The 72,089-nt window shown below is 33.9% G+C and overlaps 1 pseudogene; it reads right to left on the bottom strand.

The window, feature by feature from the left end:
- Positions 1–24,754: 24,754 nt before the first annotated feature.
- Positions 24,755–29,219, bottom strand: LOC149557671 (transcription factor MYB124-like; annotated as a pseudogene).
- Between the last annotated feature and the right edge of the window lie 42,870 nt (positions 29,220–72,089).

The following is a 72,089-nucleotide window of genomic DNA, read 5'->3' on the forward strand; positions in this document are numbered from 1 at the left end:
TAGGTATAAAAAGACAATCTAAGTCAGTAGGTTTTTACAATCCATTTCAAAATAATTCCTTGTTGTATTAGCTACGTTCCTTTTCATTTAATTTTCATCATTTTCATTTTTTATCAAATCATGTTGCCCATTTGTTGTAGAGATATTGTGGAATATGCTCTAGGAACTCAAAAACTTAGCAATAAAATTATTTTCCTCCTATCTAAAAATTTTGGGCTAATGCTAGACTATTTCCTTGACATGTGTGAAAAAAATGAGACAGAGAATGAGAATGAATTACTACCCACCCTACCCAAGACTAGAGAGTAGTGTGGGTGGAAACTTGCCTTGACTTGATTTATTTTGGAGGGGTGTGTGGATATTATATTAAGATTAGGATAACACCAAGAAGAATGACACTAAGGATACAATCCTCAATCTCTCTACCAACAACATTCCAAAGGCAATGGTGGCTCTAGAACAAATCTTTGACTTAGGACCCCGAGTGAAAAAAAAAACTCTCTAATCACTTGTTGGGGGTAATATAAAGAGATACATGTTTAGAAGGAAAAGGAAAGAACATTTACATAGGTACCTCTTCTCCCCTTGAAGAAAATATCAGAGCAAGGGCATGGAGATCACAAGGGAATGACATGGCAATGAAATCACAATGCAAGGACATAAAGATCACAAGGGCACAACCATAAAATGCAAAGATCATAAGGGCACAACAACAAAATCCTAGATCCAAACTCTTTCACAACTAATCTCTACCAACATTTAGATCTCTCCACCCTCATTCTAAGCTCTCCACACTCCTTCATGTATAGCTCTCCACAATCAATCAATTGGGGAATGATTAATGTCATACTTTCTTTTTTCTATTTATAATCACAAAAAAGTTGTAATTATGATGCCAACATTTCTATAATAATGGTTTCAAGGATACTTTTTAAAAAATCATAAAAATCATAAACAAATCACACAGTCATCACAATTTGACCCCAAATGTTGTAGTGAATCTTGTTTGTCATTCTAGTTATTTATTTCAAATTTGTATGAATAAAATTAGATTTTTAACTTTTTACAAAAGAAAATCTAGGTAGAAAACAAATTTGTGAAGCTAGGTAGGGTTTATTTGGAATTTAATTTAGATTAAATTTACAATTTGATTTAAGTGTCCTTTTTATTTGTTTTTTTTTTTTAAAAGAGGCTTGCTAAAAAGTCATATTCTAGGCCTATACCTAGACATATCTCAGTATATAATCAATATTAAATTTTATTGCATACACTTTTTATAAATTTAAAAAAAAATTAAAAATAAATGTTTTGGGGAAGTCGGGCCATGATCTTGACCCTCCCCCTTGTTGAAGATCTGATTGAAATGATCATTATTGAAGAAGGAAGATTGATGCAAAGAGGGAGATTGTTGATAAAGAATGTTTTCAATCATTGTTTTGTCACTGATGTCAAACCTGCTATTTATTGGAATAACAGTTGCTTATAAATTCCAAGTACTATCACTTAGTTCATTGATAAGAGGATGTAATCAATAAGATGTAACAAAAGTACCTAAGGGAAAGGTTGAGTTATGGTTTTGTAATGAAGTACAAGGATCAGTTAAGACAATGATAAAATGATGTATTCATAATATACTTGAAGATACAAAGGTTGGCTACACTTAGAAGAATAAGTTGTAACAAAGTTGTCTGCAAAGCTTGACTAAATTCATCAATGGGTGTCGAGCAAGCTAGATCTTGCCGAGTAGATTTTCAGTAAGTGTCAAGCAAATGAAAAATCTAGTGTATGTTAAGTGAAATAGAGGGAGCCAAACAAGTTCAGTTGTCAAGCAAGTAATAGGTGTCAAGCATCAGTAAAACACAGTAGGTGTCGAGTAACACAATATGTGTCGAGCATTAGAAAGACAATAGTGTCAAGCTACTACATTATTTGAAAAGTCAAAGATTTGCTAGATTTGAGCTGACAAGTTTGTTACCTTGAATTTTGTGAACTAGATGGAGGATAAGGATGATGAGCTGGTGGCACAGAATTTTAGATAAACCATTTTTGGGTGAATACAGGTGGATTCTTCATGATGTTTCTAGAAGAAACAAGATTAAGAGTAGATTCCTTGAATATTACCTAATACATTCAAACTAAAATTAAAAGCAGGAAGATTAGAGTGGAAAAAGTATCCCAAACTTCTATTTAAGAAGTTACAGGTCAAGAAGCAAGAGTGGTCATTTGGATATCAACGTGAAGGCATCGAGAGGGAGGAACAGAGCACAAAGACACTACTTGAATAAGTCACCATAAAGGAGATTGCACTAGTACATTGAGCATAGAGACTCAAGTAGAGGAAGCTTGAAAGAAGGACAAGTTGAAAGAGTTGCAGAGACTAAAAGCCAGGAAAATTTGTGAGCTGAATTGAGATCTAAAATCTGCAAGTTATGTTGTGAGTTGTATCAGATTGAAGGCCCTTGTTGTTACTCTTTAACAATTGTATTAGTTAGGGTAAAATCCTGTGGACTTAGGTTGGTTTAATAGCCATTGTGTAAATCCTTTAACAAGGTGAAATTCCTAGTGAGTGTTCAAAAGTCCTTTAACCAGGCCTACTTTTAACAGTGTGGATGAAATCCTTTAACCAAGTCACATTTAATAGTGTGTTGTAGCCTTTAACAGGTCAAACCTTTCAGAGGGCATCACCTTAGAAGAGTGAGAATTGAGTAGCATGTTACTGGTGGTTTTTTCCAAATTGGGTTTCCATGTAAATCACTATGTTATGTGTTGATCTTTCATGTTTTATTCCTGCATGTTAATTTTTAGTAACTTGCTAAGTCGAATGTTTAGTTTGGATGCATGATTAGTAAAATGGGCTCACTATAATTAGTGGAAAAAAATTATCAAGACATTTGGACCTCGAATAGCTGATTCACCCCCCCCCCCCCCCCCAGTTATTCTAAAGCATTTCTAATAGTTGGTATCAAAGCCATCTACTAATTTCATTTAAAGATACTAGAAGTAGGAAGATCAAGATGTCCAAGAGAGAAATTCCCAAGCTCAATAGAGATAGCTTCACTGCATGGCCAAGTTTAATGAAGTTGCACCTTGGATCAATAAGTGATTATGCACAAACATCAATTGAAGTGGAACATGTTGATTTAGTTGTCCCCACTACAAAAGATATGAAGAAAAAGAAGGAGCACAATCAGGCAATGTTGGAGATTGCCGCTACCCTCAACTATGTTGAATTTGATGACATCAAGAGATGTGAATCTACATCCAAGATGTGGAAAGCCCTGACATATATTTATGGAGGATATTAGAATTTCCAAAGAGAAAAAAGAGAAAGCCTCAGAGGAAAGTTTGATAACATGAGAATAGAGGAAGGGGAGAACATTGCCCAATATGCCTCTAGAATAAAGGAAGTAGTAAGTGTAATAAGAAGTTTGGGCGGTCATTTAGATGATGATATTTTCAATAGCAATTTCTCAAGAACCTTGCTCCCTATTTATGCTATTAGAGTTTGAGCCATCCAAGAATTGAGATGTGTACCAGGAAACAAGCTAACACTTGAAGGTATAGCAGGAAGACCTACTGCATTTGATTTATCCAACTTTGATAACTACAGACTTGAGAATCTTGAATCTGCTTTCAAGGCAAAGCTAACATTGAAAAACACTAAAGAGGTGAAACCAAAGAAGAAGAAGAAAAAGGTAAAATATGCATATAGTGATAGCAGCACAAATGAAGAAGATGTGGAACAATTGGAAGCATTGCGGGCTAGAAGATTTCACAAAGGCAAAGGTAAATTCAAAGGTAAGTTTCCTATCATATGTTTTAATTACAATGAAGTAGGACATATTTCTACAAGATGTACACAAAAAAAGAACTACAAAGAAGGCAACAAGAACAAGAACAAAAGAGAAGATGATAGCAGAGATTACAAAGGCAAAAAGTGTTAAATTGTTGAAGAAGAGGATTCAGATAGAAATGATGATGAGGTAGTCTATGCAGCCATGAAGGATGAGTTAGATGAAGATGAGGTAATAGCACTAGTAACCTATGTAAACAAGAATGACAAATGGGTCATAGATAGTGGGTGCTCACATCACATGACAGGAGACAAAAGTAAGTTTATTACCTTTACTCAGTATGATGGAAATAGTGTTAGATTTGGAAATGATGCTCCATGTCTAATCAAAGGCACAGGTTCTATTAAACTTAAAAAGAAAATTTCATGTGATAATGCATATTATGTTGAAGGATTGAACTACAACCTACTAAGTGTGTCATAATTAAGCAATATAGGATGCAAAGTAGAATTTGGAAACAAAAATTGCCAAAATCTATGACACTAATAAAAATCTGAGGGGAAAAGGAGACCAAACTAGGAGTAATTTGTTTCACCTAGATATTGAGGATGCATCCTATCTTATTGTAAGATTCAATGATGTTTGGCTATGGCATAAAAGGTTATGTCATGTCAACTTTGATAATCTTATTAGCATCAACAAAATGAAGAAAGTCAGAAGTTTGCCTAAACTAAAGAAGCCTGAAAATACAACGTGCAAATAGTGTCAACTAGGAAAGATGACTAAGTCAAGTTTCAAAAGAAAAACCTACACTTCCAAAGAAGTACTCGAGTTAGTCCATACTTATTTATGTGGCCCAATAGAATTGAAGAGCTACAAAGGAGACATATACATAATTTTGTTTATAGATGACTATTCTAGGATGATGATTGTCATGTTCTTAAAGAAAAAATCTAATGCATTTCAAATGTTTAAGTGGTATTTGGCCAAGGTTGAGAAAGAAATAGGAAAGAATCTAAAGTGCCTAAGATCAAATAGAGGAAGAGAGTTCACATCAAAGGAATTTGAGACATTTTGCAATGAAAAAGGAATCAAAAGACAAACATCAACACCTACAACTCCCCCACAGAATGGCATTTCCAAAAGGAGGAATAAATTAGTGATAGATTGTGCTAGAACATTAATGATGGAGAAAAATGTTGCTCTAAAGTATTGGAGAGAAGTTGTAAGTACTATTGTCTACACCCTTAATAGAGTACAAGTCAAGAAAGGTAAAAATGCAACACTTTTTGAATTATGGTATGTTCACTCACCCAATGTAAAACATTTCAAAGTGTTTGGTTGTAAATGCTACATTCTTAAAGATTCTAGAAATGGTAAGTTTGATGCAAAGAGTGATGAATGCATATTCTTTGGATACTCTACTAGAAGTAAAGCATATAAGTGTTTGAATACTAACACCAACAAAATTTTGGAGAGTGTAAATGTAAATTTTGATGAGCATGCAGAAGCTCAAGATGATGAATCCAAGAAATTGGAAGAGTACAGATCTTTTGTATACTTTTATGAAGGAATGTCTGTTAAAGATGAAGCTACCAATCAAGTTGGGAATTAACAATAAGTTTCAGTATCAACTAAGTCACAACCAATGAATGCCAAGTTACATTTAGAATCTAAGTTGCAAAATGAAGATAATGCATATTGTGACTCTGAAATCAGTACACATGAAAGAGATGTTGAATTACCAGAAAGAGATGTTCATAATGACTCTAAAGCTAAAAGACCAAACTTGGAAATGAGGAAAGAACCAAGCCTATCTAAGTATGTGAAGAGACATCACCCTATAGAACAAATTATTGGTGACAAAGAAGCCAGAACAATGACAAGAAATATACTAAGGAATGAATCATGTCTGTTGAGCAAGATTGAACCCAAAACAGTAAAAGATGCACTGCAAAATGATAATTGATGTAAAACTATGGAAGAAGAGATTGAGTAGATAGAGAAAAACAAGACTTGGACCTTAGTTCCAAGACTAGCTAATAAGAATGTGATTGGTACCAAGTGGGTATTTAGGAACAAGCTAGATGAGAATGGTGAGATCACAAGAAATAAGCCTAGACTAGTCTACAAAGGTTATGCACAAGAAGAAGGATTGGACTATGGGGAAACATTTTCCCCTGTTGCAAGGATGGAAGGACTAAGAACTTTACTTGCATATGCTACCTACAAAGGTTTTAAAGTCTACCAAATGGATGTAAAGTCTACTTTTCTGAATGGTATACTAGAAGAAGAAGTCTACATAGAACAATTAGAGGGATTTGTTGATGACAACAACAAGGACATGGTTTGCAAACTACATAAAGCACTCTATGGTTTGAAATAAGAACCTAGAGCATGATATGAGAGACTTCACAAATATCTAGTGAAGATAGGATTTGAGAGAATAGATGACAACAACAACCTATATATCAAGGTAGAAAAAGGTAAAGATATTCTAATATCTGAAATCTTTGTTGATGATATAATATTTGGTGGAAAAGATGCACTATGCAAAGATTTTTCTAATCAGATGAAACATGAGTTTGAGATGTCAATGTTTGGGGAAATCAAATTCTTTGTTGGATTATAAGTACATCAACTAAAACATGGCATATTTGTGACTCAATCAAAATACATCAAGGAGATACTCAAAACATTTGGATTAGAGGATTCAAAACTAGTTAGTATACCAATGGTAACAGGACTTAAGTTATCCAAGAATGATTAATCAGCTAAAGTAAATCAGACAATGTATAGATCAATTATTGGAAAGTTGTAGTATGTTGCACATAGTAGACCAGACATCGCATTAGCTATTGGAATAGTGGCAAGATTTTTCGTAAACCCAAGAGAAAATCACCTTATGGTAGTAAAAAGAATAATGAGGTACCTAAAAGGAACAAATGACTTTGGTTTATACTACAAGAAGATTGAAAAGTTTGACTTGGAAGCCTACACTAATGTAGACTGGGGAGGTAATATAGATGATAGAAAAAACACCAGTGGAGGAGCACTCTTCTTAGGTAAACTATTAGTCACTTGGACTAGCAAAAGCAAAGCTGTACTTCACAGTTCACAACTGAAGCTAAGTATGTTGTTGTTGCTATCAACTACACCAATATTGTATGGATCAAAGATCTATTGCAAGGTATAAAGGAAGAGATGACTAAACCTATAATACTTTATTGTGATAATACAAGTTCCATCAACATATCAAAGAGCCTTGTAATGCATGCTAAAACAAAGCACATTGCAATTACGTATCACTATGTAAGAGAATTGGTGTAAGACAAGCAAGTGCAGATGGAATAGGTCAACTCAAAGGAAAAAATTGCTGACATCTTCAAAAAACCATTACCTAGAGATGCATTTGAGTATCTTAGAGGTAAGTTAGGGTGAATGTCCCTATCCAAGGCCATCTAAGCAACAACAAGACTACCCTGCATCAAATGAGTTGATTGTTGGAATGTTATAAATTGATGGAGAGGATACTTACTTTAGATTTTTGGCCTAAAGTAATTAAATTACTGAAATTCCAAATTAGTCACAAGCAAGGTGACAAAAGGAGAAATTGGAAATCCCACAAATGCTATACTTGCATGATAAGATGCTAAATTAATATGTCTTTGGCATTATTGTCAAAGAGTGAGAAATAGCATAAACTAATCAAATCTATAGAATCAAAATGTGTAGAGGAAGAAATATAAGCTAAGAGGAAGAGCAAAAATTATCAAAGTATTAAGCTATAGAAAAGAGGAAGATGATACCAAAATGGTAGAAACTGGTCAGACATGCAGAGAGAGAAATAGCAAATCTACAAGATCAAAAGTGTAAGAGGGAGAAATAGCAAGAAAAAATAGTAGTGCAAAAGTTAAGAGGGAGAAGCTAAAGCAAAGGAATCAGTCAAGATAACAAATCAGAGAGGGAGCGGAACAAAGAAGAAGAAGACAGTGTATCAGCAAAAGTGAAAGTTTTCTTTTTGGCATTTGATTTACTATTTTAACCTAGTTAGCATTTTGATAACTTGGTTGATCAGTTTGGTTTGCCATCAATGCCAAAGAGGGAGATTGTTGATAAAGAATGTTTTCAATCATTATTTTATCACTGATGTCAAACCTGCTATTTGCTAGAATAAAAATTGCTTATAAGATCCAAGTACTATCACTTAGTTGATTGATGAAGAGGATTTAATCAATAAGATGTAAAAAAAGTACCTAAGGGAAAGGTTGAGTTATGGTTTTGTAATGAAGTACAAGGATCAGTTAAGACAATGATAAAATGATGTATTGATAATATACTTGAAGATACAAAGGTTGGCTAGACTTAGAAGAATAAGTTGTAACAAAGCTATCTACAAAGCTTGACTAAATTCATCAATGGGTGTCAAGCAAGCTAGTTCATGCTGAGTAGATTTTTAGTAAGTGCCAAGCAAATCTAAAATCTAGTGTATGCAGAATGAAATAGAGGGAGCTAAGAAAGTTTAGGTGTTGAGCAAGTAATAGGTGTGTGCATTAGTAAAACACAGTAGGTGCCAAGTAATAGAGTATGTGTCGAGCATCAGAAAGTCAATAGTGTCGAGCTGCTACATTATTTGAAAAGTCAAAGATTTGTTAGATCTAAGTTGCAAGTTTGTTACCTTGGATTTTGTGAACCAGATGGACAATAAGGATGATGAACTGGTGGAATAGAATTTTAGATAAACCATTTTTGGGTGAATATAGGTGGATTTTTCATGATGTTTCTAGAAGAAACAAGATTAAGGGAAAATTCATTGAATCTTACCTAATCCATTCAAATTGAAATTAAAAGTGGGAAGATTAGCACAAGAAAAGTACTCTAGACTTCTATTTAAGAAGTTATAGGTCAAGAAGCAAGAGTGGTTGGTTGGATATCAAGGTGAAGGGATGCAGAGGGAGGAACAGAGCACAAAGACTCTACTTTGATAAGTGGCCATAAAGAAGATGGCATTGGTACATCGAACATGGAGACTTGATGCAAGAGCATCTAGAGGTATAAGGGAAATCCTGTGTCACCCAAAAAAATGTACTTAGACTTAGTTTCTATTTCATGTGTTTTCATTTTTGGATACCCATTTGGGTCAAATAAAGGTTCCAACTCTCATAGTTCCACTATCAATGTTCTAGGTTAGAGTATTTGAGCACTATGGGATACGTCAAAATGCCTAAAAAATAGGAGTATGTAATTGGGCCATCATTTTGGTGAACTAGAAGGTGTAAATTGGTCAGATGATTATAATTGTAATTTAGAGTATTCCACAAAAAGAATCAGGTCAAAAGTCTCCACGGTTTGAAAGTTATTGCAATTTTTTAGTTTTTGGAGACCTCTTAAGAATGCTTCAAAGTCAAGTTTAGGGCATTAAATGACCTCAAATAGGGCCAACAAATGGGGGATGAGAAAATCTTTTCTATAGAGCTATAGAGTGCTTCAAGAGCTTTTCAAAAATGTAAACAGTTCGTCAATCAGAGCTACGGTTCAAAAGTTATGCCTCCCAAAAGTTCGGTTACCGTTTCTGGATTCTTCTAGATTTGTGCCCACTTCTAACGCGGCTTCTAGAACCTTCTATTTGGTCGGTGGATACCAACTATCACTTTCTAGAATGTATTCCTAATCCTTAACCCTTTGGGGTCTATTTAAGAATATTTCTGGCATTGAAAAAAGGCAGTCTAGAGTGGAGTTTGAGAGAAGGAACTAGGAGAAGAAATTATCTCCTGATTCATACTATTGTAAGCCCATAGGGCATGTTTTGAAGTCCATTTTCTTTGTATTTCATGTAATAGCATATTTACATAGTAAATAAAGTTTCCCCCTTTTCTGTTGTATCCATTTTGTTCTTGGGTTGTGTCCCCATCAAGACTCAAGGAGACAAAGCTTGAAAGGAAGACAAGTTGTTAGAGCTGTAGAGACTGAAAGCCAAGCAAATTTGTGAGCTAAATTGAGATATGAAATTTGCAAGTTATTTTGTGAGTTGTATCAAATCGAAAGTCCTTTTTGTTACTCTCTAACAATTGTATCAGTTAGGGTAAAATCCTATGGACTTAGGTTGATTTAATAGCCATTGTGTAAATCCTTTAACAGGGTGACATTCCTAGTGAGTGTTCAAAAGTCCTTTAATCAAGCCCACTTTTAATAGGGTGGATGAAATCCTTTAATGAAGTCACATTTAATAGTGTTTTGTAGCCTTTAACAGGGTAGACCTTTCACAAGGCATCACTTCAAAAGAGTGAGAATTGAGTACCATGTTACTAGTGGTTTTTCCCAAATTGGGTTTCCATGTAAATCATTGTGTTATGTGTTGATATTTCATGTTTTATTCTTGCATGTTGATTTTTAGTAACTTGCTAAGTAGAATGTTTAGCTTGGATGCATGATTAGTTAAATGGGCTCACTATAATTAGTGAAAAAAGTTTTATCAGGACATTTGGACCTTGAATAACTGATTCACCAACCCCCCCCCCCCCTCTCAGTTATTCTAAAGAATTTCTAACACCTCATTCCATTTAGTTGTTGTGGCTACTAAGTAGAGTGCATCAACTAGAGTAGGTTGCACCTACTAAGGAAGCCTATGTCTACTTACAAGCAATACACGACTGCTTAGGCAACCGTCTCCCTTTTGGGAGAGGAGGCATGTGAGCCCTATGGGCCTTGAATGTGGGTCCCACCCCAAAGGGTGTAATTAATATGTTTATATATATAACATTAAATTAGTTTAGAAAAAAAAAGTTATATTGATATAGTTAAATATTATTTTAATTTAATTATGATTTAAGTTATTTTATTTTATTCAAATGTATATATATATATATATATATATATATATATATATTTATTTATTTATTTATTTATTTATTATAAATATAATTAGTTTAAGAGCTATTTTAAATTTTTTTTAAATAATTTTATAGTGAATGGAACTTTAGATTTCAAACTTTTGTAATTAAAACTAGTAGATTTAAAAGGTGGTGTAATTCAAACTTGGTCTTTATTAAATTAAACTTGGAAGCCTTCATCAACTCTAGGGTAATTTTGCCAATAGTGGCATGCTGTGATGGTTAAGTTGTTGTGTTGTTATCCTTTCCATCAAGGTTCAAATCTCATGGGGATGAGGTCCCCCGTTTGTGGCCTCACTGGTTCATAGCTCCAAGTCAAAGCGTTTACCCATCTTTAAAAAAAACTCTAGGGTAATTTTTAAAATTAAAAACTTGAATTCGATGCAAAATGATTTTTATGAAATTATAATGAAAACTAAAATGACTAAACAACTACACTTTTAAAAAAAAAAATGCAATGTCAAAATGTCACAACTTATCTTGTGATGGGGTATTGGGAAAGCCTAGTATTTTGACCAGTTATGCATATTTACCAAAGGCTTGGAAGTGATTGTGTTATGATGATGTGATGTAATGTTTAGTCATTATTATTTCATTCACAACCATTGCGATGCATTGACATGTTCTATGGTGAAAACTAGTTCTATTATGTAAGTTCATGTGTTGTGACTTTAGTGATATAACCTTGAGGGTTGATCAATTATCTAATTGTGCTTTCTAGTTGATTGTATAGGATTGATGTGGTTATTGTGATTTTATTAGATATTTTGTTATGAGTGTAGGGAAGGTTATCTATGTGTATAATGGGAGGTGGCATGCAAAGGGGTCAGAGCCCTAAAGAGGTTGCCTAGGTAACTCTTTATAAGTAGTGTTAATAAGTGATAACATTATCATTGATGGGGTTTAAAATGAATTAACAAGATGTTAGTTTTATACCTTTCTCATGCCTTGAATGCTAGTATAGGCTAGGATGGGAGTAGAGAGGGTGCATGGTTGTGACCTTGCTTCATCAGTATACCTTTTCTGTACAAAAGGATATTGATGCCACACATAGTCGCTAGGGGGCTGGGGTCTTGAGGAACTGCAAGGGTAGCCTTAGAGTTTACTCATGTGATGACACTTTCCCATGTATATATTAGGTTTCCTACATGTCTTTTTTTCCTCTAGGATTATATGTTACTTGTGTACTTGGTACCTTAGAGATAGATTCCTTTATCTAGATTCTTGTTATGGTTTTTTGATTGTTGTCTATTTGGGACTTGAGATTATCTCCTCAACACAGTGGGAGTAGGTCATTTAGGTTCCACAAGGTTGGGTGGTAGTGTTTCTTATACCATTGAGATCTAATAGCTAGATGTACATTGTATAGTTATTTTATTCTTCTTATCTTGTGATTATGTTCCATGATCATATTTTGATATATTGTATTTTGACTATTTGAGATTCTATGAGATGTTGTAGCTTATCATGATGTATATTATTATAGCATTTCATACCCTGTGACTTGTATATAGGATGATTATGTATTCTGGTTATGCCATGTCACATCTTATGTACTTATATATTCTTTCATGTGATTAAATATTGATGGTTATTCTATGACATGAACTTGGTTTGCTTATTAGATTTAATATTATTAAAACTTATTTGTGTGATTCAATGTTATGGAACCCTTGAGAGATGTAATTGTTATTGTATTTATTATGAATGTATGTGAATTATTACTTCTGTTATATTATCTCTTGATTATTTTAATCTTTCAAAAAAAAAAATAGAAAACTTAGTGACATAATAAGTTAATTTCTCTTGGGTTCCCTAACAGGGCATTACATGTGGTATCAGAGCATGATTTTCTACATTGGGAGCTTTAGTTATATTGGAACTCCACTAGATGATAGCTATTCAACTTTAAAAAAACTTGAACAATCATACTTTTCTATTACAACTTGAACAACGTAAAATTTAGGGTCAAATACTTAAACGTAGAAAAGGGAAAACATGACTAAGTCTTTATTTGGATTTCAAAACATGTTTTCTTATTATTATGCTTTAAGTTAGTATGCCTTTATTGATTTTTTTGGAATTTTTTTGTTCTTTCTTGGATGTTGTAGGAGGATGGTGTCTGAGACTAGATCAATTATGAGGAGTCATAGCTTGGGCTAAGTTAGAGGTCATGGGAATGGCAGAGATATCAACTTTAATGTGACTGGTCATGAGAGTCATGTTTGGGAAGAGAATGTGGAGGAGAAAAATGGAGAGAAGCATGTAGACTCTAAGGAGCTTGGTACTAGGTAACCACTAAAGATTACTTTAGAGCACCTACCTAACTAGTAGAGGGTTGATCGAGGAGAGTCACATCATTCAGGGAATGGTGAGAGATAGAGATCTAGGAATCCTAGGAGAGGTCATACAGGGGATAAGCTAGAGGCTATCAAAGCCAATCAGATGAAGGAACTCTTGAGAGTCAAGCATAAGGCTTTTAGAAGAGGTGATATTAGGTATGATGCAGAGTGTAGTACCTACCCCTAGTTTACTTTTCATATTTTATCATTGAATTCTTTTAGGCCAGATTTTATGGTTATTTGTTATGGTTTAGTGGTACTTGGTTACCTGATTTGATTAATGCTATTTCATAACTAGATTATATATTTTTTGAACTACTTGATACTTGGTTATTTCATGTGTTCATGATTATTCTTTTGATGATGATGCTTTATATGTTTCATATAGTGATTGGAGTTATTTTTATGATGATAGTTAGATGGATGAGTTATATAGGTTTTTATGGTTACTTACCCCATACTTGCATGTGTATGGTGTACATGTATCTTTTATTTTATGTTTGACATTTATGATGTGGTTGAGGGAGGGAGTCATAATCACCTACTAGTTGATATCTACACAATGTACCACTCCTCATCATTGCCTATTTAGTTTAGATATTTATGAATATGTACATGTTTGACTTTTATGCAAATTGCAGGTACCAAATATCGACTTCCCTGAATTACCAAGATAAGTGTGCCCTATAGTAGTATCTTAATGGTAAAGAGGGGAGATAGTTCTCGAGTTCAAATCTTAAACTAAGCCAATTGTCCCTAATTATGGGACAAGTATATGACTTATTTACCTTTCTGAATTCATCAAATGATATGAATTTAAGATTTTGAACTTTGAGTTTGAATTCATACTTTGTCTTTTAGATGAGTTTCCCTTTTTCAATTGGTGGGACTGCTATGATTTTCTGCTATAATTAAACTAACAAAGATATATTAAATGATTTAATTAGACAAAAAAATTATAAAGAAAAAATCATTTTTAATTATATTTAATTAATTGAAAAATTAATTAAATAAAGGAAATAAATTTAAAGATTTAATCAAAAGACCAAATCTAGCATAATTATATTTAATTTAATAATAATTAATTTAGATGTTTCATTTTAATAATGAACTTTAAATATTATTATTAGTTAAATTAATAGCTATATTTTCTAAATACGTCTTATTATTTAATAAAAACAAAGTGGGAATAATTTAAATAAACTTTATTCTTATTAAAAGTAAAAGGTGTGCACAAAGAATTAAATAAATTAAAATAATAACAATAGAACCCTAGGTTGAGAAAATCTTTTATTAGGAGATTAGAGCTCATTTCTCCACACATAGGTTTGGAGGAGCAATTTTTGTAAAGATTGTGGAAGATAGGAATTGTTGCATTCTTTGAGTGTTCATCAAATTTTAGCATCAGATCAAGGTAGGAATTTCATTGTGTTTATCATTGTAAATCTTTCGAATCACCTTTGTCTTCTTTGTGTCAATTAAATGGATCTTGTTTTTAGAAATCATACTTTAGAATGAAACCCTTGTTTGAAGATTATTGTTCTTCATTACTAAAACATATGTGAAAGAAAATGAATTAAAACCCTTATTGGAAGATTGGATTTTAGAAAACAAAATAAAGATAGGGTTTGAAAATAAGAATCGGGATTTAATTGAATGAATTTGATAATTTTTAATTACTCTTCCTATCAGATCTATGAATGAGAAATGACACACACACACACATTACTATAGTACCATAGTATTTAAATAATTACTTTGATAATTTTATAGTTTTTTTTTTATCAATAATGGTATAATATATTAGATAAAAGATAAACCAATTACATACAAGTCATTCGAATATTAGCGAAACACATTAACAAAAAAGCCCTAAAGGCTTGAGCACCCAACATGACTACCAATCCTAGTTTCAATACAATCCACATCCATACATATACAAAAAACCACCAACCCATTACAAGCCTTAGCTCCCTACCACTATCATATCAGCCAACTAAAAACATAGCATTCTCCTGCACAAAAACTTTATACACCATCATCTTATCTAGCATACCCTAAGCCATATCATCTCCATGTGAAAATAATATCCCTGTGTTTCCAAGGTAGCATGCCAACCTTGAAGACAGTGCAATTGATGTGGAAAGGTGGCGCATTCATTTTTTAGCTGAGCATCCCTGCCTTCCACCATGTTAAGCTCCTCCCACAACTTTTCCCATGCATCTTTTGCTGCCTTATATAAAGAAGGCTTGTCTACCTATGCTCTCCACTACAAGAAGGGAATGTAGAGATAGCATCTACCTTCATCCTCATCCTCAAAACACTTAGAAAAGTCTAAGCGAATGCCTGGTACAGACCACTCAAGGATGGAGTCTAAACCCCCCAACATATCCTCTACAAACAAGGATCTAACCACATATCCAACCTCCTCTATGGGATTGTTTAACTCCGATCCCCATGCTACCACCATTGCAATAACATCCAAGTTGGAGCGTCACTTAACCACTTGTTCCTAGATCTAAGTACCCACCACACCCAACACCACTTCTATTATAACATCAACCTTAATCTTCAAAAGGCCTTTCATCCTTTCCTTACTAACTGGCCCTTTAAAAGCCTTCATCTCCTTGTTTGAATCCATAGCAAAGGAGACCTCCATTACATACAACATCTCCCTGCACTATAAAAAAATAGAGCCCTATTTCAACCAACACCACATTTCATAAATGAGTTGCCCTGCATGCCAACCTATACAAGCACCTGCCTCACACACAAAATCTTCCAAACAAAATAAATTCTTATTAGTTTTTGCCACTTAAAAGATATGACCACTGATAGGAACTTAAAAAGTTAGCTTTGCTAATCTGAAGCCATCTTCTAGCCACTCTTCACACGTGCCCCTCTATCAACTCCCACAAGAATCCATCAACTAGCAATCAATGATTGACATCAGTGATGAAACCCAACACCACTGCCACCTCAAGAGTCTGGTCGTATCATACATAGTTCATTAACTTCAACAAAATTAATTTGGGAAAAATTTGTTGCCCAATTTGCCAACTTTTCCACTTCCACGTTGCCCTCCCTGTACACATGGCTCACCTTAAATTCTATAAATGTAGCCAACGACTCTCTAATCATTTGAATCAAGTTCTAAAAGAACCGTGTTTTCATTAAGCCTCTGACAATTCCATCAACCACCACTTTTGAATCCCCTTCCAAGTGAAGATGTGTAACATCTAATTTTTTGGCTAATAAAACTGCTAACAATGCAGCCTCAATCTTGACCGCATTATTGGTGCCATCCACAAACCATTTAACCACAAACCTAATGATTTCCCATTTATCATTTCTAGCCACTACCTTGTGCCTGATACACCTTTATTCCCTTTTGATGTGCCATCAAAGTTGATTTTAGTCCATTGCTTTTTTGGCAGGCGCCGCCTGATTTCTTTCCTATCAATTTTCATTTTCCCTTCCAAATATCCATTATTTTCCCATTTGATTCTAATACCTATCAAAATCTTTTCACTCTACTATCCTAGTAATTGAAACATCTTCTAGGGTGCTGAACTACTCCATTGGCATTCATACATTCTTCAATAGCTCAGTGGATTCTATCCCAAACACCATCCACACTTCTGCTTTATCCTGAAAAATATGTTGATTCCTCTCCTTCCATATTTCCCATATAACTTAATTTGGACTTACAACCCAAATATTTGAGTAGAAGGATTTTTTGAAATCCACCAGCCAACATTGAAAGATGTCTTTAACCAAATCTAGTAGAGGAGCAGTCCAGAATAAATGCATCTTCAACTACATCCAACATTGTTGAGCAAAGTCACTGTGGGCTAAGAGGTGATTCGTAAACTCTGTTGCCCTCATATAGAGAGCACAACGAGATGGGCTACATTTGCAAGCTACACAATAGATTGTTGTTGTAGCAATAGGTATTGCCTTCTGACAATATGTTGTCACTACAGTCAATAAGGTTGCCACAACCGTATAGCCTACAAGCTTTAAAAATATATATTAAAAAGTTTTAAATTTTATTTAGTTTCTTTTATTATTAGTAATTAATAACTATTTTGTTTTTTTTATTAAAAAAAGTTTTTATTTATATTTTTTGTATATTTTAAAATTAAAATTTTATTTAAGATAAATTTAGTTTTATTTAAAATCTACTTTAGCTGAAAATAATATGAGTTAAGTTTAAATTAATTAGATTTTGGTTGGATTAATTAATAATAATAATAATAAATCTTTAAAAATAATAATAATTAATTCAGGCTTCACCCCACTATCTATCAAAAAAAATTATACTAAATTAGATTTTTCTTATTTAATATTTATTAAATATAATTACAATTTAAATAATTAGACTTAAAATGAAATATTATTAAATGAGAACCTTATGTAAACTTTTATCGATTATTTTATTTTCCTTATGGATTATCAGTGGGTAATAATAAACACATAGTTTATTTGAAAAAACATACATCAGTAAGATATAACATGAAATGTATAATTCTATCAATCTTAAACTTGAAAACGTTTATCCAACTATGAATGATCATGAAATAAAAACTCAAAATTGTCACAAACTGATTGTTATGACTTTATATCATAAACTAGAATAACTAAATGACTACAATTATTTAAATGCATGTTAAATTTTCATGTCTTATCTTGTAAGGGGTTTTGGGATAAACCTAGTTTTTGACTAGTAAGGTATGTTTGCTAGAGGCTTGGGAAGTAATTGATTTATGATGTTGTTATGTAATGTTATTTGGTCACGATCATTTTGTTCCCAACCATTATAATGCATTCACATATTTTCTATGGTAAGAACTAGTTCGGTATGTAAGCTCATGTTGTGATTTTCTTAGTTTAACCTATGAAGTTTCAGTTAGTTATCTATTGGTGCTTTCCAAATGCTTGTATAGGACTGAGGTGAATATCATAATTTTATGAGTTATATTTTTTATGAAATTAGGGTAGGTTATCTATGTGTATGTTGGAAGTGTCTTGCAATGGAGGCAAAAGCCCTAAAGAGGCTACCTTGGTAACCCATTATAAGTTGTATTAATAAGCGATAAAATTTTATTAAATGGGTTAAAATGAATTAACAAGAGTCATGTATTACCTCACCCATGCCTCAAGTTCTAGTACAAGCTAGGATGGCAGTACAAAGGATACTTGGTTGTGATCTTGCCTTGTTAGTATGCATTATTTATAAGAAAGGAGATTGATGCCACATAGATTCACTAGTGGGGTAGAGTCTAGAGAGGCTACCAGAGTAACTTTAGAGTTGGCTCATGTGATGACACTTTACCAGTTACATATTAGATTTCCTATGTGTCTTTTTTGCCTCTAGGATTAGATTTTATTTCTATACTTGGTACCTTTGAGATAGATTGCTATCAATATTCCTTGACCTAAATTCTTGTTATGAATTTTGGGTTGTTATGTATTCAGGACTTGAGATTATCTCCTCAGTATGATGGTAGTGGATCATTTAGGTTCCACAAGGTCGGGTGGTAGTGTTTCTTATACGATTGAGATTTAACAATTGGATGTTGATGCTAGATGTATTTTGTGCAGCTGTTCTATTCTTCTAATCTCGTGATTGTGTTCTATGGTCCTATTTTGATTTACTATACTTTGATTATTTGAGATCTTATGAGACATTTTATCTTTTCTTGATGTATATCCGTTTAGCATTTCATACCCCATGAGTTGTTTATAGGATGATTATGCATTTTTCTCATGCTATGTGGTCTCTTAAATACTTTTATGTTATTCTATGTGATATAGTACTTATAGTTATTCTATAGCATGGAGTTTGTTTATTTATCGGTTTAATCTTAATAAAACTTATGTATGTGATTCAATGGCATGTAACCCTTGAGAGATGTAACTGTTAATGTATTGCTTATATATGTCTATGATTTATTGCTTCCACTATGTTATCTCTTATTGTTTAAAATTGTCAAAAAAAATGTTCACCAAATTTAGTGACATAATAGGTTAGTTTCTTTTGGGTTCCTTGGCTAGGCATTACATTTAGTGTCAAAGCCAGGTTTTCTACATTGGGAGCTCTGGGTGTATTGGAATGCCACTAGATGAAAACTAGTTAAACAAAATTTAAGCAACTATATGTATTTACACAATTTGAGCAACTTGAACTTTAGACTCAAATACTTAAACATGGAAAAAGGAAAACTTGAATAACTCTTGATTTAGTTTTCAAAACATGCTTTCTTATGATTTTTCCTTAAGGTAGTATGCCTTGTTGACTTTGTGATCATTTTTGTTTTTCTTTCTTGGATGTTATTGGAGGATGGCATCTGAGACTAGATCAACTATTTAGAGTCATAGTGTAAGTTGAGGTAGAGGTTGTGGGAGAGGTGGACATGATAGCCCTCCTTTGACTCATAGAGAGAGTCATGTTTAGGAAGAGAACATGTAGGAGAACAATGGAGAGTAGCATGTTGATTTAGAGGAGGTTTATATGAGGTAGATGATGAGGATTATTCTAGATCACCTACCCCCTCTAAAGGGTTTTGATTAGGAGAGATCACATCACATTGGGAATGAGGAGAGATGGAGCTCTAGGAGTCCTTGGGGAGATCTCCATGGTGATAAAAAAAGGTCGAACAAGGTCACATAGATGAGGGACCTATAGAGGGCCAAGATCAAACCTTTCATCGAGGTAGGTACTAGTTATGTTGTAGAGTAGTGATTGATTTCCTTGGATGGATGTTTCATGATTCAAGACTTTGACTCCAATGCCAAAGAAAGATATGACATCACAAATTTGGATATCTTTGCGGCCACATGGTGTGATATTGAGGAAAAGAAGCTATGTCTGGACATGAATACTATTACCTAGGAGTTCTTCCTTAAAAACTTCTATGATCACTTCTTATCAAAATAGTGGCACTAGTAGAGGCCAAATGAATTTCATAATCTAAGGAAATATACTATGATAATGCTGGAGTATGAGAGAAAGTTTTATGAGCTCATGCTATATGTAGGAATTAGTGATAGTTCACCACTAAAGGCACAACATTTTATTCGAGGTCTGAACAATCATTTCATTGGGGGTCTTAAGTTATTCTAGCCTAAGAACCTTAAGGATACGCTTCATCAGGCTATTCTTGTGGAGCAGAATCACTAATACAAAAATAGTAATGTGACTAAAAAAACCACTAAAATTTGTATATATGGGACTAAACTTAGTCATGTGACTAATAGTAGTTAATATCCAGTCATTTATAACACTATTAATTTTACTACTAAGCAATTTTAGTCATTAATTTGATCACTGGTTTTCATCAATTATTTAGTGGTATATTTAGTAGTATATAGTAGTATATTTAGTAATTGATTTAGTAGTATATTTAATCATGCGGCTAGTCACATATTTAGTTGTATATTTGATAGTTGATTTAGTCACATACTTTGCAGTATATTTAGTAGCATATTTAATCATATATTTGGTCACATATTTAGTATGTTTAGTCACATGTTTAGTGGTATATTTAGTAGCATATCTAGTAGTATATTTGATCAAATATTTAGTATCATATTTAATAGTGTATTTGGTCATAATAGGGCACGATGGAATTGAAGCACCATCCATCTACTTGTAAAGCAGGTGCTCTTCCATTGAGCTAGCACCCTTTAAAGAATGATCATTCAATGTGCAACTTTCTACATTGCCTTGCTTCTTATCTTTCGAGTTAATCCCAATCATTTCTTTAGTGATTTATACCTAGTTTCTATATATAATTAGTGTACCTTTATCTTGTTTTTTTCTTAGATGGAAGTATAATTGATTATTGTACTAAGAAATAGCTAAATTTCCTCTATCTACATGATGTATATTTCTCTTTAAGTTCTACATCATATAGTTAGAAATATCAATCATCATATTAATTAAACATCACTATTGTCAAAATTTGTTTAAACATCTAATCATGACCCATAATTAGTCTCAATCAATACTTGATTATAACAATATTAACTTTTCTCTAAAGCTCAACCTTTAGACCTAATTAGACCTACCAATGATTAGTCCAAATTTTGTTGAAAATTCCATATACCTTTAACACAAAATCGTTAACCTTTTGTTGTTCAAACACTGCTTTCTCTTATCACATTGAAGATTTACAATGACATACTATAGATGAAAACATTTAAATGGTAGAATATAAGAACTTTCCCATAAACATCACAACACATTTCTTGATCTTACACAACATCCTTATCCATCTTACACTATGTCATCAAATGCTTGTATAATTACATTTCTTCCTAAATAGACCTTGTCAAAACTATATTAAATTTTGCATTTAGAGGTTTTCCTTAACATCTTGCTGAAGATTGAAGATGTTTTATTCTACATGGGATATATTCATATGGCATCTAAATTTATTTATATTATATGTATCTCACATAGTTATTCAAACTTATGTGCACTTAATGCTAACAAATCTCCACAAACTGTGAAATATCTAACTATTGTTTATGGATGCCATTGTGCAATTTTTTTTGCATGAACATTTCAAATAACACTTTGTGATTCATCATTGGGATAAAAGAGAGCATAAGGAGAATAAAAAAAAAGAAATAACTATAATTTATATTCTCTATATAGGCTTATATATAAATGTGTGTGTGTGTGTGTGTGTATTTCACAAGTTTGGTGTCCAGATGTGACCAAACCCAAAAAATTACCCTACAAGCATACTCCCATGCCTAGATTAGAAATTTATAATTCCTAGTTTTTTTATTGGTGATTTCCATGGCATTCTTCTATAATATTTGTGCTCCCAACACATAGTTTGTGTGCTTTGAAAACATTGTATCAATAAATAAAAATTAAAACCACATAAATAAAAAAGAAAATATCACAACTCACCCTAACAAAAATGTCTTGACATATTGAGAAATAGAATTTAAAATCATATTTATACCATATTGCATTTGACCAAGTAGGCTTACCTTCTTAATAGTGTCCATCATAACACCCTTCACTATTATAGGCTTGCTGATCTCTTCTAGATGATCCACACAATATTGCATATGTTCCTTCAATTTTGAATTGCAAAATTTGATACAATGTTATTCATAATTTATGGCATGCTTAAAAGGGAAATATCTCCTTTACTTCTATTATATACATTAATATCTATAAAATTCATGATTGAAAAACAAAATATGAGGTTAAAATTTTAGTAAGAACCATGAAAAGAGAAACATAATTCAATATATGCATAAAGTCTTGTTTCCCTAGAGCTTGCAAATTGTCACATAAAATATTTCTAATTACATGTCAAAGTATCAAAATAGTTCCTCTAAGTCAAGTCTAACATGACATTGTCCTTTACAAAACTTGAATCCAATTTCATTATATTTTCTATCAATCACCAAAGTTCACAAATGGACACTTATCCAACTGATTCATTTTCAAAATCATTATTTCATCTATCATTATAATACTCTATATTAGCATATCCTGATTACATTACCTGTTTTTCAAGCAACTCCAAAATTATAGTTTCATACTAGGTCTTTTCTACCTATAATTTAAAACTTTCATTGGGAACACTAGATTTGATACATTCATTACATGATGTCTACTCATTTATATTAAAATTTTAAAATTGTTGAATAAAATTTAGGGGCCTACAATTACAAGAAGGCTCCTAAAGTTGTTAGTTAACACCTCTAGTATTTATTGCAAGTCCAGACATCAAGGAAAACATGTGTTCACTTGTACACAAGGTCATAGGTCAAAGGTCCTTTCCACATGCAAAGGTTTTTTTGGTTCATTTTTACACTCACGGGTTTAACACAATTACCAAAAAGAGTATGTTATTTTCTTGATCTCCAATAATTCATTGGACCAACTTCATTAGTCTTGATTTTTTTAAACCCCCTCCCCCCCAATCACTGACATGATTGATATCTCAATGATAGTTGAAGGTTCCATAGTTAACCCCTCTAGATTTGTTAATTGAAAAAATAAATTATGCATTTTTAAGCACAATGGTTATAGCTAGCATTAGTACAATAACCAATAACATTATAATTCTAAAATATTTTTCTCAATGGAAAATACAAATTATTAGATTACAAACCTTAGTGGGCTTGACACGTAGGCCAATCTCCAGTTGTTGCTTTAGCTGAGCTAGATTTTGAACTACTTAAAAAATGATGTTATTCAATGTGAAATTGAATAGAACCTACATATGTAGTAAATAAAAATGTGCTTGTTCTAGAATAACTATTATCCCTTTAGGAAAGCTTAAAACTTTAAAGAAGTAAGCTCTCCCAAACACACTATGTGTTAGAGATAGGTTATACTTCTCCAAAACTAAACTTATAAAAGTTTGTCTCAACACACTTAGGCCAAGTGATGAAATTGACAAATTTTCTTCATTTAGAACAATCCCAAATGCAACATCTATTGCATTGTATTCATCTAATGGCCTTAATTATATAATTTTCACCTATGCAAATTCAATAAATTTTAAATCAATCGACACATATACAAGCTTGGCTAAACTGAATAATTCTAAAATAATATGTAGGGCATACCTTTACATTTGGAACAGTTATTTCATCTCATATATCTGATTTGAGTTCCAAAATATTTTCTTTAACTACTAATAATGGTCTCTTAAGCATAAAGCTTTCTTGTAATTGAGCTACTGACACCAACTAAAATTCATCACAGTCAACATCTCACAAGTAGTAATGCAAATGGTTGTTGAAAAAGAAATTTATAGGTCATCCAATGTAGTTTCATTGATTTAAACCTAAAATCATAGATGCAAGTTTCACCTACATTAAAAATTCTTTCAAGGGATTAAATTTCCATACAAACCATTGAAAAAAGAAAATACCAAGCATATAATTAAGCAAGGGGCTCTCAAAAATCTATAAGGAGGACCATCCATCATAAAACAATTAACCAACCCTCCCTATGTATGCATGTATAGTGGTTAACCATTTCATTGTTGCAAAAGTAAACTAAAAATGTATGATAGTACAACTTGGAAAAACATAGGTGGAAAAAAACATGTTTTGATAGCCTTAAAAATTACTAGTACATAATGCTATAAATTAGCAATTGTGACCCACCAACACTCGTATTAATCAACAACAATATTCAAAACTTAATTAAATACATTGCTTGATTGTCCACATCTTTCTAGTCATGAGTGTAAATAGTTATTTCAACATTAGAGGAAATTTTTTCTAAAGTTAAAACTCATACCCACTTAAACCTCTATAGGATACATACCCAGTAATATGTTTCAAAGTTTTTATCTTTAATGGCTTAATGCTCATGGTCCATGGGTGGATTTCTTTATGGAAAACTTGTTAATTTTCCCAGGTTTAGTCATTGTGCTTTGGGGCTAGGACCAAAATGAACCAAAGAGAAGATTGGCAAGATTTAGTTTATACAAACTACCACTTAACAAGAACACCTTCATGTAACAAACATTCATGCACATGATTAGACTTTTGAGCTTGTATCCAAATTTATAATGCAATGCAGTTGTCTTCAACTATTTTTCTTTATAACTCTAAAGGTGATGCAAGTTTGTAGATTAATAAGTGTTACATTTATTAAGAATCAATCAGTGTTGCCTTAGTCGATTTATACAACTTTAAGTTTATTCTCAGATTTCAAAATATCCATTAACTAGAGTGGGATGGTTTTACTTACACTCTCTAAAAAATGTGGACTAGGAATCTCATCAATAGAAGACCAGAGGTATGGAATTACTTGTGTGGATGAGCAATACTCTGAGGTGATGGGAACAAGGCTCTCATCTTTTTATTCAGTTGTCTTAGATGAAAGTACTAAGACAAGAAAAAGAAACTAGATAAATCATATGATCAATCCTAGAAAGGGAAAAATTTGTGTATAACCACAATGCATATAACTTAACATGTTAAAGATATCATTAGTATATAACTACCATATTAATTGCAATTAAGCAAGAAGATCCATCCTCGCTGCCAGATGAGATTTGTTCCTATCCTTTAGTGTTGGTAGAGAAAGTTTGTAAACTTTATCCTTAGAGACAAAATTAGAGCTATCAGTCTAAAGTATGTTGAATTTGGGTGCTTTATACAAATTTGAGCCAACACTAAATTTAGTACTTGACTATATAATATTCTCACATGGTTCACATGGTTTGGGCAAGGAATTTATGTGAAGCAAGCATTATTTTATGAGAGACCAAGATCAAATTTAAAGTAAAAATAATCAAAATAAAATTTTGTTACCATTGCCCCTTTGAAGGAAAATGGGTTACATCTTGGCATTTCTCTTTACTTGTCATATCATTGTAAGGTGTTTAACCATTTCTTGTTGGGTTGAAATTTGGACTTCGATCTTTCATTTGATTGCCCACCATAAATAGACTATTTTTTCCTTCAATTAAGATTCCATTTGTGGCCTAAGCAATAAAAAGAAGACTATTTCAAGGAAAAATAGAAAAGAAAACTAAAACAATAAAAACATGTTGCTTTACCATTGTGCCATTTGCAGAGACCAAAAAACTAAGATTTGTTTTCTACTTAACTTCTAAATTTGAATGTTGAATTAAGTTATTTTATTTTCACACAAAACTCTGATATGTTCCCCTCTGTTAAAGTACTTCTTATGATAGGTTTCATTTTTATCAACTATGAAATTTTTTCAAGTGTAATAGCCAAGCATTGTGATATGTTGAAACTTAAAATCTTTTATAGAAAATAGGCAAGTGCATGCTTTGCAGATGCATCAAGGTATCTTAACTGTGATACTAAAATGACCTAGGGTGAAACTCTATCAAAAAATCTACTTATAAATCCCTATTAAAAAACTAATTATGTATAACCACATGTTATAGATGCACTAGACTTTACCTTCCAAGTATTTTCAATTTCCTAATTTGTTATTTCTGCATTTTGCCTTCGAGCTAGTGAGCTTAAAAGTTCTGCTTGCTAAGCCAAAGCTAAAATTCTTGAATCATCATTTTCCAAGAAGTTACTTGGTTCTTTGAAACTACAAGTAAATATAATACACATGAGTTTGATCAGAGTTACATGGCATGTAGCTTGCAAATTCTTAAAGTTTGATACTTTTGTCTTCCATTGTAAAATAATACTTTGTCAAATAGAATAATAGGGATTATTGTTAATTCCATCTAAAAATCTTGTTGCATTGAACCCTTAATTATAGAAAAAGAAAGATAAGGCCTTGAATGAGAAGGAAGTCTTGATTTCCTTGAGTTGATTGAGTTTTCATGAAATAAAATAAATAGAGGCCCTCTAGATTGGCGTATAGAATCTGGTTCTCCACCCTAGATTCCTAGTTTACTTATTGCACCTCCTTGAAATGTTCCTAAAATGGATTTGGTCCTTATTATATGCTCCTCTCTTTGAAGATTCATTCCCTCTATAGAGTTGAAAAATTGGTTTCTAAAACATAAGACAGAGATATTGAGATGGTAAGGCTTAGAAAGAACACCATGGGCAACTGTTGATGTTGAATCAACTTCATAAAATTGTACCTCATTTTTATAAAAAATATTTTTGAGTCTAATGTTTTCACAATAATTTGAAGCACAAACCTTTTATTAATAATGATAGCAATATCATCATCATTCTATGTGCATAATTTCCTTTTCTCTAGCTTTCTATGCAGTACATTGAATCAATTTTTGGCAGCATTGTCAGTCCTAGTCAAATCACAAAAAAATCAACTTTTGGTTGCACATAATTACCTAGATAAATTAAAATTTTCAAGTACATCTCATAGAATGATGATAACAAAAGTTACACAATAATTTGTGTGCAACAATAATTAGGATTATTGATCAATAGTGTAATACAGTACTTCTATATTAGTAATCAACATTAGATATTGCAATTCCTTCCTAAAGAGAATATATCCTATTTGTATATCATGGTCTTGAGAAAATTTATTACCTACCTACCTTGAACAACTTTTGTAATCTCTTTCCATCAATTGATAAAAACTTTATGCACCTGTATTGACAAAAGAATGATAATGTTATGAGGACTAAACTCCTACACCCAAACACAAATCATATTCACTAATATAAATTATTTTCTTCAATACTAAATTTATGTAGTGCCTACCCTCATTCACATCTTTTCTAGACTTATTGTTGCTATTATTATCAGACTTTGATGGACTAGTATTATGTTGATGGATTAGTGGTATTGTTTTGAGACTATCAAACATTATGTTATGGATTCAGTGGTTATATGATGAGATCATTTAGACTTTACATTTCATGCATACATGATGATCATTATATTGTTTTCAGCTATTATTTATGATTAGTTGGATGGTTATTATCTTATGTGTTTTATTATGGATACTTACCCCATACTTGCATGTGTATGGTGTGTGTGTTTTCTTATTGTATGGTGTTTCTGATGTGGTTAAGGAAGGGAGTCGTAGTCACCTGCATAGTCGAGATCTACACAATGCACCACTTCCTACCATTGTCTGTTTAGCTTAGCATTATATATATTGTATGTACATGCATGGTTTTTCTTCAAGTTGTAGGTACCGGGTATCGACTTCCCTGAATTGCCAGGATGAGCATACCCTATTATATTATCTCAATGATAAGAGAAGGGAGATAAATTCTCAAGTCCAAATCCCAAACCTTTAAGCCAATTTCCTTAGTAAGGTAGGACAAGTATCTGGATATTTTACCCACCGAATGTGTCAGATGACATAATTCATGATTTTTAACCCTTTAGACTGATTTTGTGTGAATTGCTCTATGATGGGTTTTCATATTTTATTTTGGAGGTCTATGGTGAATTTTCTATTAATTAAGTCTTAATAAATAGATTTAATTAATAAATTAATTATTTGAGGAAATTAATATAAAATATCATGTTATTTGATATTTTGATTATAATTAATTGAATGGGAATTAATTGAGGAAAAAGAATTAAATAAAAGAAAATTTAGAAAATTAAAATTAATAATAATAATAAAATAATAATAAAGTAATAAATAATAATAATAATAATAAAAGTTATAAAAATTAAAATGAAAGTCATAAAGATTTAAATAGAAATTATATAAAAAGTAAATTGGAGTTATAAGCTTGCATGGGAATTAATGCACTTTTCTATTTTTCATGTGCAAACAACACAGAGGTTAGTGCATCAATTAAGAACATGGTGTCTACAACCTTATGACCCATCTAGAAGGATGGAAAAGACCCATGCTTAGTTGGTGACACCTTCCAGCTGTTTCTAGAAGCACTCTAGATGTTTCCTGAAAGCTCTTTATATTCAGGCATTCATAGAGGCTTAGACATAGCGGTTGGAGTGCAAATTGGAGCATTGGAGCACTCGAGAACTCTGAAGAAGGGAGGAGCTTGCTCTGCGGGTTTTCTAAGGAAGAGCGATTTAGCATCAGAATTCGGGTAGATTCTTGCGATTTTACTTATGCTATTTCCGCATCATGCATTCCCTGTCTTCTTCGTGTCTTCCATATGTCTTTTGAGGAATTTCATAATTTATTGTGCATTCTCAATATGGGTAGTTAAAATTTATTTGAGAATCTTTATATGCATAGATCTGAAAAGAATACGGGGCTAGGCTTGAATTGTAGCCAGATTCAATAGAAAATTGTTGAGAAAATTTAGAGAGTAAATATTTATAGGAAACTCATAAAATTATATATATTCTTTGTGAAAATATATATATATATAATTCAGATCTGCATTTTCGCATATAAATATATATTGTCTAAAATTTTACATATATTTATACACACACACACACACACACACACACACACACACACACACACACACACACACACACACACACACACACACACACACACACATATATATATATAATTGGAAGTCGAGCGAATTATCGTAGTAAATACTCATTTAAATGCATTGCGATTTGCAATTTCATTTTGGGAAAACGTTATTAAAAACGTTGTATCAAAAAAATGTTTTAAAAAAAAAGTATTCATTATGATGCTGGGCGGGCGCGTATTCCATACCCCACCCACCGCAAGCCTGTGAGATCGCAAGGTACCTGCGACCGCAATGTACCTGCGGTGCAGTTGCATTGGTGGCCTGCGCGATTTTAATAAATCGCATTATGATTAAGTTTGGTTCTAAATTATAAAAAGTTTTATTTGAAATGTTATTTCATATGATATTTGAATATGAATTTCAATTTTGATCTTAATGTTGCATTGTTATTAATTATTAAATGTAATTTTATATATATATATATATATATATAAAATTATTAATTTATAAATAATTATTATGTTTAAAAGATTGAATTAATGGGTTATGTTTTTAAAAAGATCATTGATTTAAAATATGAATTTATCAATTATTAATAAATGAAGAGATATTAATAATTAACTTAATTAAATTTAGTTTAATTAAGGTTAATTATTAGAACGTGTTATGAGTCAAAGTTTTGAAATACGCAAATTCTGTTGATAATATTGAATTCATTGGAAATGTCATTTTCAAACAAAGTTTACATAAACAAAATATTATTAGATCAATTAGAAAATTGAGTCTAATGGTTTTGGGGAGAAACTTTTATCTATCAAACAAATACATGGGTTAGGTAAAACATGAAATTTCTCCACTTGATATCTAAGTTGGAAAACGTAAACTAGAAACCTCCACATTTAATTCAAGTATGTAATTTTAGCAAAACCAAAACATGTGTTTACATTGTGTATTCTTTTGCTGTTGTTTTGGGTTTTGGGTTCACTAGTGTTGACCAATTATAGGACATCTACCAGAGGCTTGGGAGTTATGTGATTGTGATGTCATGATGATGTTTTAATCTCAATCTTTATAAACCCAACCATGGTTATGTGATGGAATTCTCTATGTATTGTTCGTAATTACTGATTGTTATAGTTGAGATTCTTATGTATGAGATACTTGACTTAACCATTATTTTTGGTCATCGATCAGTTATCCTTGGTTATTTTCTAGTCGCCATGATGGGACTAAAATGTGGATTTATTCTTGATGATGTCATGTTGTGACATGTTTGACTCAACCATTTTTGGAGTCTTCGATCAATATGATTGAGATATATTTTGGTTATTGAGAACCATTGGATACTTTTGATTATCAGTGATGCTTCAGTTGCCAATAGAGAGCTGTTGTGATCATGATTTTCTATGGATGCTTGCTTATGGAGATTTGATGGTTTTATGCATATTTGATGATTTTATTATGGATTATCTTTTGTGATTTTGAGATTTATGATTCCATGAGCATTAGGGTAGGATATCTGCATGTAGTGACGGGAAGTGGCTTGCAATGGGGGCCGGGGCCCTAAGAGGTTGCCCGGGTAACTCATTGTAAGTTGGATTAATAAGTGATAACATTCACACCTAATACTAACTGAATGAACCTAAAAAGATAAGTGTTTTGTTCTCGCCCATCCCTTGAGTGCTTGTACAAGCTAGGATGGGAGTAGTGAGAACACATGGTTGCGACCTTGCATTCCGTAGTATGCCTCGTCAGTATGAGAGGATAGTAGTGGCCACATGAGATCAGTATGGACCTGTGGAGTTTAGCTAACTGCCAGGATAACTTGTATGTGATAATTGCGATGACACTTTCCCGCTTGCATAGTAGGTTCCTACATGTCATTGTGTGCCTCTGGGAATTAGATGTCGGATTTTGTGTTTGGAACCTTTGAGTTAGTATACTTTTAGGAATCTTGGACTTATGGAGATTTGTGCTATGTGATTTTGATAGCCTGTTTGGGACTTGAGATTATCTCCTTAGCATGGTGGGAGTGGACCACTTAGGTACCACGCGGTCGGGTGGTAGTGTATTTTCCACTCTTATCATTTGAGATTCATTGAGACATCGTGGCTAATGCATCCTTCATGATGGTGGATATGTATCCTTTTCATTGATGATTAGCATATGTTAGATGATGTTATCTTATGCTTTTATTTGCATGTTAGATTACTTTCTACATATGATGTTGTATAAATTAGGAGTGACATTCCTATTATGTTAGTACCGATGATCTCTTCGATAATTTGGAATGTTACGCACGGAGGGATGGCTAGGATCCACGATGGTCTAATGATGCTATTAACGGTTGGGAGGAACCGTGCACTTATTTTATTATGTTTGATCTTTAAAGAATGTAATCTGATTATATATGTTATGTTTACTTTTAGATGGACATTACTATTGCTTCCGTTATTGTGCATAATTTATACGTGGTATTTACTTTCATGAAAAGAAAAGAAAAATGCTACCAAATTTAGTGAAATTCTAGGTTAATTATTTGGATCCCTTGGCGGGGCATTACAATTTACAAGTTCAATCATTGATTCAAAGGGCTTTAATTCATAAAAATTTGATGGTATTAAGAGTGTTCATCATTCCATAGTGCTATGAGTACATAGTATGCACCTCACTACTCTAAAATAATATCCAATTTGTTATTTGAAGTTTACCTCAAACAAGATCGTGTCCTCTTATGGTGACCAGCCACCTTTTTTGTAAGGTGTATTCAAGCATGTGTTCCACCTACAATAAAAATAATCCAAACTTCATCTAACCATCATTTTCATCAAATTTCTTCATTAACTAAGCTAATAATGATTAAGATTCAAAGTATCATGTGCTTAAACTTCACAATCCTCATTGTCTACCTATTTTATTCCCCAACTAAGATGCAATGAAAGACCACCTATATTCACAACATGAGAATTATATTTTGATATATTATCATACAATAATGTGCTTCAAATCATGATGATTGAAACAAACATTTAGAAAGAGAGATAAGAGAGATTTCTCATTATTAATTGGATAAGAAATGAAAGACTTAACTAAAATCATATGTACCACATTATCATAATGGGGAACTTCATAATAGATTGTGAACAAGTTTGGCAATGCAACTCTAAAAGAATGTTATCCACTAAATGGAAATACCACAGCCTACAAGTAGACTTCCTTTGCAAAATTGTACATGCAAACTAGAAACAAAAAACTATCATGTCTAGGAAAAAGTAAAATAGCCTTAAAATCAAACAAGAGAGGCTTGAGCCCATTAAATTTATCAAGATGCTTTTTAGATGTGTAATTGTGTAGAAACAAGGTCTACCACATTGGCCTAAAAAATAAATTATGTACGTCAAGAAAAATGATTTCTATAGAAATTGATGTCTCTTTTAGTATTCTTTGTAACACTTTCATATATGAGAAGGGCAAGACATAACATAAAAGTTTGGTTTAGAAACCACAATCTCTGGGATTAGGACCCACCCTAGGTGTTGCCCACTTGTTGTTTGATATTGTATTAGCCATGAATTTTCTTTCTTATTATATGAAGGTATGGATATAAGCATATTTTAATTTCTCTAAATCATACGTTTATTCTTTGTGCATTCTTTCTTTAAGTGGTCAATGTTTCAATGTATTAGAACTATTTTTTAAAGATGGTAAGTTGTAAAGGGACCTTAAATTATATTCATAGTCTAGGTCTTAGACAGTAATCTTATCTAGCAATCTAGTTTATGTTGGCCATATTTTGGAAGATGAGATTTCTATCTAATAGAGAAATGAAAGCTCTTGAGCGATGATTTAGTGTATCTGTTATTTAAGTTTCTATAATAAGTTCTCTAAGAGGATGTGAAGCATTATTGTTTATTATGTAGGACATAATCTGGTAAATTCTTTTTATTTTTCTCTTCCTAGATTTAGTAATATTGTATGTTTCACTTTATTTATTCATTTTATAGGAGATTGAATCTATGTCAATAGAATCAAAAAAGTACTTGAACTATATTAGTGAGGTTAATGCCATTTAGAATTCCTCAACAACTATACAAACCAACACATCTACTGATGACAATAGAAATGTTATTCAAATGCAAAATGGAATACAAATGAGAAATGCTAGTTGTTCCTAGGTAACCCTCCATTTGAAACAATTTATGTCAAAGAAGAGGAATTGAAGAAAGTAACCCTTGACAAGTATCTTCATATAAAGTCTGGAATATCAAGTAGGGAAGATTGGAATGAAAGCCCTCTAGGGACATGTAAAAATTTAGAAAAATAAGAGCAACATTCACATGAAATTTAGTCTATGGAAAATGAAATTCCTAATGGAATATTGGGAAATTAAATACATTCAAATTATGTGCAAGAAAAATAATTCCTAATTCCACATCTTATTTCTGGTAGTGATCATAGTTTTGGTGGTTTGTATATGCGGATAGCTAATGATGCTGCACATAATACACCTAGAACTATTGGTTTATGAAAGCCTATTATCAATAAATATAGTGTTCAAAAGAACAAAAAGATAGTGAAAATGTATTTGAATCTACAAAGCTTAGGTCCTCAATGTATAGGTTCAAGAATTACCAAGAATCCTTACCAGTAAAAGTCTCCATTGAACTGTTTTCCATGTAAGAAGACATAATCATTTCTTAAGTGGAAGATTAGAATGTTGTAGGTGTGCCTTAATTTAATATCCATTTAAGTGGCTACAAATGATGATATGACTTTCAAATATGTTCATATTCTTTCTATTTTTTTCCTTGTGGGAAGAAAAGGGAATAATGACATTCCTAGATGAAACTTTGGTGGGTTTAAACATCGTATTGTCCAGAGTTGAAAGGGAAAAATGTGCAGTACAATTCGTAGCAAGAGAAGCTATGAAAACTCATAAAGTTGCTTTTGTAGAAGAATCCTAGGGTTGTATCCTAGTGGCGATAGGGTTGTAATAATGTTGTTTAAATTTTTGTGTTGTAAACTATCACTAATGTAGCACCCTATAACACTTGAGGATTGATTTTTTGTTCAAATTTTTTTCCTTTTTTGTGTAGAATTTCCTTGTGGATTAACTATAAAGGAGTTGAAAAAAGTAGATTCAAAGGCATTAGAAGCTCTTATTGAGGCAATAGCACTTGGTGTGATTATGAAGAATAACCCAAGCACTTTGAATCATTCATGTGAAGGAGTGAGTCCTCATAATGAAGAAGGCATAAGTAATACCATAACTGCATCTTTTGAAACTGTATTTGAGGTGAACAAAGAAGTCTCAATAGCTATTAAGGTTTCTTTTAGGAGACTGTATCAATGTTTTGATTCAACCATATTAGATATAGTAATGGTTGATGAATGCAAGTCTAGTATCTATAACGAAGATGCACTAGGTGTTTCTAGCATTGATGAATCAAAAATTATCAAGGGTTTGGATGAAAAGGATGGCTTGCATAAAGGATGATTCAAAACTGACACTCATCTTGGTTTTGTATTGAATGAAGAGAAAGATAACTACAGTTCGCCAAATACTGAACATGAAGTTGATAAGTTACCACTGGAAAGAAAAATATTTAAAGAGATTCCATCAAATATTGAAGAATCTAAGTATTTAGTGAAACTAATGGTGGGATGAAACTCCTCATCACTAAAGAACTTACATCTCTATAACAAGTAGTGTCTACTTGTGGATTGGATTCTTTTCTAAAAGAACAAAAAGTGGAAGTAACTGACAATTATGGCCTTGTAGATATACTAGTTAAGCATGTATCTCATCTAGAGGTAGAAAAGGTTGCAACTTCTAAGTCTATTATCTTATCTAGAGCTTCTACAAAGAAAATTTGTGTAGAAAATATACCTGATTTAGGGAGTGTACTTGTAAAGAATAAATCAAAGTAATCAAAAATGAACTTCATAATAATAAATTATGTTTTTTTATTTTTTTTCTGTAGAAAATTATGAGAACTTGGACACCGATGTTTGAGATAAAGCTAAGTGCATTATGTAGAAGTGATATCTGGTGAGGAGGAGCACAATTGGAACCCAAGGTAGAAAAATGTGAACTTGGATTAAAAATAAAAAAGGTAAACATTCAAGGGGAAAAGGGTGAATATTCAAGAATGCACATGCAATTTTGTCAAGTGCTCCTAAATATTATATTTTTTAAAGGGGGGAATTTGAAGTGGTATGATGTTATAATTCTAATCTACAAGGGCAAATATGTCTTAATATTTAATATTATATTTTATCATAAATGTCCTTTTTAGCTGAAGGTGGCCATGACAATAATAACATCCATATTTCTAGAGATAAAGATCTCTATCATAGCTACAATCTCCAAAATGTTTGACCCATTAAATCATGACAATTTTTTTTGGAAAGGATAATTTTTCTTCAAGACATGGTAATCTATTCACACACCTGGGCTCAAGTGTTTACTCGACCACACATAGCTATACCAATTTCTATCTGTAGATTCTAGAAACTCTTTTATGAACAGACTGCTTTTACAAAATTGTTCACAACTCACTCATTTCTCAATAAATATCAATCAAAATTTAAGTGAAATTTTTTTTACTAAATGAACTTTCTAACCATATGGAATTTACATAGTAATCCTTCCATACAAGAGAGATCAAAGCTCTGCAACATGAGAAAACTTAGAATTTACCAAATTGTGACATTGTTTGTCAATGTTAGTACATCATCAAAACCCTTGGAAACCTTCCTTAAAAAAACCATCAAACTCTGGATTATGAAAATATAACTTAAAATACAAAATTGCACAAAGTTATATGCATTTTCACCATGGAAAATTAAAGATATGAATTTTTATAGGGTCTCTAGTTACCTTATGAAAAATTCTCAAAAATGTTGCAAACGAAATGTGATTCATAAATATTTCCAATAAATTCAATAAGAGGTCATAAAAAATATGTACATGCCTCTGCCATGTGTTGCAACTAGACTGTTACTGGAAATTCTTAAGATTGAGGTCACTAAATCAACCATAACTTTAAAAGTACTTTATAAAATTCCTAAAAATTGATTCAAATGGAAGGTATTTGTATTTCCTATGCTTATTAATCATTCACATATCAGTTTTAATCCATAAAATTCCATGGATGACTTTTATAGTCACAAAACTTTGGAAATGCAAGAATAATTGATTTCTTATTATGCTTCTCTTCTATTATCCAAAGTCCATACAATCTTCCCTCCAAAACCTCAGATCTAATCATAAAATCATTGAATCATGTTTAAATAACTCTAATGGGCTTGTTGGACTAGTCACAACTAATCCAAACTAATCTTAAACTGATTTTTGACAATATTTTGTAAAGTTGCCATTTTTGCAACTTGATAACTTTTTGACAATTTGACAACTTTTTACCTATCTTGCAAATATGACCCCAAAACATGATGATTGACTCTAATACATTTAAACTAGGACCAAACAAGTCTAATTACATTAATTCAACCCATTTTCCCCATTTTTCCAACATTTGACCATGGTTGACCTATTGATCATTACAATGCCATTTTGGCTTATTAGTATTACAATATAACTTCAAATTGCTACAAATATCAACCAGATGATCCAAAACAAATTATTGCATGTTTGATTGCCAACTTTGAATCAAAACATAAAAGTTGGACTCCTTTAACCAACAGGTGCTCTGCACCACTTAGCAACATAATTATGTATTTCATCAAGTCAAAAAACACCTAGAATGGTATTTCTACTCTTCTAAATACTCATTAATGCACAACAATTTAATCATCTCACTTGTCAAAAGTTAATAATTGTATCTCCACAAGGCCTCTTTGATGTCACCATATTCTATGTTGTGTTTAACTGTACATATTATCAACCAAAAGGCATAATGATATCAAAAAAAAAAATTGGACGATAAGCCAAACAAGAAACAAGCATGGTATTTGAGAATCTTACATCCATGTCACAAAACTAGAAAAGATAAGGATTACAACAGTTTGAGCCCTTCCTAGGCCTATTGTGCAGTGAACATAAATAGTACCCCCCTTTGAGATTGCCCACTGTAAATAATTTACTATCTTTGCCAGCATCTTAAACATAAAGAATATGGATTAAAATCATGTACTTGTAATTTCAATAACAAGGAATTAGCTCCAAAATGTTGATACATAAATGGAAGCATGGACAGACTTGAATATCAACCAATAGAAATGCCCTTCCTAGGCCTATTGTGCAGTGAACATAAATAGTACCCCCCTTTGAGATTGCCCACTATAAATAATTTACTATCTTTGGTAGCATCTTAAACATAAATAATATGGATCAAAATCATGTACTTGTAATTTCAATAACAAGGAATTAGCTCCAAAATGTTGATACATAAATGGAAGCATGGACAGACTTGAATATCAACCAATAGAAACTCAATGATTATGGGAGCTCAATTAGAAATCAATTATTTTAATGTCCTAAAATGAGTCAAGTAGGTCAAAGAAACTAAAAAATTATAGAATGTCACATTTACTAGGTAGATATGCCAAAATTACAAACCTGAACATCAAAATTATAGAATTAAAGCTAGTCTTAAATCAAGTAAACAAAGACAACTCAATGTTAGATTAGAAAATACTAAATAAAACATTGTACACAAACTTATGTACTAAAAATAACTCCTATAAAAGGAAAATCTAATTTAAACAAACACAAAATAGGCATATGAGATATGCATGGGCAGCAACCCAATACAACTGAGCTATAGCCAAAAAGTGATATATTGAACATGGGACCTATTAAATCCTATAGTGGTGTTTCTTCTAGAAACAATGAGGGGTAAGAAAAGAGCATGTCCAAGGGTTCTTATCCCTATATCACAAAGGAAGCATACATTGATATGACCTCATTTTCTTCTATATTAGTCAGTCAAAAAAATTGAGCTGCAATATAAAATAAGAATAATATATATCACCATTATTCAAAACTTGGACTCAACAATAACTCAACTAATGGACCATTTTCATTAAACTTTAGATTTGATATCCATTTGAAAAACTGTTAGTAAGTATTCCTTTGCACAATTAAATGAAAGATTTATTTCAGCAGTATTAACAAAATATAGATTTCTACTAATAGCTAATAAAATTTTCAAAAATTAAGGGAAAACCAATGCAACCTTTCAAATAACTTTTTGAGTTTGCAAAGAAACAATTGTAAGTACTTGTGAGTCCATGCCAAAAGATTAACTAGTTTCTCCTTTCTATATGTTATCAAATTCACATCTCATGTTTTTCTCTACCTTTTTGCATGTTAATTTAAGTTTCTTTTTTATTTTATATTACTTTTAGATTCATCAAGGTTTAGACCAACTTAGATGAAATTTGGATATGGTGAGTTTTTACTAACATGTAGAAAATACCATATCAATTTGATGTTTAATTATTGATTTGTTGTATAGGTGGGAAGAAATGAACACACTAGTAAAATATTACTTCCAACTTTAATTACCAAGAGTTAATCTCCCTTTCTCATTTCTTTTGTTTTGAATCATACAAACATGGAGCATTAGTTCCATAATATGTTTCCCTTCAAGTGATTCACTATTACTACTTTACTCTATTCCTTTGAAGACAACACAAAATGAAACGTGTAACGATGAACTTCATAATTTTAAGGAGCTCCCTTAAAATAAGCCTAAAGTATAGAGGTATCTTCATTATGTATTACAAATAGACAAAAAACAAAACCTATATTTTAGTCCCAAGTTAAACCATCAAGGAAAATGGTTATTCAACAGTTCTGCCCAAGACAAAAGAATTTATGTTTTATGTCTAACACAAAAAATATAATCTATGGGAAGAAAAATCACTTTCAACTCCCCTGGCTAAAAGCAGAGGATAGAAGAAAATGTATGCAAAAAAGGATTGAAATTAGGGGAAAAAAACATACAAATCAGAAAATTGAATGAAAGAAATTTTCTACAAACCTATAATCACATACTTGAAGAAAACAACAATACAAAAACTTGTGATTGTCAATAAAGCTATTCAATCTAATGAACATACGATCATAGTTCCTAGACTCAGACTCAATGCAAACTTGGAAAGGTTAACCCAACTCAACAATCACAAAAAAAAAAGGGCAAAAATTGGTCAAGACTTGGCAAAGTGAGAACACAATAACATCATTAAATAGAAGTTGATTATTCAAATCTTGTTTCATGCACCCTTTATTAAATAGAAACACAATAACATCATCAAATAGAAGCTAATTTGATCACATAAACAAATTTACATCAATCACATTAGTATACACTTTGAAGTTAAACACATCTACTACATAAATATTCTCTAAATATATACCAAACTTGTGGAATACAAAATCCATGGCATAAATTGTTCCAAATAAACTACAAGTTTGTGGCCTTGATTCTTGGAGTAAGAATCCTTCCTCAAATGAAACTAATGTTTTGATTAAGTAAAAATAGGTTTTAAAGGACCTGAAACCTTTACATCAACATAGTTCTAGAGATGAACATGAGAGAAGAACAACAAAGAAAAGTATCCAAAAACAACATGAAACAGACCTCAAAAAACATTTAAGAGGTCATACAAGACAAAGCTGGAAAGGATAGCAAAAAGAACAACAAAGGAATAGCAACTGACCAGCTAAGGAGTATTTATTAGTTCAACAGCCCGATCCACCAGAGTGTGCATGGTTTTAGTAGTAGCCTTCACCTCATCTTTCTTATTGGTTTCCTCAATCTTCTTTGAGTGGGCTTGGGTACATTTACTTGGTCCCTAAGTATTAGCCCCTAGAGGGGAATCCTTGCCCTTAATAGCCTCATTCTTCTTCAAGAAATTACTCACATTGTCCACCAATTGTTTAACTTTTTTATCCATATTACCCATCTTGGTTTCAAGTTTGGACACCTTCTCTTGAATGTTGTTGATATCCTTATCCATATCCCTTTGTTTAGCTTCCATCACTGGAATCTTACACATGAGATTTTTCACTTCTTCAGCATTCCCTATGACCTCCAAAAGCTTATCAATGTGTTGTCCTAAAGTTCTTTCCCCTCTGTACATTTTACTAAGTTGTTCTATTTCCTTACTCAGTAGCAACATTTTATGCTTGAGGATACCCATCTCCTTTTGAATAGAACTAGTGTTGCCGAATATGCCCTTAGAAGACCCTTGCCCACCATCAACTTTATCACCCAAATCTAACATGGACCCCTATTCACCATCATCTCCATAGTCAGATTCCCCACTCTTCTTAGTATCATATTTATCCTTTTGTCACCACAAGGAATTTCTTTTCCTCTCCATCCATTGAGCTAGAGGATCATCATTAGAAGGAGGAGAGACCTACTCATCTTGACATCCTTTACCCTTTCCTTTTCTTCCACTCCTCTTTTTGTAATAATCTCTGACAATTTCCTCGAAAAAGTCACTTTCTCAGTCTCGATCAAAATATTCCTCCTCAACATTCTTTTTCTTCTTTTTAGAGCTACCATCTGAGCTTTTTTTCAAGCTAACTAGATCCCCTTCAGCTTCAGCTTGCATCTTAGAGTCATAGCCCTTATCCTAAATACTCCCTTTTGTATCCTGATGAGCTCCTTTCAAGGTTCTAGGTTTTAGAACATTTTTGGATTTTAGCAATTTCATAATCAAAACCATGAGACCCTCATGGTAGACATGCTTGCCAGTTGGGTCCTTCTAGATGGCCTAGGTAGATATCGTAAGAGATTGCAAAAGATAGAAAGGAAAATTTACCCTAACATCATGTCAAAAATGGTTTGCCAACATAAAGTGGTATCCATACAATTTTGTAAATCTTCCATCTAGAGTCAAGTATTCCATAATCACAAAGAGCACAAAATTCCAAGGATGAGAAATAGAGGCCAAGTTATAATACGAGTTACCTATTTTAACTAGATGATTTCTCTCTTGTTCTATCTCCAAAAAGTTATCAATCACCTTATCTGAGAGATTCCTCTCCCTATAAAAATTCATCTAATTCATATCCAGCCCTGTAGCCTCAGCAATGACCTCTCCCATGACATCCATTCATTGGCTCCCGACCAACACCAAGTCGTCCTTCCATAATTTAACAAATTGGTGTGTGATTATAGGGTTATTTCCTTTGAGTCTCTCCATATAAATAGTGAAATTTTCGTGCCTAAAAATGTCCCACACCTCTAGCTTATTCTTCCACTCTACGCAACTAGGTGGTTCCACTCATTTCCTCTTTCACCCCATAATCTCTATGCCTAATTCACTGGTTTGCTTGCTCTGAAAAGCAAACTCCACTACTAAAATGATGAGGGGAAGAAACAACCAAAAATTCATGCAAACTGCCCACATTCCTAAAAATTATAACCCACCTCACTCCAAAGGAGTTAATCTCATAATTCACTGACAGCATCATAATTAAAGGATTTTTGTTGAGATCTCCATTTATCATGTTTAACATGATCATGGCCATCTGGAGGTAATGTATCATATGACTCCCATATGATTTTATGATCATTACAACACACCACCTTTGAAGCCCAATCAACTAAACCATTGGCTTCCCTATAGTTATTGGATATTATGCAATTTTTGGAACGAATTAATAATGTTAAAAGCCTTATATATAATATTGCTAATAGTCCAGGAAGGTGGATTGATTTTATTTAAATAATTAATGATGTTGAGGGAATCACCTTCAATCCATATATTCTTCAAATTCAAACCTTTAGCATAAATAAGACCGTGAAGAGTAGTAGAAGCTTTAGCAACGTGATTAGTTTGGCTCCCTAATGGTATGGCCATACCACCAACAAAGTCACCCTTAGAATTTCTAATCACAACTCCACATCTAGTAGTGCTCAAGTTCCCTTTCGAGACCCCATCAAAGTTACTCTTAAACCAATTTATTAGAGGAAAATCCCATCTTGCATTATCCCTTGGGTTAGGATCCTTGTATTCATATTCAAACTCCTTATATTCCAATTATTAAGCACCCCAACTTCCCACTCATTACAAGGTTGTTGTCCAGTACCACAAATTTTAATGTTTTCAATCAAAAGGACCTTAACTTTGTGGAAAATCTGAGTAGGATTGGATTCAACCCCTTTGTCATTATGTTCCTTCCATATGCCCTAGCACAGATAAGGAAGAATAAAATCCCAAAATTTGATAATCAAAGAATTCTTGGAAGGATCCTTCCAACTAGAAAAGAATAGCCGGATGGTAGCATGGGAAACCCAATCCACATTCATTGAACTCCAAATTTTATCCCAAACCTTCTTTGTAAAGGGGAAATGTAGCATAATATGATCCATCGATTCCCCATCATTCTTGTAGAGAACACAGTATTTAACAATAATGAAACCTCTCTTCTTAAGATTGTCAAGAGTTAATATTTTTTTTTACAAAAGAATCCAAAAGAAGATATTAACTTTGGGAGGCATACCTTTCACCCAAGCCTTAGCCCAACAAGGTTCATCATGATCCTTAAAAGAATTAGTGAAGGCTAAAGAAATAGAGTACATACCACTGGGATTGGCTTTCCAAATTAGAGCATCCTCTTCATGGTTCAGATAGCAAGTATTCAAGCATTTAACAAGCTCTACCAAATTTAAATCCACCCTAAGAAGATTCACCCACAAATCATCCTTCCAATAATCACTGACCAAAGTACCAAATTAATTCTTGCACTACTCCATATACCCATCCTACCTTGGGTCATCACAAAGGGGGTAATCCAAGATCCATATATCTTCCCAAAAAAGGACTCTCATTCCATTTCCCACCTTCCATTTTACCCCTTTCATTAAGATATGTTTAAATTTCTAAGCAATCTTCCATATCAGAGAAACCCCTTGATCAACATCAAAATACAGAAAATGTTGAAAATCAAAGTGATCCCTATTATATTTATTAGCCCAAATATTCCTCCATTCCCCATCTTCCTTGTGCCATCTCCAAAGTAGTTTAGCCAGTAAGAGTTTATTCATAATAGAAATCCTTCACAAACCAAGCCCACCCTTCCTGCTGGAAATACATACATTCTCCCAAGCAATAAGAGGAAGTCTCTTTTTAGTCTCCATACTAGTCCACAAGAAAGTCTTCTATATTTTCTCAATAGAAAGTGCAAACTTTCTTAGAATTTTAAAAACACTCAAAGCATTAAGTGGGACACTTTGAAGGATAAATTTTAAAACAATAACCTTCCCAGCCTGATTGAGGAGAGATCCCTTCTAAATAGCAAGTTTCAAGTGTGTTTTATCAATCAAAGAATTCCAAAAGTTGTCAGGAGGGGTTAATCCCAATGGTAACCCCAAATAGGTTCTTGGCAAAGAGCCACTCTCACAACCAATAATCCTTTTAATCTTTTATTGTCCTGCTTCACTAACATTGATAAAGTAAATCACACTTTTACTCCAATTAATGGTTTGACTAGTGGCTTCACCATAATTAATCAACACCTTCTTAATGTTCCTAGCATTTCTCATTGAAGCCTCCCCCTTGACAATAGATTCATCCACAAATTGTTGGTGCAAGCACATGAGAGCAGAAGAAGAAGGGTTGAGACCACAAAATCTCTTTTCATCACCATATTATTCACAAATCTTCCTAGGCACTCAGCCAAGATAATAAAAAGAATTAGAGAAATCAGGTATCCCTATCTTAGGCCCCTTGAAGCCTTAAAGAAGGAGGTTGGGGAACCATTAACAAGTGTAATACCCCAAAATTGGCTCATTGCCATGATACCAATTCTGGTCTATTTCTGATCAATCATAAGTCCTATTTCACTAGGCAAATTCTTATTCTGCTACTCACTACTTGGCTTAAATGTCAGATGCAGAAAACCCTAATCTACATTCATCATGCTTATTATTTAATTCCTATAGTATTTACTCATATTAGTTACATTAAACCTATTGATTAATATTTAATTTAATTAATAAGTATTTATACTTTAATTAAATTAAATTATATCCTAAGACTAATGTACTATAGGATTAAATTTATTTAATTTAATAAATATTCCTATTTTAATTAATTAAATAAAATTATTTAATTAAATGGAGAACTTACTTCTAATTAATTAAAAAAAGTTATTTAATTAAATGGGAAGTATTTCCTAATTAATTAAATGAAGTTATTTAATTAAATGAAAAAGGTAATTATGAGAACATATCTCATTTTATTAAATTAAATATTTCACCAAAATCTCTCTTTAGCTCAAAAAAGGAAATTTCTAGTTCACTATTGATCAAAAATGAGTTAAATTAGTTAACTCCTTTTTCTACTCAAATTAAATTAGTTAACTCTCTTTTCTACTCAAATTAAATCAGTTAACTCCCTTTAATTTGGGAATCTTCCTTTATGACTGAACTTCACCTTTAATCCTGACTGTTGATTGAAATCAATCTCAACCGTTGATGGATTCCAGGAAAGTCTATTTAAGAGACCCCCATCTCTTCATTTTGAGGGAGGTTGAATGAGAATTTGCATCAAATTGCTGCTCAATTGTGCATTCATTTGAGCTCCTTACATTCATAAGATATTCATTTTCTAGTTAAATTTCATTTAGCATAATATGCATACATTTTAGCATAGCTTTCTTTTACATGTTCTTAGATTAAACGTGCATACTCCTTTCTAGATTAATCTACATTCTCATATAGATTAGTCGCATTTTCTTTCAAATCCTTTGTTCTTAGAGGGTCTGGTTGCTTAAACACCTCAAATCTAAGGATATCTAACAAGCAATTCCCTTTAGATAGAAGGCAACAGGTCACCTTGCCGGCTGATTTTCAAATGAACAATCCAATGTTCATTCTGGGATGAATTCGCATACAAAGACCGTGTTGAAGTGTGTGTGTTAGCAGAGGCCACATATTCATGCATAGATTTCTAGCGCCCACCGTGGGGTAGAAAATCAATTTTTTTGGCCTCTTTCTGTATTTTTTAATCTTTTTTTTGTTCTCTGTCTGTACTATTCTATACAGATTCGAGAATCTTCACGCGAGACTGTTCATTTTTGCATGAGGATTTAGAATCTTCGCACGAAGATTCTTTCCATATCGTGCGAGAAAGTTCCTGGGCACACGAAACTTCACGCGACACCTGTTTCATCACGCGAGCTGAATATAATTTCGCGTGGGTCGTAAAACTTCTTTGCGCAGCTTTGTCAAAAATTTCACATGAGACTCTACTGACAGAGGCTATTTTTGCATTGATTTTTGTGTTTTCTAGTTTTTCTGCTAACTACTCACGGTTTCTAGTTTTTTTATGTTTTTTGATTTTTTTGTAACAGCATAACAGCGGTTTGTGGGACAATTGGAAAAGCATGATAAAGTTGCTAAAAATAGGTAAAACATCTACTAAGCACATTGCAAGGATTACCAGGTAATTCTCTTTGATTGATAACACTTCATTTGGAGCTAAAACAAACATTTCTTGTGTCAAGCTTGTGTGTATTTCCTTCCATGTTCTCATTTTACAACACATGCATAATTTGATACTAGGTTGTGATCTCTATTAGTTTCATCTAGTAGGCTTAGTTTTTAGTGATATATCTAATTAGTTATCTTGGGTTATTGGACTCGCTAATCCGTCGGCCCCTCAATCCACCCTGTGGTTGCAAGACCAGCACCACGTTAAAGGGGAGGGGTCTACAGGAAAGAAGCGTTAAAGGCTCCACAAGGCAACCCTTTTGTGCTTTCTAGAACTCACTAGTTTTTGAGTTGTGGACTCGTTTGGCTTGTGTGAGGGGTTAAATGTTCCACATCTTTTGACTCACCTCGCATTAGTTAAAGCATTAAGTGTACCACCTTGTGCTCTTTGACTACTTTTGGATAGATTTGCTTTCGGGAATTAACATATGTACACACATAGTAATTAAGCCCCAATGAACACTATTCGTGGATCTTGAGGGAGTGGGTTCCTAGTGAAACTCCTCTCTAAGACAGATTCCTTGTAGGTGGGGAGGATACTTTGAGCATCTCGGAGATAGATGAATCTTCAACTTGTTGATTAAGGCATCCTTTCTCCGGAGAGGTTGATAGATCACTGGGAGTTGATATCATAGATCTTTAAGAGATAATCTTAGTTTAGCGTGTTGGATTAATCTATCTTCTTTGATTGGGCTAAAGGTGAAAAGGTGTCAAAACCTTGAATTTGGAAGCTAAGTCCCCTTGTGGTACACTATTGTGAGTCAGCCACCTTTAGAGAGGGTTAACCGTAGTAGACAATCCCTCTACAAGGAAAATTGTGATGATGAAACCTCGAGCAGTAATAGCCATTTTTGATGTGGTAGTGACAACCGCTATATAAATGTCCTTGTGGAAGAAATCTCCATGGGTGTGGTTCATTGTGGGTTTTCAGATCTCCCTAGCAGCTCTTGAAGATTAAGTTCTCAAACTATGTCAAAACCTCAGCGCACTAGGATTGGAGGTCACCCCTGTGAGTCATAAAAGTTACAGAGTCAAACCATTATTAAAAACCTTAGAGAGGCCAACTTTTATTTTCTAGGGATGTATGCATGATTGCAAAACCTTTTGAAAACATACACAAATAGCTCTCCTCGGGATTAGCACAAACTAAGTCACTTGATTGTTCATGCGCAAGGTTGCTTTTGCCCTTGCTCATTGTTTTCAGACGTGCTTGAAATCACTTGCTCACTGTTCTATGTGCCTATTTATTTGCCTGGTTATTGGAACGAAATTTTTTTTTGTCAAAATCAATTGCTGTTGTGAAAATGTTCTGCCCTTTCGCATGAAATAATTTGGGTCTTGTGCGAAATCATCTGATACTCACACGAAGCCATTTTGTCCTCAAATGAAATTAAACTGCTATTGTGCATCTTCGTGCAGCCCTACGAACTTCTTTGCACAAAAGTAAATTGTTGTCACTGACCTGTAAAAGTTTTTCGCATGAGACTTTGTATCAGCATTACCAATTTGGGTATGTTTTAGCTATCTTTGGCCTGCACACTATCCTTTTCTTCATCCATTTATCGCTCTCTATTTGCAAATAGTCTTTAAAAAGTGACACTTCGCTTAGCTGAAGACTTGTGTCTTATACCTTGACTAGTCTCGTCTCATAAGTATCTTTTTTGGTCTTTGTCTTAATGCTTGTCATACTTTGTGTCGCAATGGTCATAATCTCTAGTTGTTCTAGCCTTTAAATCAGACCATTTGTGCCTTAGTGAACAACATTCTTACTATTATCTTGTCCTTTTTGAGACTCAGTCTTAGTGTAGTCCTTGTCCAAGTTCTAGCTTCTTGTCCTTGTCTATGATTATCACAACCAGAAGCGGCAATGTGTTTTATCTTGATAACCTTAGATGTGGTCGTGCTAGGGGTCATAATCACAGCAGAGGTTGCTTACCTTTTGTTACACAATCTGTATCCAATTTGGCTAGTGAGACATCTTCACGATCTTCCTCACCTACCAGATCATCTCAAGTTCAACGAACATTTTTCAATTTGCAAGGAATTAGGAATCCTTTTTACCAAGAGGATACTAAGACAGGTAGAGGTCTTGCATTCCCAAATACAATGTATGATCCTTTCTCCACAAACTCTTTTGAAACACAACATATGAAAACTAAACACATTCCTATAATGACTAATCGTGAAACTAAACATGGTAGTCATAGTCGATATCAAGAACCATCTAGGGAGGACAAAGAGAAAGAGAAAGAATATGACACTGATGAAGAACAGGAAGAGGTGGAAATCCTCCTTGAAAACATCACAAAATTTCAAAGAGACAAAAACTTTCAGAAGGTCATGGGAATCCTAATCAATGAGGAGAATGAAAAATACTTTCTCAAACTTGCCCAAGAGGGAGCAAAATTACCTTCTCATTTCAATGTAGAAACTATAGTCAAAGCTGAAGAAGAAACTAAGAGCTCCAAACTCCAAAAAAAATTGAAAATTATGTAAGACCAGTTAGCTCAAATGATGCATGAGAAGGAGAAACCCACAAAGACATACACATTGGATGCTCTTTGTTCATTTCCATTTGACAAAAGTATAAACATGTCGCCTTTCCCACGAGGCATAGAACTACCCAAATATGACAAGTACTTTGGTACTACTGATCCCCAAGATCACTTGCAAAAATTGGGTGCTTTGTCTATGGAGTTTATACACAATCAAACGTACCTCATGTGTTTATTCCCTAGAAGCCTAGGTGGTCAGGCTTTGGAGTGGTTCTCACATTTACCTCCTAGTATCAAGACGTTTGATGAAATTGCTAATTCAATTTTTTAGCAATATTCTCATAACATTCAACATCCTGTAAAAATTCAAGATCGATGCAACCTTAAACAGAAGGTTGGTGAGCCTTTTCTCACTTTCCTCCAATGGTGGAGACAACTATACACTAAGTATTCCCATAAAATCCTAGAAACAGAGAAGCTTGACATTTTCACTGATAACCTCTTACCTAATTTTAGGTATAAAGTCCAACTACAAGGTCCACGTGCCTTTGAAGACATGATTACATAGGCTATCCGTATCGAAGAATTTATGGTCAAGAAAGGTGAGCTCACTCTTCAGAGAGACACATAACAAGGTTCCACTTCCAACAGGGATAAAACCAAACATGTCACCAAGAACTGAGAAATTGTACATGATGGGGTTGTTGATAATGTCACACCCAAACCTGCTAAAGCAGCATTTAATCTCACAGATTGCCTCAAGGTGGCCAAAAATATTGAGAAGCCTCCCCCTGACAATTAGACATCTGGGAACAAATCGAGAAACTCATGGACAACACGACCCAAGCAAGAGTATATGCCTTTGGGAGAACCTTTGGATGTGGTTTACAAAACATTACTACAACACAAGCTTATCTCACCAATGGATAACCCTCATCCCTATGATCCACAATCATGTCCACCATGGTGGAATGAGACCTCATTTTGTGAGTATCACCAAAAAAAGGGACACAAAACCGGCAACTGTATAAACTTGTGTCATAAAGTCTAGGACATGATTGATGCTGGTGAACTTTTGGTAGATGGACATAACAAAAACTCGGACCACAAGGCATTCAAAGAGCCTTTCCCAGCTTATGAAAAAGGAGAGACTTCAAAACTAGAACCCTACAATAAGGTCAACTATACATATTCCAATGATGGCAATGTCATTCACATGGTTGAACCTATAGATTCTGAATACTATGACGTTATTACCATAAAGGGCAAGCAAGATAATGACAAACCCAAGACACCATTTTTCTTGAGAGACCCTACTTCCAATAAGATGGATAATGTGTCTTTGCAACACTGTGCTAACGTCGTTACTCGCTCTCATGTGAAGTTGGTGCTCAAAGGCCCTACACCTCCTACTTCAAATCTTGAACAACACAAAGACAAAGCCCTTGCTGGTTCATTCGGTAAAGGTGAAAAATGCACAAAGAACTTGACTGCAACTAGTTATATTGTTCTAGATTAGTTGAAATGAACTAATGCTCACATTTCCATAATTGAGCTGCTTAAAATCTTGCCTGCTCACAGGCAAATTCTGGACAAAGCCCTCACTGAGGCAAACGTTCCTCAAGATCTTGATCTTGAGTGATTTCAATCCATGGTAGGTCACCTGACCTCATCTCATCTTATGACCTTCTCCGAGGAGGATGACAACTCACTGAATCACCCACACAATTAGCCTCTACACATTGAGGTTATGATCCACCAGACACATGTTCGTCGGGTACTCATTGACAATGGCGTTGGCCTAAATATTGTCTTTGCTGCTCTACTTAGACAATTGGATTATTCTGAGGACTCTGTTGATCCTCGATAAAAGATCACTATTAAAGCATACGATGAAGTAGAATGAAAGTCACTAGGTCTTGTGACTTTACCAATTCATGCCGGTCCTGTCGAAAGGGATGTCACCTGTCAGGTGCTTGACATTCCCTTAGCCTACAACATTCTGTTGGGACAGCCATGGATACATGAGATGCGCATTGTGCCATCCACATATCATCAATGCATTAAATTCCCATTTCATGACTTCAAAATTATTATTCTTGCCACTACTAGCTACACCTGCAATATGCTCAAAGCTGTCGATTCTTTCATCCCTGCTAACCGTGAATCTACCAATTTTCATGCCAATAAGCTAAAAAAAATTGATCAGTCATTTAAAATAAAAGAAACTAGTATGGGAGAGTACCACATGGAACCAATGCTATCATTAACATCTCTTCCAGAGTCCCCTTCACATTATGGGAGGCCCTTAGAAGCAAACAAGTCATTCGTGCTAACACCTCAGACCAAGTTTAATGGCTCTTTTGTCAAGGCTACAATTTCCTTAGAAGATGAAAGTGAAAATAGAACCATTGTTGCATGGCTTAACAAAGAAGAAGCTCCAATGGACCTAATAGAACAAGCTCAAGAAATCAATCCTAAGAAATATGGACCTGGTCTTAAGCTTATGAAGCATTTTGGTTATAAGGGAATCGGCCCTATTGGGTGCAATAACAATGGTCTAATAAATCCTATCAAAGAAATAGCTCAAAGCAACAACAACACAACTGGCCTAGGGTTTAAGAAGGTCCCTTTCCATTTGGGACCCAATAAATTCATACTTATACTTGAGAGTTCATCTGAAAATGAGTCACAATCTAAGTCAAGTACTCGAGAGGAAGAATCTGATGATGAGGATTCCTACCCTCATCCTATTCCTTATGATCTAGCTAAATTCTTTGCTGAGCCAGATGACTTTGTGCCACGTGTTAGCATTGTGGATGATACTAGTGATTCTTCTGAGGACAATACTAAGCAACTCAAATATCATTCAGAAAAGGGGGAATCTAGTCAATCATGTCGTATTAAGTATTTGTGTAAGAATCCAAAGGTTGAAGGAGAGTATATCCCTATCACTGTTGGGGAGTTCTATAGTCTCTCACCATGTAGCATCGATTCTCACGAATATGAGTTTGACAATCTTTCAGAAGCTACTACTGATAAAGACATTGACCAAGTGCATGTCTATGAAAATCAAATCGAAGTGGGTGAAATGTCTAGGGTTAGGTCACGGGAGTCTGATCCAACTAGTGTCCTAGAGTCATCAATTTCTGATGTTAGTATTCTGAGGTGTTTGAATACACCTATGGATGAGGTTTCCATAGGTCTCAAATTGTTAGTCCACGCACTTAATGACTATACTGTGAACGTAATTGAACCAGCCACTACTCTCTCACTCGCACATCCCGAGCTTATAGACTGGAACCCCAATGCATCTAACGAAGTCCCCACATTCTAGAATGACTATGCTCTTGCTTGTTACCTAAATGCTATCAAACTTGTAAAGTCTTCCACCAATGAGTAGAGTATTAACATGATTGAGGCCGACATCAAATATCTCAGTCACATAATTTTTTAAAAAAATGCAAGAGGTTCGATGGTGAAAACCACATTGTGGCAGTGTCGGATCCCAAAAAAGTAAAAACAAAAGACGTATCCAAGGGTGAAAACCTCTCAGAGGCACCCATGGATGAGATATTTGATGTCCTTCCTAGTCACTTTTAGGAGAGATCATCAATGTTTATAGAGCCGACGTAGCCAATTAACCTAAGCACAGAAGGACATCCTCATGTGATACATCTAGTGCAGTCACTATCACCTAAAGAGAAGGAACAATTCATTGCCTTTTTCAAGGAAAAGAAAATAAATTTTGCCTGGACGTATTTTGACATGCCAGGATTGGATCCTGATCTTATCATGCATCACTTGTCCATAGCACTAGGCATCAAACTAGTTAAATAGAAGCTTCGAAAAATACACCCTCATGTTGCATTGCTCGTCAAAGCAGAATTGGAGAAACTTCTAAAGGCTGGTTTCATCCATGTAATTGATTATGCTAAATGGATATCCAATATTATTCATGTTTCCAAGCACGATAAATCTATCAGGGTTTGTACAAACTTCTGTGATCTTAACTTGGAATGTCCTAAAGATGACTTTTCACTCCCTAATATTGATATGATCGTAGACATGACGGCTAGCTATGAGATGTATTCACTTATCGATGGTTTTTCTGGATATAATCAAATAAAAATTGCTCCAGAAGACCGAGAGAAAACAGCTTTCACATGTGCATGGGGAACCTTTTGTTGGAATGTGATGCCATTTAGTTTAAAGAATGCTAGTGCTACATATCAATAGGCTATTACTACAATTTTTCATGACATGATGCATAGAACCATGGAGGACTACGTTGATGATACCTTGGTCAAAAGTGCTAAACACAATACTCATCTACAAGATTTGGTTCCCATCCTAGATCGTATGGAAAAATTCAGTCTTCAGCTCAATCCTAAGAAATGTGCATTTGGTGTCACATCAAGGAAATTGTTAGGATATATTGTTTCTGCAAAGGGAATTGAAGTAGATCCAGAAAAAGTACAAGCAATAATGGACATGCCACCACCTCAGAACATCAATCAGATGAGAGGACTATAGGGAAGGCTTCAATCTATTTGCAGGTTTATTTCACAATTGGAAGATAAATCACAACCCTTCACAAAGACCTTACATAAGGGTGTGAAATTCAATTGGAGCCAGGATTGTGAGCAAAGCTTAACACAGATCAAACAATATATTGTCAATCCACCAACCCTGATGCCACCTATGCATGGAAAGCCTTTTCTTTTATACATTTCAGCCACTGAAACATCTTTGGGAATCTTTTTGACTTAGAAAGACAATGAAAACAAAGAAAGAACTATTTATTACTTAAATTGAACATTGGTCTCTTATGAGAAAAACTACAGCATTATTGAGAAAGCTTGCTTGGCAGTTGTCTTTGCTTCCCAGAAGTTGAGACACTACATGCTTGCCCACACTACATGGCTTGTGGCTAAAATAGTCCCATTAAAGTACTTTCTCAGTAAGGCAGCTCTCACAAGAAGATTGGCTAAATGGGTCATGATACTAAGTGAGTTTGACATCCAATATGTTGAACGTAAAGCTATAAAGGGATAGGCAATTGCAGACCAGCTGGCCGAGGTACCGATAAAAATTCTTCTACCAATGAACATCAATTTCCCAAATGAGTCAATTATGACACTCACACACCATACATGGGTTATGTTCTTCAATGGGTCCTTCACACAATAAGGATCAGGTGCTGGATTACTCTTCATTACACCATAGAGATACTCATTTCCCAAAGCATAGAAGATTTTGTTTCCTTGTACAAATAACATTGTTGAATATGAAGCTTTGATCAATGGTATGAAAATTGCAGCTGAATGGAGAGTAGATCAGTTGGACATCTTCGGTGACTCTCAGCTTGTTATCAACCAAGTAAATGATGTGTATCAAACAAAGGATGAGAAACTAATTCCTTACAAATGCATGGTTGATGACTTGACAAAGTATTTTGCACACATCACCTTCCAACAAGTTCCACGCACAGATAATAAAGTGGCTAATGCCATGGCCACTCTGGCCTCCCTACTACAAATGCCAGAAAATGATATCCAACATGAGTTCTTGGTGGAAGCATTACACTACCCAACCTATGACACACCTAATTCCAAGATGATCTATTCTATTATAGGACAAGAATCATCTTGGTACCATCACATCTATTCCTACCTTTGTAATCAAACCATTCTGAAAGGTCTGACCCAGAATGAGAAATGTTACCTAATCTGTAATGCTTCACATTATGTCATTATTGCTGACAATTTGTATAAGAGAGGTCTCAACGAAACACTCCTTAGGTGTTTAGAACTCGAAAAGTCCAAACACACACTAATTGACGTTCACGAAGGCATTTGTGAATCTCATTCCAATGGCCTAACACTAGCTCGCAAACTCCTTTGTGCTGGTTACTATTGGCCCAAAATGGAGGAAGAAGCTATTAAGTATGCTAGGTTCTGCAAGCAGTGTCAGCTACATGGGAATCTCATTCATGCTCCAGCCAGAGAGTTGATTCCATCTACTACAACATGGCCATTTCAACAATGGGCCTTCGACTTGGTGGGGTAGATTCACCCAACCTCTTCCAATGGACATAAGTTCATTATCACGACTATAGATTATTTCACAAAATGGGTAGAGGCAGTTCCTCTCACAATTGCTGATGGAAAAATATAGCGCTTTTTATCACAAACTACATCATCTGTAGATATGGTGTACCATCCTCAATCATTACTGACAATGGAGGACAGTTCAAAAATAAAGACCTCAAGGAACTGTGCAAGAAATTCAAGATTACACAACATTGGTCTTCCATTTATTACCCCCAGGGTAATGGCCAAGGTAAGGCATCCAATAAGGTGATCCTCAAAATTCTTCATCGCACAGTCAGTAAGTCAGGGAGAGACTGGCATCTCCAGATCAACCCAGCCTTGTGGGCATATAGAAAAAGCATTAGAACTCCAACAGGCACAACTCCTTTTGCGTTGGTGTATGGGGTGGATGTTGTGCTTCCAATAGAGGTCGAGATTCCTACCTTGAGAATCTCTATGAAAGGCCTTATCACTGATGATGAGTACCGGATAGCTCAACTTCAAGAGCTTGTGTTATTGGATGAACAACGACAAGTGGCATGTGATCATTTATGAGCATATCAACAAAGAATGGCATGAAGCTACAATCGAAGGATCAGGCCATGTGACTTCTAGCTGGGTGACCTCACTCTAAGAGAGAACCCTAAGAATCAACAACAACGAATGCAAAAGGGAAAATTTGAACCAAACTGGCTAGGTTCGTACATCATTACTGTAGTATATGGATTTGGTGCCTATCAGCTTTCCACAACTGAAGGAGAAGTGCTTAAAGAGCCTATCAACACTCTCCACCTGAAGTGGTTTTATAGTTGATTTAATCTCAGCAAGCTCTCTGTACATATCTAAATGTCTTGAAAAAAATCTTAAAAATTAGATAAAATCTCAAAAAATTCAAAAAAAATCAAAAAAAGAGAAAAATACAAAAAAAAAAAATGAAAAAATAGAAAAGTGCCATTGGTGAAAACCTGGAAACAGGCATCATGGTAGCAAAAAAAAGAGAATCCTGCCAAGAAGGTGAAAACCTAGTAAACAAGTGCCTCTTGTTCCCAATGCCCCATCTTGCAACACACCTTCAGGCTCTCTGTACAGTCACTTTCATGCTTTCTCTTTCTTGCTTTTCCTACTCATGTATCCATCTATTGAATCTTGTCACAGCTTGGGGGCATTTCCCCCTTAGTGTCACTCTTTGCGAGATTCTCCTCATAGAATCTCCTTTGCAACAGTCACCAATGTTCCTCACTGCATCTTTCTACTATCGCTAGTGTCACTCTTTTCGAGATTCTCCTCATAGAATCTCCTTCGCGATAGTCACCAGTGGTCCTCACTGCATCTGCCTACTATCACTAGTGTCACTCTTTTCGAGATTCTCCTCATAGAATCTCCTTCACAAAAGTCACCAGTGGTCCTCACTATGTCTGCCTACTATCACCAATGTCACTTTCTTCAAGATTCTCCTCATAGAATCTCTTTTGCAATAGTCACCAGTTGTTTTAGCTGTGTCTGCCTGTTGTTGCTTGGGTCACATCTCCAGATTCTTTTATGGAAGATCTCTCTTGCATCAGTCACCAGTCATCCTGGCTATGTTTGTCTACTCTCGCTCAGTCCTTCTTAGGTTCTTCATCATTAAGATTCCTCTTTGACCTCAGTCACCAGTCATTCTGACTGCGTTTTCCTACTGTTGTCACCTTACTGAAGAGATTTCTTTCAAACATGCTCTGGACATTGACACTTGACATCAATCCCAAAACATTGAACTCAAAACTGATATACTTTTTTGGATATGCTGAGCATTTTCTTTGTTTGCTTTGTTTTTCTTTATCATATCCCCTCGAGCAACTCGATCATGTCATCTTCGACTAGAGAAGTAATGACTGGGGGCATGATCTTTTCTTTGCTTTCTATTTGTGGTTTAGTTCCAACAAGTTGATACGTTCCTATAAAAGGGGTGTCCACTATAAGAGCCTCCATCTCGTATTGGATGTTCATGTGTACCTTGACTCCTTTTATACAGATACATCAATGACATTGGTTCTTCTCCTTGTTTATTGGAGTGAACTCTTCATGCTATAGTACATACTGATACTCATCCTATTAAGTGAATGTACCGGTCACTGTGAGTATATCTAGCACACTTCTGTCTCAGGTTACGAATGCAAGGGTCATTGCAGATAGAATGAATACTGAGTACTTAGCATAAGAGGGATCTCCCGTGTGTTTGGTGTGCCTGTCATGCAAGCAACATTCAGGTCATCCTAGCTTTTATGCTCTGATGCTTATGTTAACTTGCTACATTGAAAGGGACAAATGTTTTGGTCATTCTGGCTTCTTGTTCCTCGAATGCTTACATTTAATCCCAACAAACCAATAATGTATGTTATATTCATATTTCCATGATTTCAATATTAGTGGGAATTGTATAATATACTAGCTTTATTTTATATCCAGTGATGATAAATCGTCAAGGCTTGATAACCAGACCTAGGGTTGCATTTAACATAGTCTTGCATTACATACTTCATCTACATAACCGCACAATTCAATGGTCATTCTGTTCATACTCCACATGCATCAGATTCTTGCATGGTTGCATAAGCATTTGGTTCATCGATTCACACTCCTTAATGGAATACCTGTGACTATCAAGAAAAAACATCCAACACTACGTCAAATGTCAGTTCATGCATATGCATTCTATCTAAGTACAACATACATCTCATGTACATCAAAGTAAAACAAAATAGACAATGACATGTACATAGGAATACTCAGCTCAAAATCTTATATATATATATATACATATCAAAAGAATGGGTCAGTACAAAAATGGGCGCTACTCGAGCACAATCGATCAAAAATGATACATGTGGTGCTGGCACACCAATCGATACATAGCCAGGGATCAAAATCAAAGATCACATACAGAGTGTCTAACTCTGTCCCAAACCCTCACCTCCAGGAGGAGCAGGAGGAGCAGGGGCAGTAGGTGGCGAAGGCGATGGTGGCATATCTGGCTTGACAGGAGGTCATGCGCCCCTAGACTCTCACACATACTGCAAATATCGTTGCACCTGAAGTGTCTCATCAGGCACGGTGTTGGTGTATGCAGCATAGTAATATGCTGCCTGAGCTGACTGGAAGCAAATCTCATCCTGCACCAACTCTAATCTTTGCTCTACAGTCTCAGCGTTCTCTCTCCAAAGATCAGTGTCTCATTTTCGCTCTACCAACTGCGCATCCCTAACTGCAACTGCAATTTGTAACTCTCCCAACTGTCGGGAGGCCTAACGAACCTGCTCATGATAATGCCACACCATGTCCTACACCCCACCTCTTGGTTGATCTGGCATGTCCTCATCTACCATCTCTGGTGCCTGCTACTATGGAGGTGCCTGCGATTGTGGTTGTACCTATGGCTGTGGAGGCACCTGCTACTGTGAACCCTCCTGCTCCTCTATCCTCTGCCTCTGCCATCTACTATGTCCTGCCCCACTACCCCCAGCACCTGGGTCTAATTCCATCTGACATGGGGGAATAGGCATCTACTGTACCCAGTGCTAGACCTATGGCAGAATCTATGGCTGACCTGGCGACTGTGGCTGTGCTTGTTTCTATTGGGGTACCTATCTCTGTACCTGCCCTGCTATCCCTAGTGGATCTGTGAAGCATGGGAATGGATGGCCAATCAAAAATGCCTGACATGCAGGCATCATCCCTACATCTACTACCTCTAGCAAGTAGTCCCATTGAACTACAGCTAAATTGCGAATATCTATCATGGATCCCCCTGGATCCATCTATGGTGGCCATCCCCACTCAATATCCTTCTACACCCTGGCATAGGCATAGTACTCATGTGAAATGTCCTGGGGATGGCCATACTGCCTCCACACTCGTGAGATAAAAAATCTCTCGATCACGGATATCATCTCGCCTGCCAGAGGTCGAGAACTAAACATCCATGGCAGCTCTCTGGGGGCATCATCCCAATCCTCTGTCTCTCTCCAAGGTCGCCATACAACGAACACTGGGTCATCAAGATGTGTCTGCTAGTGCTCAATCTTACCCAGGTGGGCCTTAGTAATATGCCCTCGATATCTGCATATGTACGGCTCCATGGGTTCTCTGGCATCCTCAAAAATTGGCCAACATACGGGAAGATGCTCCCAAGCCCAGATCTGCAAAACATAAACTCCCACTGCCATGGTCTTCTTCTCGTGGAAGATGACCTCGTGCATCTCATGAAAATGGTGAGCCAGCATGCACTGACCCCACCCAAAGATCTCAGGAGCCTCTAGCATCCTACGAAGCATGGCACCCCACCCACACTCCAAACCATGTTGTCCTCTGTCAGGATATAAGAAATAGCTCAGGAATGTAGCCAGCACAGCTGCCAGCCTGTGTGTCAGTCTGTAAGTATGCATGAGCTCATCCTAGCTGATGGCCCTACCCCTTGGTAGCTCTCTCTCTCGTACACAACTGATAATGCTTCTCTCCCTACTTGGGGCACTGTATCATAAATGACTCGAGCACCATGAAAAGGAATCCGCAAGATCCTCCAGATGTCCTCTGAAGTGATGGTCATCTTACCCATCGGCAAATGGAATGTTTTCGTCTCTGAATGGAAATTCTCTACCAAGGCAGTGAGAAGGTCATGATTCACCATCACATTTGGAATCCGGCACAAAGAAGACAAACCCAATCGAGCAATGTGTGCCCGATCTACATCATCAAGACTCTGCAATAACTCTCCATATGGCGGATAGTGTGATCTGAATGAAACATCTCCAAAGACCTCTTGCACACACCACAAGAAATGACAGACAAACGATCAGTATCAAGTCAAAACAAAGCATCAAAATGAACTAAAATGCAATTTTGGAGTACGAAAATCAAATTTTTATGCATAATTGTCATGGAATTTTGAGCAAAATTTGTGAAATCTTGCCCGAAGCTCTCCAATTTCGCACAAAAGCATTCTTTCTTTGTGCAAAGATTCTCGTATTTGCACGAAAAAAATTTGCTCATGCGAAAAAATAATTGCTCGAGTGAAAAAAGAGATTTTCGCATGAGAAAAGACATTCTCGCGTGAGACACGAATCGCCTCGCGCCAAGAAACTCAATCTTCGCGCAAAACCTAATCCATCCCGTGCAAAGATCCTCAGGCCGCGCATGAAAAAATAGCGTACCCTATTTCTTTGCACGAAGAAAGAAGATCTTCACGCGAGAAGAAATTGGCCTCGCACGAAAATTGAATAAAACAATCCTAAAACATGCTAAAACATGCCATAAATGACCTTGAAATGCGTGAAAACAAAAGTATGAAGAGGGGAAATCGATGACTCATTGGTGGTCTATAGTTTGCTAGCCAGTTGTGTCATCTGAAGTGCTCAAAATGATGATATCTCACATTCACTACCATGTCTCTATCAGAGCTCAAAATCACTACAAGACAAAAGCACAAATGAATTGAAAATGACCCTTCGAGCCCTTATATAGCTGTTGACCCAAATTTTTCAAAGTGCTCGAATTTGCAAAAAAGTACACCCCTAGCTAATTGGACCGTTCTGGATCCATTTTCGGGATCAAATTCGGAATCTGACACACCTAAGAGCCCTAAAAATGCATTTTAAAATTTTGGGGATCGACGCGATCGAACGCTTGGGTAACCCAAATCTTTCTGGTACTTTGTGATTCTTGGAATCGTTTCAAATTTACATTCTCCATATTTTCAAAATTCGTTTTGAAAATAGTCAACTCAAGTCAACTGTGGCTAAATCTAGTCAACATTTGGTCAAACTTGGTCTTTGCAACTTCACAATCATTTCAAATCAACTCAAAATCTTCTGTCGATAGTTCTGGTCTCTTCTATATTCTACTGAATCTCGGATTTCTTCTATATCTCATGATATACTACTTCAACTCATACTTCTGGTGTGTCATCTTTCGATTTCGCTCTCGAGGGGGCAAGATAATTACATCATTGAATACTTATTGCTCGGGGCATCTAGTTCCCATCTCATGTCCTCATCACTTGGGGCATCTCATCGCTCAGGGCATCTTATTCCCTTCTATCTAGCATCTTTGCTATCCATCTTATCTTTTCATCAATTGATCAATCTCATAATAGCTCTTCTTAGAGTTTGATGGATAGGTATTGGGACAATCTAAACCCTGACTCCTAAGGATCAAGCCTCATTCTAGGGATGATTCTACAACTCATGATTGGATCTTGTTATCTTTTATCAATCTTAGGTATCTAGGTGTTCTATTTGGATATTGCTCGAGGCATCTAGTTCCCATCTCATGTCCTCATCACTTGGGGCATCTCATCGCTCGGGGCATCTTGTTCCCTTCTATCTGGCATCTTTGCTATCCATCTTATCTTTTCATCAATTGATCAATCTTCTAATAGCTCTTCTTAGAGTTCAATGGATAGGTATTGGGACAGTCTAAACCCTTACTCCTGAGGACCAAGCCTCATTCTAGGGATGATTCTACAACTCATGATTGGATCTTGTTATCTTTTATCAATCTCGGGTATCTAGGTGTTCTATCTAGATCCTTGAAGATTATGCTCTATTCTAGAGATAGTCTTCTAAATGCTATTACTCTCAGGTATCTAGGTGTTCTATCTGGATCCTTGAAGATTACGCTCTGTTCTGGAGATAGTCTTCTAAATCCTATTACTCTTGGGTATCTAGGTGTTCTATCTAGATCCTTAAAGGTTAAACTTCATTCTGAAAAAACTTTTTAAATGCTTATCAATTTCAGGTATCTAAGACGTTCTGTCTGGATCCTTAAAGATTACACTCCATTCTGGAGATAGTCTTTTAAATGCTATCAATTTTAGGTATCTAGGCGCTCTACTAGGATTTCTTGGGATTAAGCTCTAGTCTAGAAATAGTCCTTAAAAGCTTATCAATTGGTCTCCATGTAATCAACTTCGGAACTAATCTCATCTTCGAATCAATTTTAGGTATCTAGGCATTCTGCTTGGATTCCTTGGGATTAAGCTCTATTCTAGAGATAGTCCTTAAAAGCTTATCAATTGGTCTCTGTTTCATCACCTTCAGAACCAATCTTATCTTCAAATCACGTTTTCTAATTTTTCTTTGAATTGAACGTGTTGCTCGCACATTCATTCAAAGAGGGGCAAAATGTAATACCCCAAAATTGGCTCATTGCCATGATACCAATTCTGGTCTATTTCTGATCAATCATAAGTCCTATTTCACTAGGTAAATTCTTATTCTGCTACTCGCTACTTGACTTAAATGTCAGATGTAGAAAACCCTAATCTGCATTTATCATGCTTATTATTTAATTCCTATAGTATTTACTCATATTAGTTACATTAAACCTATTGATTAATATTTTATTTAATTAATAAGTATTTATACTTTAATTAAATTAAATTATATCCTAAGACTAATGTACTATGGGATTAAATTTATTTAATTTAATAAATATGCCTATTTTAATTAATTAAATGAAATTATTTAATTAAATAGAGAACTTACTTCTAATTAATTAAACAAAGTTATTTAATTAAATGGGAAGTCATTCATAATTAATTAAATGAAGTTATTTAATTAAATAAGAAAAGTGCCTCTAATTAATTAAATAGAATTATATAATTAAATGAAAAAGGTAATTATGAGAACATATCTCATTTTATTAAATTAAATATCTCACCAAAATCTCTCTTCAATTCAAAAAAGGAAATTCTAGTTCACTATTGATAAAAAATGAGTTAAATCAGTTAACTCCTTTTCCTACTCAAATTAAATCAGTTAACTCCCTTTTCTACTCAAATTAAATCAGTTAACTCCCTTTAATTTGGGAATCTTCCTTTATGACTGAACTTCACCTTTAATCCTAACCATTGATTGAAATCAATCTCAACTGTTGATGGATTCCAAGAAAGCCTATTTAAGAGACCCTCATCTCTTCATTTTGAGGGAGGTTGAATGAGAATTTGCATCGAATTGCTATTGGATTGTGCATTCATTTGAGCTCCTTACTTTCATAAGATATTCATTTTCTAGTTTAATCTCATTTAGCATAATATGCATACATTTTAGCATAGCTTTCTTTTACATGTTCTTAGATTAAACATGCATACTCCATTCTAGATTAATCTGCATTCTCATATAGATTAGTCACATTTTCTTTCAAATCTTTTGTTCTTAGAGGGTCTAGTTGCTTAAACACCTCAAATCTAAGGATATCTAACAAGAAATTCCCTTTAGATAGAAGGCAACAGGTCGCCTTGCCAGCTGATTTTCGGATGAACAATCCAATGTTAATTCCAGGATGAATCCGCATACAAAGACCATGTTGAAGTGTGTGTGTTAGCAGAGGCTGCATATTCACGCATACAACAAGCACTGAGAAAGAAGCTAAAGAAATTAACATAAATATAAGATCCCTAAATCTTTTATTAAAGCCAAATGTTTCCAATCCCCTACGAAGGAAGTTCCAATATTCCACTCTGTCATAAGCTTTAGAAAGATCAAGCTTGAGAAGAAACCCTTCCTTCTTAGACACCACAAGAGAATAAATATTTTGATGAATAGATATGATGGAGTCCAAGATCTTTCTACCCAGAAAAAAACCATTTTTCTGCCTAGAAATGATAGCTAGAAGAAGGGAAATAATTCTAAGAGTAAGAACTTTAGAAATGATCTTATAAAAAGAATTACACAAACTAATAGGCCTAAACTGATCCATGCTATCAGTGCCTGACTTCTTAGGAATAAGGGAAATAAAGGTCCCATTTAATTCCCTAAGAAGCTTTCTAGTACCAAAAAATTCCTTCACACCATTACAAAAATTGGCCCTAATGATATTCCAATATTTATAAAAGAACAAAAGAGGAAACCCATCAAGACCAGGGGCTTTATCACCCTCAAAAGAGAAAACAACCTTAGAAATCTCATCCACAAAAGGCATGGAGGTAAGGGATAAATTATAGGCCTCAAAGATGCAAGAAGGAATGCTCTCCAAGAACATTTGTTGCTTATCTAAATTCAAATCTAGGTCACATTGTAGCAAACTACCAAAGAACTCCACAACCTCCCCTTTAAAAATCTCTTCATTATCAGTCAAACCCTCCTTCATGTTGAGTTTGGAAATTTTGTTAGCCACCCTATGTTTCATGGTATTCAATGAAATAACTTGGTGTTCCTGTCTCCTTCCTTCAGAAAGACCTTCCGAGAGCGCTATCTCCAAAACATTTCCTCCTTAGTAATAAGATCGTGAAGTTCAACTAGTTTGTTACTCTCATCTTCCCTAGAGACCATCTCATAACCATCAACCTAAATCCTATCTTGAATGTCTTTAAGCTCCTCCACAATCTTTTTGTTGTTCTCAAAAATGTTGCCAAAGGTATTTTTATTCTGATTTTTTATATTCTTCTTAACATTTTTCAGTTTAGCAGCCACTCTAAACATAGTTGTACCCTCATCTCTGATGTTCCACCACTTTTTTATGAGGCTTTCCAAATGTTGGATAATATAGCAGCCATAATATTTTTTAAACTATGAATATTCAAATATTTATAAGAAGGGAATATATTATTTAGATTTTTAAGATCAACTTTCTTAGACTTGAAGTTTTATGGGGGTCTAGGGTAGCACCAAAACAAGGTTGAGGGTAGCACCCCTTGAGTGGGTTTTATGGTGAGAGAGGTATGGAGATGGATCTAGATCTTGGAGGCAAGAGGAGAGAGATAGAGAGAGGGGTTTAAGGAAGAGTGATAGGGAGAGAGATAGGTCTAGAGTTCAAGGAAAATAAAGAGAGTCAGACCAGAATGCCTTTTACTAAGAAGTTAAGAAGTATAATGAGTTGGCTACATATAATTACATATAAATTTGTATGGAAAATATAGATGTCACTAGCATTAGACAGAAAAAAAAAATTGAGTGCAAGTATACCTAAGTATTGATATAAAAATGGTTTTGAAATATAGACTTGTCTAGAAGAAGCTTTATGCAAATCTACATAGATATTGTGTAATAATATAGATAATAGTTTTACTAGTTACAATAAAGGGGTGTGAGGCCTCACCCCAACCCATCGTAGCATAGTTGATACATTTTTACTCTGATACTCATGAATCGATATGTCGAGACATTATCAGATACACTGAACATTATTATGCTATTTTATGTTGTGTGATGTTTTACCTTTAGATGTTTAAATATGTTATTTAATGCTTTATGAACATGTATACTAATGAAGTAGTGTAGAAGGTGAATGCAGAATTAACACTTTGATTATGCAAATTTAGTGGTTAAGTATATGAGAAAATTAGAGATAAATAGTTAATTGATTGAAAGATTATGTTTTGAGTTGTGTGGTTTATCCTGATGATGGTGTGTGTGTGTGTGTGTGTGTGTGTGTGTGTGTGTGTGTGTGTGTGTGTGTGTGGTTTTCTTGAGCTACTGATGTGTGCAATGAGTGTGCATGATATTTTAGCCAAGAAATTTAATGAAGAAATGGAACTAAACCCTATGTACCAATTGTGTAAATTAGGAATGATTCTAAAAAAAGGTGCAAACCCCATTGTTCATATTTTATTTGTATCATGGATTGAATGAATGTATCATGTTGTAATCTTTAAATGTTAATGTTTCATAACCGTGATTTTTTACTTTTTCTTGACACTCATGAATTTTGTATGCATTCTAGCATGATAGTTAGGGTTAATCGAGTAACCTAAAGATCTAAGTCAGACTAGGTTAGTGACCTTTTTACTAATCAGTTAGTAATTGAGGTTATCTAACCTAATAAAGATTAGTGAGTAATCTGCATTTTGAAAGTTGTTAGAAATTCGTAAAATTTCTTAGCTTTTGATAAGTCCCTAATTAATCCTAAAGGCCTAAAATCATGAAATCTAAGTACATAAAGGGTATGGATATGGGTTGGGGGCATTTTCCACCCCCCTAGCCCCTTTTGTTGACTTTTATGATCACTCAAAAACCCCATTTTTGCTCTATTGTGAAAATTGATTGTTTCCATCATGTGTTGGATAACTTTAACTCCACCTTGAGGTTAGCCTTATGTCTAGTTGAGTTAGAAACCTCTAGAAATTTAGGCAAGTGGAGGAGTTATTTCTTTTTGGAGTGGTTGAGTTTAGGATCTTATTTAGAGGAAATTTTTAGAGGGTTTGAGTGTTAACCCAACCTCTAGTTTTAGAAAGCAATTCAGGATTGAAGGAGAAGGAGAGGAAAGAAAGCTCATCTCAAATTTGTTCATTTTCCATAACCTAATTTTGAAGGTAGGAATACTTCACCTCATTTTGTTCATGTTGTGTTTCATGTTTCAATTTTATTGCATATATATGTTCATGTGTGTGTTGAGTATGTTTGGGAGAGATTGAAATAGGTTTTCTTAAATATTTTCCCTTGTCTTTTTCTTTAATTTCACCCTTGGATAGGGAAAAAGTGGCCATGTACGAGAGAATGTCTTTAGTTGGATTTTGATAGTGTAGAGTCTCTTCTCAGGATGAGAAGAAGGAGAGAGAGTAGGGTGTTATGGGCCCCTACCTGTCAGCACAAACTATATTTTGAGATTTGGTATGTAAGAATGGAAGAACGAAAGTTCTTGAGTTTTAGCCCTGAAAGGGCACCTGTTATGGTGTTGTGTCTGACATCTCCTATTGGAAAATCCACCTTCTCCCTAGTCTGGTTCAATGTCGAACCTATTGTGTAAACTCAAAATCAGAATAAATGTCTAATTTTGTCTTCATGTTATGATTAGTTGTCTCCTCATTATTTTTCATTCTCTCCATGATCACCATAATGTATTGCAAAATTTGTAATGGATCCCTTGTTAAGGGACAAGAAGGAAATTTAGAATTTTTTTTTTAAATTAAATTATGTTGAGAGATTTCTCCTTGGGATTGAAATCTTGTGTAAAAATTTTATTTTAACTTATGGAAATGGCAATGATGTCAGGTTTTCTTACTGGTTCTTTCCCAGCAGAGCCTTTGAATCAATTGGTTCAATAGAAAAAGAGATTAAGTAACATTCTTGCATCTGAGTTCTAGCTTTCAGTTTTTCTTTGTATATGTTTACTTCAAGTTGATAATGATTTACCTTACTGTGGCATTATACACTTCAAAATATCATTCACCTTACGATGATAATGATTTACCTTACTGTGGCATTATACACTTCAAAATATCATTCACCTTATTTATGTTGTTTGGATAAAAAAGATAATATATAATTAAGCAATTTGAATTTGTATTGTGTCAAGGAAATTTGAAGTTGCATGAATGAAATCCACATCTTGCATTTCATAATTTCTCATGATTATGAGGAAGTTAAAAAAAAAGAGAGAGCTATTCAAATTTTATGGATTTACATTAAACCCTATGTTATAAATCTATTAAAGATAAATAATTAAATAGTCCCCTTGCTATGATAAAATGATTTTTTTTTAAATTAACACTTAGGAGAAAAAAATATAGGACACAAAAAAAAATCCTCTTGGAAAATTATACAAGTTAGAAAATTCCAACACTTAGAAAAAAAATTACATCTTGGGAGTAAAAACTCTCTGGTATGGGAACAAAATTAATTGTCTTTCCTACAATAGAGCATCTAAAAGATTTTATTATTATTCTTTTTTAACTTATTAATATTAAATATTTAAATCAAATCAAATCAAATCATTCTAAGTACTGAGCTAGGATTAAATGCCAAAAGAAAAGGGGGGGGGGGGGGGGGGGGGTGCGACACATATGTTGTTCTTCCACCTCACTGTTGATTGGAGGAGAATTTAATGTATGGTTGTGGAAGGGGAGACGACTATGACCTTGTACATACTTTTGTTTCCCCCTTTCCCACGCCTTAACTCACCTTCCATAAATCTACAACAAAATCTCCTTGGATCACATGAAATCCCCCTCACTTGTCTGCTCCTTGAAGTACACCTGATGCCAAGATGGAATAAGGAGGACATTTCGAGTTAAAGTTTTTTTTTTTTTAAAGCATTTTAAAGGCATGGACTTGGGGTTTTATTTGATTGGACAACCTTACTCTTAATATTCCCTTGGTTAGGCATAGGGAATAAAGGGGAGGGCTTTAATTTGTTGGTCTAGTGCATGGTGCTGCTTCGGCAGCATGCAAGCCTCTTGGTAAAAGCACATGGCCTAGGGTGGGTAGGGGAATGTTTTGGTTTAACAAAAAAAAAAATGATTTGACTTGGCTTTAAAACCCATCATCTCCTTTCCCCCATGCAATTTTTTTTTTTGCCAGCCAATTCGCTGACTTGGGGCCACATACAGCACACCCCACTTGGAGGTGTACTTGGGAATGCACCCAAGTTGGGGTAAGGTTAGAATATTAGGAGGGTTAGGTTAGTAACTTTTGATATAAAGTTTTAAAATTTATTTTAGTATGTTTTTTTTTTCATAATAGTGTATGTCAATATTAAAATTTGTTTTAAGTGTAGTTCGTAATATTATATATATATATATATATATATATATATATATATATATATATATATATATATATATATATATATATATATATATATATATATATATATATATTAGATTCTTAACTAATGTTAGTAAAAGTTTGATTAATGTAAATTTTGTTTTATTCGGTAAGAAAGTTAATTATTATGTTTTCAATATAAATTATCTTAGTATAATTTAGTTTAGATTTTGGTTTTTTTAATTTTAGCTATATTATTATTATCATTATTATTATTATTATTTTAAAATAGATCATAAATTTAAATGTATTTAGTTTTAGAATAGAGTTTGATTATAGCTTAGATAATTATACTCATGTTATAATAGTAATTAGTTCTTTGATTCTTATGCTATGAAATAATTGGACTTATACTCTTTTAGATCGATATTCAAATAATTACAATATATTGTTCATTAATATTTTGCTTATTAATATTTTAATGGCTAATGTTAATTTGTTTTAAATTAGTTGTAAATTATGTTTATGAGTGAGTTTGTTAATTAGCATACGAGTTAATTTTAAAGCCATATTAATGTTTAGACCTTTAAATTAATTAATTTAAATTTTAATAATCGATTTGTTAATGAAATTTTAATTTAACGATCTATTCTTACACATTGATTTTAAACCTAAATGGAGAGTCAAGTTATTGCTAGGGGAAACTATTTTGTCTTACGGTGAACCTATACTTTCAGTTGTGAAACAAACATTCTAAACTTAGTGGAATTTTTTATTTTTTATTTTTAAAAAAATTGTCTGTTTTTGCCCTGTATTTTGGGCATGACAAGGGGAGAGAGTTACATAACAATTTTTCAAGTTATAGTGAAGGAGGGAGAGTCTTATAGGTAACCACCAAGCAAGGACCCAATTTGGTGTATTAGACACCCAAGGTATTTCTTTTATCATTCACCATATTATTTTTTCATGTGTACAACCTTACCACACTCCAGATTTATGTCAATAACTATATTATGAAGTGTGTGTACCTTCACCATTAAACCAATCTAGCTTGTACCCATGGCTGTACAGTTTGTCTTGGAAGAAAATGTTGTTAGCCCTATAGGGATGAGGCTAGTTGCAAGTTTAGGTAGATTTTGATAAAGTTATGATATTGAGAACTATATGAAAAATGTTAGGACTAAGAAACTATAAAATTCAATAGAACCAATTCTTACATTACTAAGACATATAGAAGTGGTTGAATGCAAGTGTAGGTCAATTTGATATGAGATATCATTATCCAATTAAGGCCTATCTAGAAAAGGCAAGGTGCAAGCTTAGATATATTTCGACAAAATAAATTATTCTGTTATTGAGGCCAATGCAGAAAAGGATTGATGCACATATACATTTTCTTTGATAGCATTAAGCAGTGATAAGACTAATCTTATTAGTTGTAGTCCTTAATAAGGAAAATCTATCCTCATTTAAGTTTTGAAGATAAAGTCCATAATTTGCAAGATCATGAATAGTTAATATTGCATCTGCATGCAAGCATAATAATCTCCAAGAAAGATTATATAATTAGGAAGAAAGGAAAGATATATGGATAGAGGTCAAGCAAAGAATCTCTTTCAATGTATTCCCTCTTCTAGCAGCTCACACTTCATCCAATTTAAGGAGATATGATTATTAACTTGATACATTTTTTTCTATAAAGATTAGTCAGTAAGCTTGAATTCCAAATCAAAAGTTTAGGAAAATTGTACAAAACCAAATACAATAAAGACAAATGAAATAAATCCCTTAAATGATTTTCATAACCAGTGTAATAAGGAAACCCTAGAATTTGTCAATCAATAGATATTACATTCACTGATGAAGTCCTTGCAACCTTGACATGAAGACCCTCTCATTTTCAACAATAGGTGTGTAGCTCTCACAACTTTGTCACTCTTTCCAAATGGTGACATGCATAGCTATAGTCTCAAAAGGTCATTGAAGATGAATTGAATAAAAAATCTCCAAACTCTTCTACCCTTCCTAACAATTCCTCACTCTTTGCTGCCATTTCTCATTTTCTTTTTCAGCATAATAGTCTTTCCACTCTTTTTTGTCATTCCTCTTTTCCTCCATAATAAAAAAATACATATTTTTGGGCTTCTTTTTAATTTGAAATAATTAATAATAAAAGTAATAATAAAAGTTACAAGAAATGATATTGTTTTTGAAAAATATTTTTTACATAATTTATTTTTATAACTAGTTTGCATTATTTTCTCAAATAATATTTCTCATTTGTCAAGTAATAATAATTGTAAAAGAAAAGAGATATTAGGATCTCAGAGACTTTAGAAATTACAAAATTTGACAAAAAATATTCTAATACACAACATCTTGCATAAGCATAGGCATGGAAATTGGTTGTTAAAACCTAATGTAGTGAGCTTTGGGAAGGACAAATGCATACAAAAAGAGTTGTCATAATGAATCACATATGAAAATTTAGAGAAAACCTATAGAAAATGCATATCTCATTAACCAAAGGGAAAATACCTAAAAAATTTCCATCCTTTTTCATGTAAAAAAATCAATTGTCTAAAATCCCCTCCTAATGAAAATGAATATTAGTCTTCTCATACTGTATTAAAAATAACATTTATATGTTGTTAAATATATTTAGAAATAATAATAAATTATTAATATATTTTAATATGTTTTTAACTACTACTTATAAATTAGTAATTCTTTTAATTATGAATATTGAAATAAATAATTGAGAATCCAAATAAGTAATATAAATAGAAGAGAATGATATTAAGAAAAAAAATCATTAATATACTCATTTATTGATATTCCTCTAAGTGAATAACTAAATTAGTTTGCAATATTGATCAAAGAGCCCAAAATGGTGAATAGATCCCTCAAGCCTTTTAACAAAGAAGAAAGAGAAGGTCTAATAGCTATGAATGAGTTATGGAAAGTAAAATTGATGTAGTCCATTAATAAATAAATCTTAGAGAAATTGAAGTTAGAAAGTACACATCACTAGATATTAGCAACTAATTCTCCAGTCACTTATTTAGTCATTTATTTGGTAGTTTATTTAATCATTTCTATTTGGTTGATCTTGAGATTTCACCGAGTGACCAAATTAGTCACTTATTTAGTCACCTATAGCTATAAATTACAAAGAAATTTAGTAGAATGTGATTAGTTTTAGTGGTGTGACTAAAACTTTTAGTCATATAGTCACATATTTGCCAAAATATACTAGTGACTGTTACCTTGGGACATGGTGGTTTTGTAGGGGCACCTACTAGTGGACATATATTGTTAGGATTCAAGGGCACACAAAACTAGGGCATGGGCAGTAATAGGAAGCATCCTTCATCTAGAGACAATTAGCAATAGAAGTAGCAAGGGGGATCTTATCCTCTAGGGTAGAGTGGAGGTGGTGGTTCACACTCTAAGGATTCCCATTACTCTTAGCACAATAGGCATGATTGGTATGACTAGCCATGATAGAGTACTCATTCTTTCACTAGTAGGGGTGGCTTTCAATAGTACAATGCACCTAGAGGATAGGGGAGTTTTTTTAAATAGTGTTTTACACATAGAAAACTTAGGCATAAGTTGTCCCATTGTCCCCAACGAGAACCACTATTCTCAAATTAGAGCCTTACAAATCCAAAACCCATGGTCGGAGATATGGATAGATCTTAGAGGGTGTTTGTAGTGGATTCTTATCCTCCTATAGGGGGAAAGGGTCCAGTGGGACCCACACATTGAGTGCTTGAGTTTTATCTTTCTTTTAGGCTTCCAGGAGTAAGCCTAAGTCAAGGAGGGTGGATGTAGTACCTACCTCTAGTTTACTTTACATGTTTTATTCCTAAATTCTTTTAGGTCAACTTTTATGGTTGTGTTATGGTTTAGTGGAACTTGGTCACCCAACTTGATTGATGTTATTTCATAATTAGATTATATATTTGATGAGCTTTTTGATACTCAATTATTTCATGTGTTCATGGTTATTCTTTCGATGATGATGCTTTGTACGTTTCAAATAGTGATTACAGTTATTTTCATGATGACAATTAAACATGGATGAGTTATATACATTTTTATAGTTACTTACCCCATACTTGCATGTGTATGGTGTACATGTATAAGTTATTATATGTTTGACATTTCCAATGTGGTTGAGAGAGGGAGTCATAGTCACCTACTAATTAGGATATGCATGATGTACCACTTTCTCTCATTGCATGTTTAGTTTATATATATATATATATATATATATATATATATATATATATATATATATATATATATATATATATATATATATATGTATTTATGTATGTATGTATGTATGTATGTATGTATGTATGTACGTACGTACATACGTACGTGTGTGTGTGTGTGTGTGTGTATACATTTGCATGTTCAGCTTTTATGTAGATTGTACATACTAGACATCAACTTCCCTGGATTCCTAGGATGAGGGTGACCTATCGTAGTATCTCAATGGTAATTAGGGGAGATAGTTCTTGATTCCAAATCCTAGACTGAGCTAATTGTCCTAAAATATAAGACAATTATATAATTTTTTTACCCTTAATTTGTTAAGTGATGTGAATTTGAGATTTTGTGTAGTGCCTACCCCAGTTTACTTCTCAGTTATTGTTGTCAAAATCTTTTA

This window comes from Cupressus sempervirens, chromosome 5, assembly GCF_028749045.1.
Source record: "Cupressus sempervirens isolate cs-2001-9-10 chromosome 5, ASM2874904v1, whole genome shotgun sequence".
Taxonomy (NCBI): domain Eukaryota; kingdom Viridiplantae; phylum Streptophyta; class Pinopsida; order Cupressales; family Cupressaceae; genus Cupressus; species Cupressus sempervirens.